A 57,764-nucleotide genomic window follows, 5' to 3' on the forward strand; every position below is an offset into this window, starting at 1 on the left:
CATATACTATTTAAAAAATATGTTATTAGAAAACTATTAAATTTTAGTAATTCATATATATTTTTTATTTTAATTATAAAGAAATATGTTCAGAAAAAATAGAAAATATTACGAAAATTCAAATATTTTTTCTAAGATAATGTAGAGTAACGTAGTAACAAAAACAAATTCAAAACTCATGTAATCTTCCAAACTGAAAAATAGTTGTGTAATTTTTAAAAGTTTTCTTTACAAAATATAAAATTTTGAAAATAAATATTCAAACACAAAATGATATATTTCAAATTTTACAAAAGATAAAATCATAGATAATAAAGAATAACTTTTTGAAATGCACCAAGAAAAAAACAAACTATATATGTTGTAAAAATTAAAGCAATCTAATATTTTGAAATCTTAATTAAAAATAAAAAGAAAACTCAATATCATAACATCCAAAATATCATATATCAATAAAATTTACTAAAATAATGTGTTATATGCTACTATGTATAAAATCTACTAAAATAATAGAGCTATATTATTTAGAGAAAATAGTGTTTTTTCTTACAAATCCCGCTAAATACTAAAATAATATATGTTAAAGAATATTTTTTAAACACAACATGTATATATAAATTATCGTAAACATATTTGTTTTCTATAATATAAATAAATAAAATTTTAAAATGTATTATAGCAAAATGTATAAATTAAAGAAAAAAAATATATTTTAAAGGAGATTGTCTATTTGATTATTTTATATTGTTATTTTCTTGGACCTAACTCGAAAATATATTAGTAAGTAATAAAAATTAATAACCAAGTAAAATGTATGAAACAAATCACTATATGTTAATAATACCGAATACGAAATATAAAAATAAAATTATGAGTTACACAATATATAATAATAAAATGAAATTTATATATTTATAATATTTATAATATTATCAAATATATTTGTAAAATGAAAAATTATCCGCACGGACGTGCGGGTTAAAATCTAGTAATAATTAAAAATGGGATACTAATGTGTCATTTGCATGGTCTGAACTCCTTACTAAATGTTGACCAACAAGATAAATGCGATTTGTAGTCCTGACAAAAAAAGAACTGTAGTGACAGCTGCCGTGAAATCCGGAGCCATGCATTGTCTTGATATTCGGCGGATTGGTATAACGGTCGTCACCGTTAACATTTAACTTCCCATTTTGATCAGTTGACGCAGTTAACCTTTATACGTTGTTCGTTTCGTGAATATACCAATGAGTAAGACTGACCAGTTTCGCGATAATCTATTCTCTTCTAATGGTATTGAATGTCTGTTGTATTGTGTTCACTGATACAAAAAAAAATATACGACATTAAAAGTATTAAAAACTGCATTTTTTTGGTCAGCTACTATTAAAAACTGCATTTAAATTTAAGTATTGTAGTACGACTATAAACGTTTAAAATATAGAGTATCTCATATAGTATTATCGTAGATAGTTGAAAGTTGAAAGTAGTTGAGAGTAAGTGGGTAAGGATAATATCATTGCATCATACGCACCAACCATGTACGTATTTTGTTTAAACATACTTTTATTTCACGAAATGTAGGTGGAACACATTTTTATGTCTGAAAAATGGTTAGACTACATGAGAACATACAATTAGTCTACAACGTTTTCAGTGATGTTCAAGCGGACCAATCTGTATGATGCAACGATACTTAATGTCCTAATGGTATTTGTAACCTCATGAAATAACAAAAAGATATGATAAATAAAATGACAAAGCTGTATTTTCTAATCCAACATGAATAAAACAACTATGAACATGTTACATGTGAATGTTCAAAAAAAAAGTGACATGTGATAACATCACGAATGTCTCAATTTATTTCAACAACATATATCGGGCTTAGACGAATATAGTTAGATATATATATATATATATACTTGCACTATCTAATCTATTAAAAGAAGAGTATAAATTTAAATTATCTCTTAATTTTACAAGTTATTTACACCAGAATGCCACTGAAATTATAAATAATATTTTCCTAAATTAATGTTCTCTTTTCTGATTAATAAATGTATTTTCCTAATTTTAATTTAACCAACAAAAATGACAACAATGACGGTAATATTATGGCATCAATTAACTATAACCTACAGTTTTCTTTTAATATAACCTATAAAAAATATCTTTGGTCTTCTTCACCCATAGCTAATCTACCTGTATACAAAGCAATGGAGAATTACCATTAATTTTCTTTTAATAATATAGATAGACAAAAACATGACAAATTACAAAAAAAAAAATGGAGGTTCATGTTTTTTTTATTTAACTAAAATTCAAACCAGTTATTGATTTACTATATTCATAAGTTTGTATTAATTTCGTTACTATTGACCAAAAATAAATTTACCATTTACTAAATTATCTACCTTTTTTAAATAAAAAAAATTATTTGTGTTGTTTGTTTTGTTATTATTAACCCCAAAAATCAATTTACTTATTTGTTTTATTATTATTAGCCCCAATTTCATTGTTCTACTTCTTTTAACAAAAAATAAATAAATTCAAAATCAAAACAATAATATATTTCTAAGCCTATCCATACGTGATCAATGAGACATATTTGATATCGCTATAAAATATAGAAACTGAATCACCTAATTTGTTTGAACGGAATAATTATTTCTCGCTTGACTTGTTCTCCAATCTACAATAATTATAGAAATTAAATGTAAATAAAAAATCTGATTTTTTTTTGCCCAATTACACCAAATAATTAGTTCACCAAATATCTATATCAAATATTGTGAATCGTTAGAATCCAAACTATTGCCTAAATTTTTGCTAACCATAATATTTTATACACCCAATATATTGTGCAATATAATTCACATGGTTAGCAGATATTCTCTTGCTCAAGCGTTTTAGTTTGCAATTATATATAGTTTCATTTCCAAACACCTTTCAATATCACCTTCTGTCACAAACATAAACCACCATGTCAACAAACAAAAGTTTTATATTGCTTCACAAGGTTAAACCTTACAAAAACGGATGCGTGTGCAAGTTAAACTCACTCACTCGCCTAAACAAAACCCTTGTACCCCTGACGAGACACTTGAAATAGTATTTATGAAACAATAAGTTCTACTCCCGTTTAATTTTTGTATGCTTTTCATAATAATAGTTTCTAATACGCTTTCAAATGTTTTCAGGATGGTAAAATACATGCATCATGCATAAAAACTCACATGTTTCGGACACAACGTAACCTTCCTATTGGATAGTGGCTGGAAAAAGTAAAGCTCAATATTGAATTTATAATAATCAGTGATTAGATGATTAACGGATTTCATGGCTGTTTCATATATTGATTAACATCGACTTCATCGAAGAAGATAGAGAGATAGCAAAGAGGATTCACCGACAGATAAAAAAAAGAAAGAAAACAGAGATAGAAGTGGTTGTTAGCATGTTGCCAAGATACGTTTTGTTATTAGCTTTCCTGAAAAAATAGTTATAGATGAGCTTTGAACTAATGGGCCATTAATAATTATTGGTTTTACAAAATTGTTAAATAGAATGTACATAAACTAAAGTTCATTATTAATGTCTTTATCAGATAAATTAAAGGGAAAATTTGGATAAATGCACTTCAATAAGAATATTATTTGAAAAATACACCTTTGTTTAAACTTTTTGAAAAATACACTTATCTATATATAAATTTACCAAATTGCCCAATTTTAATATTTATCAATTCTTATAAAACAATTTTTTTAAACTAGAGAATCGAATGAGAATATGAAATATCTTTTAAATATACTGCACAATATCTTTCTCATATCTTTTTAATATATTTTAAATTTATTTTTTTATTTTGAAAAAAAAATTAAAGAACGCAGGGTCGTCTTCTCGTCTTCTTCGTATTCATTCTACTTCTGAATTTTTTTTTCCTTTCTCTCTAGTTGAACAGATTCTTCCTCTCATCTCAAGAGGTTTGTTGTTTCATCAATCAGATTTCAATTTCTAATTCTGCTTCTCTTTTATTCTGACAATCTGTTTTTTTTTTCTTTTAGGAAAATCATGTTGCATTTGGCTGGAGTGTTGGGAGAGTGGAAGATGAATAAAGGATCATGGAAATTCATGGTGAATACAACAGCAGGAGGTAAATTATTTACCTTTAGGGAAGGTTTGAAGTTTGATGATATGGTTCAGATGGTACACGAAGATTTTGGTATAAGTAGGTTGGGTAATGAGTTAGAGCTTAGCTATGCACTACCGGAATCAATGCTTCGAGATATGCCTAAGGATACGCCTCCTGTTTTTGTGAACAATGATAGGCAATTGGATTCTATGTGTGAAATGTCTAAATCCATGCCTCTGCGTCTTTGCGTCTCGGTGAAGAATGGAAACGTAGGGAACCATGATCAAGGTTTCAATCGTGAAGATACTGCCATTTATGGAAAAGGCCATGGAAAGAAGAAGAAGAATGTTGATAGACAGGATAGTAATCAAGAACCAGAAGTGGAAGTTTCTAATTTTCATGATGCAAAGGTCATTGAAAAGGGTCAATGGTTCAAGAATAAATCAGAGCTGTCTTGGAGTATACGGATGCTTTCAATCGAACGCAAGTTCAGAATTGTTGTCAGCAAGTCAGACAAGAAGTTGTTAGTTGTCAAATGTGCAGATACAAGCTGCAACTGGATGGTTAGAGCTGCTAAGACTAATCCGACTTGCGAGTTTTTCTGGGTAACAAAGTACATCGACAAGCATACATGTTTTTCAAGAAACATTGCTGGACCGAGAGCTTCTTCCAAAGTTATAAGTAAGCTTCTTCTGGAAAACTTTGGAAACTCAGGTCTAAATATGAAACCAGAGTTGATTTCAAGTACTATGAAAAAGAGATATGGTCTTGATTCAAAGTATTGGAAGATATGGAAAGCTAGAGAAGAAGCTCGGAAGGAGGTATTAGGTTCTCCAGAAGATAGCTACGCGCAGCTTCCAGTCTACATGCATAAGCTTGTTATAGCTAATCCAGGTACAATTGCATGCCTTGAGGTTGATGCTCTGCATAGGTTCAAGTACTTGTTTTTCTCGTTTGCTGCTTGCGCCAAGGGTTATAAATACATGAGGAAAGTTGTTGTTGTTGATGGCACCTTCTTGAAAGGGAAATATAAGGGAGTTTTGTTAGTTGCAACAGCTCAGGATGGTGATTCTCATGTGTATCCTCTTGCATTTGGAATAGTAGATGCTGAGAATGAAGCATCTTGGGAGTGGTTTTTCAACAGATTGACATCTATAGTATCTGATGATCCTAGTTTAGTAGTGATATCTGACAGATGCGCATCCATTGCAAAAGCAGTTGCAAAAGTGTATTCATTGGCTCAACGTGGAATATGCACCTATCATCTACGCAAGAATGTCATCTCTCAGCCTGGAGGAAGAAAAATTTCTCGCCTTGTTAAGACAGCCATCAAAGCTTACACAACTGCAGAATTCGACCAGATTTTCAGCGAAATACGACGTCAGAATCATGAGTTGGGCGTTTATCTAGAGGAAGCAGATGTGAACCTGTGGTCACGTGCTTATTTTGCTGGAGACAAATATGACATCACTACAAGCAACGCAGCAGAGTCAATAAATGCAGTGTTTAAGAAACCACGTGAGCTACCCATTGTGTCGTTGATTGAAGCAATAAGGAATAGACTTACACGGTGGTTTTTCGACCGTCGAGAAAGTGCTGCGATGCTCAAATCTTCTCTCACGCCTAAGGTTGAAAAGAAGCTCAATAAAAGGTGTGATTTGGCGTCTACTTTTGATGTGCAGTCTATAAATCAGGATGAGTTTCAGGTAACTGATGGGTCAAGAAATTACTTGGTTGATCTTCAACAAATGATTTGCACATGTAATGTGTTTAATGTTGACAAGATCCCTTGTAAGATTGCTGCTAAGGCTGCAACAAGTCGAGGCTTGAACCCTGGGTTATTTGTGCATCAGTACTACTCAAAGGCAAACATGTGTGCTGCATATTCAGAGAGTATAAGACCTATAGATGAGCTGCTGGACGTGAAGGAAATACCTCCTCATATTGTTGCTTATAAATGTCTTCCACCAGATGTTAAAAGAGGTGCTGGAAGACCTGTGAAAAGAAGATATGAATGTTTTGGAGAACAAGCAACAGCTCGAAAAAAAGCACGGAAACAAGCTTGCTCAAGATGTCATCGTACAGGACACAATCGTGCCCGTTGCGACTTTGGAATTTGACATTTTATGTTCTAAACTTATTTCTGTTTTAAATGCTTTTTCTGCAAATTTTGGTTTTGTTTACTCTAGATTTTGATAACTATTTTAGTTTTTATTTTGCAATAAGGTTGATTATTTTGAACTGATGTCGTTTGTTTGCATTGAGAAGGCACTTGAACTGCACTATGTTTGTTTGTGAAACTAAGTATGTGAAACCAAGAATACGATTCTATCCCTCTCTCGAAGCCATCTCCAATATTATCACGGTCAATGATCTTTAATATCAATCCTCTGTTTCTCTGTCCACAAGAGTTTTCCCCAAAACAGATAACTTGACAAGCAAGTAACTAGGGTAGTGTCTTTGTCCCAAGCAGAAAGCTAACCAATATCGCTTCTCTCCTCTCGATCCGAACACTCCGAGCACAAGCTTACATGACCATGAACAAGCCCATGGTGCTCTAACTAAGTGCTCTGTGTATTGTTTCTCTTGCACGTTTATGGCCAAAAATTTTATAAAGTATTACTCATCTTCTGTTTGTTTCTTCCTATGGTAGAGTAAAACGTATTGCAACATGAATAAATTTTTACACCTATGACGAAGGAATCTCTTCCCACTATCTTTGACTTTTGCGTTTACCTCCCACTATGAGAATAGACCCGTGAGTGCATCAATTATCAAATAAAGTTTTGAAACTACGTTCGGTTATAAAAGCCAAGAAAGAAGCACGTATTGTCATGAGTTCAATAAAAAACACATATGCTATTAAATAGAAATGCAAACTGAAAACTTTAGTAAAATCATCTAAAAAATGTGAAAGACAAAGTGAAAAACAGAAAAAGCACGTCCTAAACTTTTAAAACCAAACAAAGGTAATTCTTCTAAAAATCATCAAAATGATTTCCTTCAGCAAACATATCAGCTGCAAGCTTTTTCCGGATAAATTTGATGTTAGCATCACACAGTCCAACTTCCATATCTGTGTCTAATGCAAGACATTCGATATATTTGATAGCATAGACACCACAATCACCAGATTGTATGTTCTGTGGAATCTTCTTACACCTTATAATTGTGTACTCAGCATCACTTAAACCCTTTTGGTCAGCTGGGGAAGCCAATGATCTGATAAGATGTGGAATCATCATTGCAAATGGTTTCACAAACTCGGTTATCTCGTCATCTCCAGAGAGCATCCAACTACTGTCGTACACTTCAACGGTACGTTGAAGAATTGATATAGCCAAAGCAATCCAGTGGACATTCTTAATGTTTAACACCACATACGCGTCATCGACGTCAACACCAAGTCTCTTATGTGTTCTTTCACATTTAGGTAGAATACCATTGTAGTAACTGATAAACTCAGAGCTCCACTCAAAGTTCTTTGGATCTTCCAAAAACTTTTGATAGCTCCTGGAAATCAGCAATGTAAATGGTACATCCAGAAATGCCAATCTATTACTCTGAAAGGGACATGATTTTTCTCCTAACTTTCTTCTCAAAAGAGACATACCAACGTCAATATGCTGCATCAAACAATGTAATTTAGTAGATGTACACTGAATGTTTTCGATTATAAGAACATTTATAATATACTTACTTCTTCACTTAACCAAACCTTTGGTTCAATAAGCTCAGCAAAAAAAAATTTGTCTGCCTTTATGATGCCCAAATTAATTGTTATATCTCTGCAATTCACAATGTAAATGATAATATATATATATTACTAATAAATCACTAAATATTTTTTTGAAAATACTAACCTGTCTATCTTCATCCATGAATCTAACCATGCATCTTTACCATGATCCACCACAGCAAATGGATCATAAGATTTCACAACTTGCTTACGTCTTTCCGTTCCTCCACTAGTATCCAGTAACATACCAAACTTCTTTATTTTCTTATCTAATGTCTTCATTTCATTTGTCTTTAATGGTGTTATACTCAATATTTCGACCGAGGAATCTGTACACTCTGTTGCATTCAAAGTGGTCTTCGGGTCGTTTTTCATTGTCTGCAAAAAAAAAAGATTACAATCACCATAACTTCACATTTTATTTTCAGTTTGCATTTCTATTTAATAGCATATGTGTTTTTTATTGAACTCATCTAAAATAAGTTCTAAAATTTTATTGGTTATATGTTACAATTTTGAAATAAGTTGAACAATCAATTTATTTTCATACAAATATTATAGCCAATGTATCATTTTTAATAGCATACTAACTCACTGTTGTCTCTTTTTTGTACTTTTGATTCACAAAAATTATTTTCTATATATATTAAACATAAGTTTAATTAAATAAATGTTGGATTTGGTTATATAATATCCAATATTGATGATACAATTTACGGTAAATCAAGAAAAAATAGTTTTATGTAATTTTTTAAATTGTTATCTTTCATGTTTCATCATGTTATATTACAACAACTATGTAATAAGAATATAACATTTAGTACAAACACAAATAGATTACTGAAAATAAATATCCGCACGGTCACGGATCTAGTTATTGTCTTATAATACGGAAACTGGTCTGCTTATTTAGTCTTATGGGAAGATTAAGCGCGTGTGAAACCAGCTGGGGGTAGCACACGGCAGACTCTAATAACCTGACCAAGTCTCAAGGTAATCTCTGATGAACCGATTGTGATTTTAGCAGCGTTGCAGGTGCCATAGAGGATGAAAGCCCAGCTAGCATGGTCTCATAGTTTGAGTGTTGGGGTTAAGCTTTGAGGTGAAGCCTGTTGTAACAAGCTTGCGTCGAGTTTCTAGGACACACCGGAACCTGAGGTTCAGAAGCTTGGGCCACGGTGAAACCAACGAAGAAAAGGTTGATGACGAGGACGAGAGCTGTAGTGGTGCACCTAGTGGTCATCATCTTCTTTGAAGCCTTGCTTTGAAATGCTAATTGATCTTTATTTTTTCTTATTTTTTCTCTTTTTAAGTGTTAGGATATGAGTGTTGAGTAAATTAGTTTTGGAGGTGAGGATATGTACTATACTAGTATAAATTTTTTTGAGGGTTGGCTGCAGGCTCGTCTTAAAGATAAAATGGACCATTTTCTCTCTTTTTTTGTTTACCAAAAAAAGATAAAATGGACCCTGAACAAAAGACAAATTAAAACTCATTTCTTCGTGCAATTTTCTTTTCTGAAAAAATACTCTAATCTTAGCCTAAAAACTTAAAGAATTGCAATGGACCATGTGTGAATGCCCCTCCAACACACATGCACAGGGACGGCCTGGTTGGCTGCTTCCTATGTGCTCGATCACTTAGGATGTTGTTTAAGCATTCTTTAACATTAAATTAAATGTTAAACCAAAAAAAAAAAAAAAAAAAACTTCTAATTAAATGTCAACTGAAATTATTATACATCTAGACAATTAATGTACAGACATAGATATAAAGTGGCAAGACATCTAACCTCGTCTAGTTCATTTTTTGCCAACTCCTCATCTAGTCCATCTAAAGAAGAGGTTTGGCAAACTAAGGATAATTAGATGGAAAACAATTTCTTAGAGAAAGTAACTGACACGTGCTTATAAATTATTGGACGATTATGACATTTTCATTATTCTACTATTACAAGAAGCATAACTTTTTTTCTTCGTAACATGTCACATTTTTATGTAATTTGTATTTGTTATTGAGAAATTCTGAGGGTTTAGAGTTCACAGTTATACTTTTAAATTTTCTCATATATTAACTATGGTTTATTCATTTTAAAAACAACTCAACTCTAATACCAATACCAACCAAGTCCCTTGGTGGAAAATGAAAAAGAAAGTTAAGACAAAATGTAAAGAATTTGAGAAACTTGGTTTGAGTTAATACTTGTGAAATGTGTATATATATATATATATATATATATATATATATATATATATATATATATATATATCATTAGATAAGTTTATAGAATCACGGGGATGCTGAAAAGAAAAAGACGATTCTACTAACAATTATGGTCAACCAAAATTATTGCGTTGTCACAAATGAATTTGACAATTCCGCACAAGAATAACCAGATCATATACATATAATTAATGAAATACGTAGCTTTTAGTTTCTCTCCATGGTGTCCAACTTGCAGCTTCACTCATTCTAGATCAAATGTTTGGCAAGTAAATTGAATGATACAAACGAACGTTTCGTCAAGTGCCAAAACTCTACGGTAGGTGACAAATCATATCATATTAGTGCACCGAACTTAGAGTATCTGCATTAATGAACCTTGAGGGGATCATAACTTTAATTTTTTATTATTTTTATTTTATTTTTGTTTGATTTTTTTTCTTAAAAAAAAATAAATAAGCGGACCAAACGCGGGTCGCCACGTGGCATGGGGCCCTTGTAGTTCATCCCAACGAACTTGCAAGGGGTGAATTCATAAAAATAAGAATATTATAATATTTATTTTTTTGGGAATTGTGTGAACCTGGACATTGAACCCTCAATGCAGATGCTCTTAATCACTAGGGTTAAGAGTATCTCCAACAAACACCCTCAAGTTTATGGGGGCCATCCTTAAAACAAAGAGATGAGGGCTGGTTCTCCAACAATCACCTTCAAATTTATTTTTAGAAATTTACAATTTAGTCCTTACAATTATTAATAATTAAGTATAATTATTAAATTTTCAAAAATCAATAAAACATACAATTTGAAACATATTAAAATATTTTTTTTTGAAAAATATAATAATATATAATCAGATATAACGATAAATAGTACAAAAAGTGTTAATAAAATAATTTTAATCAAAATAATTTTAAGAATATATAACGATAAGTACTAAAATATGATATATAAAAAGTTATTCATGCTATTTCAAAGATATATAATTGTAGGGACTAAAGTAAAAAACAAATATTATTTTATTAAAATTTGAAGGGATAAAGGACTGTTGGAATGCAAAACCCCTCAAAAAATAAGGGGATAATGGACTGTTGGAGATGCTCTAATAGATGGAGTATTTTAAGTCTAGAGGACATAGCCTTTTGAACAAAAAGAACTTCGTTTTTTTTTGTCACAACAACAAAAAGAACATAACCTTAAAATGATACAATTAATCTTTTCCTAATAACAGCTAAGCATTCCCACTTCTTCAAAGAAGTTCAATTTATATATCGTTTTCAAATTTACCAAAAAAATCCCAAAATTTGTATTCAGTTCTAGGTTCCTTAATTTTGTTATATTTCATTATATAAAATTTGATGTCTTAAATTTAGTAATTACTAGTATGTATTGGACAGTTTTCTAAAAAGAAAAAAAGAAAAAGTATGTGTTAGATCGGACAGTCGATAAATTTTAGTAGGTATAAGAACTGGAACTTGAGAATCTGACAAACGTGTTAACAATATGAAAACTGATATAGTTCGATTGTTATGGACTTTCGCTTTAGCCTTTCGCTTTAGATTTTTGGCTTTAGAAAATATGGTTTTAAGAACTGTAGCTTTAAAAACTGTGGGAACTTTTCACAAATTTAACTACTATTCAAAACACGTAGATGCTAGGATTATATCACAAATAAAAAAATTCATATAAATAAAGAAAATATATAATTACTATTTAAAATATAACTTTTAAACAACTAAATTTTTCTTTATTGATATATATATATATATAATTATAAATCATTATAAAATAGATTTCAAAAGAACAAGAAAAAAATATTATACATTAATTAGTCAAATTTTTTTTTTGCTAAATTGTAAATATCATTTCAGAAATGAACTGTTGAGGTTTACAAGATGTAATGAACAAACTGCAAATCCTCTAAAACATACTTCCAAAGCAAAAAAAGGTAAAAAACATAGAAACAGAAATCAATCGAACTTGAAACCGTTCTGCTTTGGAGCGAACAAGACTTCAAGTATCGATACAAACTTGTAGTATCCGGATGGAAGGTTGAGCCGGCTTGAAAGGAGAGACCCGAGAAACTAGAACACAAGGAACACAACACTAGTAGAAAGCGGATTCAACGGCTGCCTGCACAACTTGCTTTACTTTTTATTTAATGAAATTAATTTAGTATAAGAAAAAGAAGTTTGAAATAGTTTGGGGGAGGAAAAATAATAATAATCATTTTCAAAAATAAAAAACAATGGCTATTTACGTGTGAGAGAAAGTAAAAGCATGGAAATGAGGCTCTAGCCAAAAACAAAAATTCAATTACATTGGAAATCTGTTATGGAGTATGCCCGTAATAATGCTACTGAATGGAAACAAACAGGAGCATCACAGTTAACTCAAGGAGGTCTAAATGGTAGAAGAGAAAGATCACGACGAGAAAGTACCATTGGACACGACCCCCAAAGGATTGGCTTAATGTAACACAGATAGATCTTTTATGAATATAGGAGTACAGTACTAGTACTGTTGGATGGATTATCAAAGATGAGAACAGTGTGCATAAAAGAGCGGCTCAAGCTACTGGTAAACGGGTTATGAACCCATTAGAGAGTGAGCTACAAGGCATTTTAATGGCTCTACAGCATTGTTAGGCGTTGGGATTTCGTAAGATCATACTGGAAAATGATTATAGCAAAGCAATTGCTATTCTCAATGGTAAAACGTTACATTTCAGTTTTTATAACTGGATAAGGGAGATCAAGTGGTGGGTAATGAGATTTGATGAAGTTCGATTCCAATGGACATCACGAGGAGCAAATAAGTGTGCTGATAAACTTGCAAGAAGTAGACTCCTACAACCGGTAGATTTTGTTTTCCATAATTATGTACCAACGATATTATCAAATCTTCTGCATGAAGATGATGTAAACTCAAATTTTCATTAAATAATAAAATATGCTGTTATAAAAAAATATCAAGAAGAAAAATGAAAAAAAATAACTGAAAGTGATTTTTGAGACTTTAGAAAAACGCAAAGCCATGAAAACATGATTGGGTTAAAAAGGGCTTTGAAGACTGTTAAAGTCCTCAAAGTTTCAACCCCAATAGGTGTCATAGTCATGTAAATGGAATCAAAAGAAGAAAAAAAAAAGAACTCAAAAGTCGTTACCAGAAGTATGCCATCTAAATAATCAACTAATTAATACTACAAATTAACCGAACAGGTTGTGCATAAACTATGGTTCGTTTGGGTCAACGTTACTCAAAGGGGACTTCTCTGAATCCACTAAAAATTCAATTTACAATTGATCAAGGCGGGAATGCTACCAAGACAACAGAACCATGTTTGTGGAGAGTGTTAATAGCCTGCATGGTTTGCAAACCAACTTGGAACGAAGAAGAGAAAGAGCAAAACGAAACGAGACAGAGAAACGCCTCTGGTCGGATGAATGGAGGACCGTGATATATCAGGATAAAGATTTGTAACTCACTTGCTTGTTCTGTGACAAAGGGGTTGTTGCTCACCCAACATGATCGACTTAGAGAGGGGTATTGGATTTAGAATTTGAGAAGATTTTGTTTCTCACAAATCCTCATTTATTGTACATTTAGCATTTGTAAAATTTTCATAAACATGGCTGTCAGCATACTAATATTTAGAACTTATCAAAAATAAAAATTACTAAATATGTTGTAATGTGTTAGTCGTACTAATTATGAGATGCATATGTACTTCCACTAAAACAAATTTCTACTAATTCAGTTTCAGCTAAAACTAGACCAACAGCCGAGTACCCAAAATAAATAAATAGTTTTCACAAAACATAAACTAATTTCTGGCTAGGCACAACGTAGACCGGTGTATTGAATAGTGAAAATCCACCTTTAGGCCATCTTCAATAAGACACCAAAACATCAAATTTGATATGATTTCATCTCTAACAAAATACCAAATTTGACACAATCCCACCAAATTTGGTGTAATATAAATAATATTACACCAAATTTGGTGTAACACTATTCATCACACCAAATCTATAAAATATATATTTTATTATGTTTTTTTAATAATATAGTTCAAATTACTATCAAATTTATAATCAAACACTAATATATTGTATTTTAAATTTATATTTACATAATTAAAATACTAAATTTTTATTTTTATTTTTAAAATAAATCACTAAACTAGACCTTGACCCACCCGATCGGGCGGGTATTTAACTTATGTTTATAGTTTTTTGTTTATATTAAATGATGTATTTTAGCATTTAAACATAAATTTATATTGAAAATTAATCTTTGCAGTATAATACAAATTAAAATTAAAAGTTTAATAAAATATTGTGACATAAATTTTAAACTTTTCTAATTAAAATAATATAGCGGTGGATCATAATTGTTTTCCAATTTCAAAATCTTAGCATCCCTTAAAAACAAAGAAAATAAATTTATAAATACATAAAATATATAAACATATTTGGAACTATAATTTATATTAAAATAAATTTGTCAAAGAAAAATAGTATTGCGTTGTAGTTGTTTATTTCTAGAGTTTGACATGTGACCGTATAAATATTTGTTTTCACTTTAATTTTTTTCTTTGTACTAATGGTATAATATATATATTTGCAAATTAAAATGTATTACATAATTGATAATATAACATATTAAAACATAACAATTTTATTTATTACTTTGAATAATTATATTTTGTGATTTTAATTGTCTATTATATCACAATGTATCATATAAAAAATCCAATATTTATAACTAATTGGACTTATATTATGAAAGCATTATACTAATAATATATGAATAACTATTTATATTTTATTTATATGTTATATAAATTGATTATGATATGTGATTTTTTATTTTATTATTTATTACTAACAAATATTAAAAGTATTTAATATGTTAATAAGAAATATATTAAAAAATCTATTTTGGTTAAGATTTGATTAAGGAAATCTATCATTTAAATTAGAAAAAGACATTAAATGCTTAAATCTATAATTTAAATTAGGAAAAGACAAGCATACTTAAATATATGTTCAATAAATATCTCAATGGCATTCTAATGTAAATAAATGATAAAATTAAGGGGTATTTCTATTTGGTATTTCTCTTTTAATAATATAGAATATAGATGACTATTACCATTCATCATTTACAAGTAAGAAAAATATAAATAATAATATAAACTGGATAAAATAATTATTTATCAATTACAAATAATAAAAAATATGATGACAGAAAAAAGATGATGACAAAAAAACATATAAAAAAAATATAAAAAAATAAAACTGAAAACATCAAATAATATGTAATATTAGTTTGGTGTAAATTTTGGTGTTATTGTTGGAGATAGCAAAATATTTATAACATCAAAACACCAAATTTTATGTAATTTTAACACCAAATTTGGTTTTATTGTTGGAGATGCTCCAAAATGGTTATTGTTAATGTAGCTCCAAAATCGCTACAAATACCCTCAACTTCACTTCATTTGAGTTCACCAAGTTCCGTAGAAACAACGTCTAAGTCTCCCACCTAATATCATCATCCTTTCAGGCGCTTGTGGTCGTCCAGAAACAAAATGGCCCTACATTGTTCATTAAAAATCGTAGCTCTCTTACTTGCACTCAACATTCTTCTCCTCGCCAGAACCCAAGTCGTCCAAAGCCGTTCTCCAACCTCTCCACGCATCCCAGCACCTCCATCTATAATGGCACCACCAAGAATACCTCTACCACCTCCGCCACCATGTCCGCCACCACCTCCACCACAACCATTTTCTCCACCGCCACTGCCTCTTCCATCCCTTTCACCAAATCCTCCCCCATCACATCCTCCACCTCGTAGCACTTGCCCAAAGACTGTCCCACAAATACGAATATGTGGCTATATCGTAAATAAACTCCCAAGAATCCGTAGTGTGCAGCCATGTTGTTCTATCATCCGTGATCGATATGACACTGACGCACTTGATTGCCTGTGTGAGTTGGTGGATGCACCACGTCTAAGTCTCCCACCTAATATCATCATCCTTTCAGGCGCTTGTGGTCGTCGTATTCCCCCAGGTTACACATGCCCATGACGACTTTATAACCATAATAGTTAATTAATAGTCTAAAACTTACTCACTGTGCACTTCAACTTATAGCTAAAAAGCCTTGTAACTCTTAACTGTCTTCGACTACTTATATAATAAAACATCAATGAAGTTGGTGCCCATTACTGCCTTTTTAGTATTAGTTAGACTTTTATTATTGTCTTGTTAACCATATGAGTTTACATATATCTCTAAGATCAACCGGTGCCGGTCCGGACTTGTGCCTAAAGCCCATTAAAAAACTAATGCCCTTTAATTATGATTAAATTTTTATTGCATTTTGAATATAATCAAAATAACATTATTAAATTTTAATTTATTTCAAAAAACAAAGTACAAAGACATAAAATCATTGTTCATGAAAAATAATGTTCTTTTCTCCTCTTTTGGCAATTTTTTTGATCAAATTCCAGTAAATAAGTGGGAAGTCAGCTTGTGTTTCTAATAAATGATTACTAATTTTACATTTTTGTAGCATTTTCTATGAAGAAAAACTAACTTATATAAATGGCAACACATATGATAAAAATCTTGTTATCATTAACATCAATTTCACTTTGTGAAATGTCTAACAGAATAATAGATACTAATTTATGATCATTTTATTTGTTCAGATTTCATGAATTGTTTTTTTAAATTAGACACACTTACGAAAAAACAGAAATAGAAAAATGAGTTAGATCGATGCAACATGAAATGTGGAATATGAGCAATTGTTATAGTATTATTTGTTTACACAGTTATTCTATCAAAGCTCAGCTGAAAAAAGGAAACAGAGATTCCATGTCTTTTTTCCTTCAACCCTCTACTTTACTGCTTTTGATCTATTTGTCTTGCTGTTCTGCCATTTTAGCATGTAACCTAGCTCAGATGTTTCTCCCAGTCGTTGGATTTTGTAACCTCCACCATGTTCATTTGTGAAGATGATTAATATATAATTATATTTAAAAAAAAGATTGCATGAAGAATGCCTCATTTAAAAATAAAACTATGATGTGCAGGTTTTTTCTTCTTATACTAAAATATTGTAGTTTATATAACAAAATTTATCACTAAATTAATGCTAGGAAACAACCGTCTTTTGTCGTACACATGGATGCCGAGTTACCGATCTGGTTTACAGAGTCAACATGAGTCTGTAAATGCTTTGCTATCAAAAAAAATCATTAAATTAATGTGATTTATATGTATTACTAGTATTACTGCCCGGCTTCGCACGGGTCAATTTACCGTTTTAAAAATTATTTGAACATTATCATAATTTCACACAAAATAAATTTCTCTAAAAATATTATATGAATAATGATGGCACATAGTATTGGAAGCGTTGGCTCTTTGCCTCTTTCGCAACTCTTTGGCTTTCTGTTGGCTCTTTCGCAATTGTTATAGGAATAATGGTACATCATTTGTCTCTCGAATCCCCTTTCACAAATAATTTTGATTATGCTCCATGCCACATCTCCAAACCGTAACCTACAGTACCTGTAAATCAATAGATAGAAGAAGTTTTTAAGTTATATACAGGAGTTAACTAAAATTGAAATCTCTTCAAAAATACCATACCAGTATCAATTTCTTCCATAATTCTACTGTATTTATCGATTGGGTATCAATTCAGGTGATGAATAAATAAAATTTGAATTGCCACGGAAAAAAAAAAACAGGAAGTAACCTGTTTAATTCAAACAAATCGTGTAGTCAATCTCTCTTTTTGGCAAAAAAAAAAAACTAATACTCAATCTCTCCTTTTTTTGCAAAGAAAGAAAAAACCAACCAAAACATAAAATCTTTAAGAAAGAGAAAACATCCGTGCAGAGAAGATTGAAAAAACAAACAAAGAGTAAATTAATAGATCAAAATTATATATATGAAAAAAAAACAGTTTGAAAATTGTGGTCAACTGATTTTGAACGTGGCTGAAATATTATAAGAAAACATAGGCAATATGTGCTGATAATTAGGGATCGAAGATTTTTCTTTTCAATTAGTTGTTTTTTTTGTTTTTTTAACATTTTCCAGATGTCAAAAATTTATTTGTTGAGTGACTTGTGCTTTAGTATATAAGGGATATAACTCTATAATGCATATATTTAAATGGCTTATATTGTTATTACTATAAATTTTTGTAACAAAAATTATTTTGAGAACATTATTATGTAACAATACTATTTTACATAATTTTTCTTTTTTTTAAAGTTTGAAATGTATATGGAAGTCAAATTAAATTGGACCTACATAATAGAGAAGAAATATGGAAAATTTGCCAAATATGACTCAAAACTTGATTTTAAATGCAAAACTATATATAACCAAACTTGAATCAATTGTAAAATTAACCTAAAAGCCTTGTGAAATTACAGCCAGCCCCTTATGACCAAACAAAAAACCAGAACTCACTTTTACAAATATAGTCCCAGAAAGTCTTCTGAGTCTTCTGAGATACTTTAAGTCGTCTGGAAGACGTCTAGGAAAGTCTTCTAGTATAGTTAATATTAAAAATAATTTATAAATTTTGTAAAAAAATATTTTGATAGGGAAAAAATTGAAATCACGTAATTATAAATAGTTGCAAGTGATATAAATTAAATATAATAAAATGGAATTGTTCTCAACATAGATGAGTGAAAGTAGTGATTCATGATATTTTTTGGTTTAGGGTTTGGCAACACATGTTGGAGTATTGTATGTATTGTTAGAGTTAGTTTTTAGGAAGCTTATAATATTTTTTGAAAAACTAAATTTTGACCTACATGTGACCTATACATGTTTAGTTTTCGTTTATTAAACACTTTTTAAATTGTAGTTAAGTTTAATGAAGTGTTTAGTTAGTTAATTAAGTTTAAGGGTTTATTTAGGGTGTAGACGACTTTCATGGAAATCGTCTAATGAATAGTATTTACCGGACGACTTCTACCGAATCTTTGATTTTACCAAAGTACATTAAACTTAACCAGAGAATTTACCGGACATATAAATACTATTTTTCACTTTTTTTGTTGAAAAGAACGAAACCTTAGCGCCATTTCTATCTGAGGCGAATCTCTCTTTTATGTCGTTCTCACCGCCTGTAATCTCTCTTTTTACAATGAATCTCGTTTCTCCTTTATCCCGAGGAGTAGTTTAGTAGACTAAGCTAATCATCCGCTTCCTTTTTTCAGTTCTGAAACCAGGCTTCATGAACTCCGCCACCAGTAAGTTCTTCCTCTTTTCCGCCGAGTTCAATTTTATGACTTAAGGCGTTTAAAACGCCGTAAAACCCTAAAAATGGTAGTATTGATTCTTCTTTTCAAAATTATTTGTATTTTGCATTATAGTCTTTATATTTTTCATAATTAGTATAAATCCATAAAACTTTTATAAATAACCAACACATATATATAAAATATTATAGCAATAGTAATTAATAAAATATTACACTAATATATAAAATTATAAAAATACATACATAATAAAATATGAAACTACAAGAAATATACCACATTATTCCATGAAATTATTTCCGCAATGTCCATCTTCGGTTACACAAAATTTGTTTGGACAATATTTTAGAGATTTTGGAGGTTCCGGAGAAATTTTACCAGACTATTAGTTTTGTTGCAATATTTAAACTTGTTTAATAATTATGTCTTCATGTATCTTTTTAAAAAAAATTATTAAGTTTCTTTTTGTAATATTCTTGTTGTCTAATTCTAGTTTTAAAATATTAAAAATATTATTTTAACTTTTTATATAAATTTATGTGAAAATTTTGAATTTATTAAAAAAATTTGAAATATTTATGAGATATAAAAATTCTAAGGATTAAAACGATAAACAAAAATACTTAATAATCATAAATGTGATGTGTAATTAATTGTTGGGACTAAAATGCAAATAAAAGATGAAACTTCAAATTTAGAGTTTTGAGTAGTGAAACTCCAAATATGAAGTTTCACTTCTCAAAACTCCAAATTTGAAGTTTTAAAGTTTCTTATTGTAGAGGAAAAAGCTCTATATTTAAAGTTATATAACTTCTTTTGGAGATGCTTTTATAGGAGGTCTTATCTCCTTGACTCCTTCCCACCATTTGTCAAACCAAAAAAAGCTTAGTGGCTGGATGTCGGTTTCATCCACATTGCCTAGTACGCTGAAACAAAAAAGACTCTCAAATTCACTAACTTGAAACCAATGGCGAAGGAAGAAATGTTTTTGACAAAAAAAAAAGGTCAAACTGATGATACAAGTGTTTTACGAGAGTCAGTAAACAAAACTCATTATATGTTTCTGTACGTAATACATGCAAAAAAAAAATTCAAAAATTCATACTGGTCATTTGACCCACATGATTATAGGCTAGCTCCGCCACTGCTTGAAACATTGTGGTTAAGGGATCAACAACTTAAGTTTTGTGGATCTCACTGCGAATAATGTTAAATGGATAAGATTTCATAATAAATGTTGTAGTGAAAGCAAATTGAGGATCTATTAATGGGGATGAAGTCTTGAGAAATTTCACAACATATTCTTACTGGTCAAATATTTGGGAAACCTATGTTATATGGAAACGGAAGCGGGTACGTGGAAGCGGAAGCGTAAGAAAGCGCAGAAGCGAGATTTTTTAAAATATTAGGAAGCGGGTACGTGTTGGAAGCGTATATCTATATATATATATATGTAAATTTTTAAAAAAATTAGGACTAAAATTATATGATTTAAATTTGAAATAAAACATTTATTCATTTATAATAATTTTGAAATGATTTTATATTAAAACTGTAAAAATACACATAAATTATGTTTACAAAAAATATTATATTAATTATTTTTAGTACTTCATAAATAATTGACACAATATGTTTCAATATGTGCTATATCTTTAATAAAAAATCTCAATGCATAAAGATAATTTATAGTATTATTTTTGATATTTATATATTTATAATTCAATATTCATTACTATTAATTTTTTTATTTTATATAGATTAAAACTATGGTTTTATATTTTATTGATATACATTGTATTTTTTTTTTAAAATGGAAGCGTGATTCCAAAACGGAATCATAAGCTTCCAACCGGTTTTTAAAGAGAATATTTTAGAAACGTTTTGGAAGCGAGATTCCCCAAGCTTCCACAAGGTTCCGATTCCGATTCTGGTTCCGAAGCGGAAAGCGGACGTCCGATGAAGCTTCCGTGCAACGTAGTGGGAAACAAATAGATAATACAGTTTAGCTTTACTCTATGCATATGAAAATATGAATTATTCATAGAATTGTCGAGGCAAGGATGAAAAAAATTGAGAGTGATGTGGTTTTAAACCGTTTTCTTTCTTAAATGGATCGGTTTATCAATGTTTTACGAATAAAATAAATATTTGGGCTTCACATGAGATTTGAAAATTGGGTCAATATTTTCACATTTTGTATTTGTATTGGGTAGCAATCTATCAATTTCCTTATTGGGCTAGGCCGGTTTGAAAATAATAATTAATCTGTACGGTTATATCTTAATTAAAGGATTATCCAACATGAAATTCTCTCTACTTGTATAATTAGCCAGTTAGAGGAACTTGGAACCCTTTAAGGCTTAGACTATGAAGATCAAAGACTAGAGCGTTTTATTTGGATTTAAGAAGGGTAAAGTTTGAAACATAGTCATTTGAATCAAATCCTTAAAAACACAAAACTGAGATGGAAGCAGAGATTGCTGGAACATTGAAGCGAACGGAAGTTACAAGACACTAAAATGTTGAGAAATTTGCATAAAACACACACAAAAGACTTCAAAACAAAATATACATTACTTCCCCCTTTAAATGTCTCTCTGCCCATCAATCATTAATTTTAAAGATAAATCATTCAACCTTCGTTTCTGGTTTGTTAGGCCATCTCTGACAACCTTTATATTTGCCTATATAATATTATTTAGAGTTGAAATCACTCTAACTCATTTCTATTTTTTTCTCAAATAAAAATTACTATTTTTCTTCTATTTATAGAAGAAGAATAGTATTCCTCTATATTTTATTTTTTTATTTGAACACCAAACACTTAGATTAATTTAAAGAGCACAAGAAAATCATCATGTGGAGAAAGTAACATTACAAATAGCACCCTTAGCGAGAAGGCCCGCCTCAGAGTTCAAGGATCTAAAAATAAAAGACAAAGAGAAAGATTCAAACAAGGAGGATAGGATATCGATGTCACGGGAGATTCCGTAGAGTTTTACCGGTGGTGACTTCGAAGAAAGTTCTCTGATGAGCACCTGACAATCTGAGAACACACAGACTTTGGAGAAACTAGAAGACAATGCGTGGGAGAGGGCCAAACGAACTGCTAAACTTTCCCCTACCAGGGCCGATGGGATGTAATCGAAGCATCTAGAACCATGCTGAGTAGCGGTCAGTATCGGTTCCTTGAGAATCCATCCAAAACCTGTAACTCCGTTGGTAGGACGCCAAGCTGCATCTGTAAAGATTGAGACACAATCATGGCTCTCGATGTGGGCGGGTACTGCAGAGCGAGTGTATGAATCTGTGCTTGTGGTTGTGCTTGTTAGCGTGGTTTGTGCCAGATTCCATTCCCTAGCACTACTACTGGCAGTGTGGATAACTTCAGAAGGTGTAAGAGCCTTGTTCTCGAAGATTAGTTTACTTCTCGCTGTCCATAGGCTCCAGCAGATCCATAGAAAAACATGTGATGTTACTCCAGTTGGAGGGAGACAATTCAGTTTAATTCTGGCAGCCATAGCTTCCTTCAATGATGTGAACTGGTCGAACGCAATCATACCATTGAATGGAGCTTCCATCCAGACTTCTCTAGCAAACCAATGAAGTATGAGGTGCTCAGCAGTTTCTTTTTCTCCACATCTCGGGCAGAGAACAGGCCCACAACCTCAGTTTTCCAAGTTAGCTCCTAGTGCTAAAGCACCTTTAACCAATTTCCACATAAAGAGTTTAATGTTTGGGAGGCAGGGTGATCCCGAGATCTTTTTTCGTCCATTCCAACTCGAGTGATGAATCCGTTTCATTGTCGAGAGCTGCTCTGTTCTTCATCGCTACGAAATACCCTGGCTTAGTTGAATAGACTCCATCCTTGGTAGGTGTCCAGACGAAGGCATCATTAGCTCCTAATGTGCTCGGGGAGATGCTGAGAATTTTCTTTGAGATGAGTGGGAACAAGGATTTAACTTTAGGAACATTCCACTCGTTGGAACCTCTTCTTAATAAGTCAGCAACCATAAGATCTTGATCCATCTCAATCGGTGGTCCAAATGGGCGTCCAATACTTCCATTTAAGATCCAGCGATCCTGCCACACTATGGTTGAGTTTCCATCTCCAATAACTTTTCCCAGGTTGGTTACCAGAAGGTCGCGTCCCAAAAGGACACTTATCCACCCGTGAGACGATGACGGAGTAGGAGGTAGGTCGAGAAAACTTCTGTTTTGCCAATACTTACCCAATAGAATCCGAGAGAGTAGACAATCAGGTGTTGAGACTAACCGCCAGGCTTGCTTGGCCAGTAAAGCTATATTAAAGAGCTGAATATCTCTAATACCAAGGTCTCCCATGATTTTTGGCAATGTAATTTTGCTCCAAGCTATCCAACAAATTTTCTTCTTATCCGCTGAGTCCCACCAGAATCTAGTGAGTGCCGATTGGATTCGCTTACATAGGCTCATCGGGAGTTCGAAGCAGGTGCTAGCATGAGTAGGAATAGCAGATAAGACATGCTTAAGCATCGTCTGAGCCAGAAGTGTTCGATGAGAAAATGCTCTGGAAGTAAGAAGCTATCTCCGTGGCTATGTGTCCCTCTTCCAACAGAACCTTCCCTGAAGCATCTTCTAACCCCAAAATTCTGTTTCGAGCCCCTCTTCATTTAGCTATCACATGAAAGAATCTGGTGCTACAAGCCACATGAGACGACTTCGTTGGTGCCAAAATTCTTCTTCTGCTCTGTAGGCCGCTAAAAGCTCGGCATTCAGTCTCAATATCTAATTCTCACACCCATTCGGATTGGTCATATTCTCGTTAAGCTCTTTCTGAATGCGCTCAATCTTGAATATACTGTTCCTTGCTTTCTCTCTACTCCAGGATACAATGGCTTTCCTGCAATACGAGAGACGGTGGTGTACTGTCGTTTCAGAATGGGCATGCCATGTCGCAGCAACTAGTTGCTTGATTTTCACGTTATCCCGAAGTCTTCTGTCAAATCGGAATATAGAAGATTTTGTCCGGCGTTTCGCTTCGAAGAAAGACATCAATGGATGGTGATCCGGCCCCTGAAACTCCAGATATTGGCATCAGCCATTGGCGAAGACATCTGAACAGTTACCGTTACCTAGGGCCCTGTTGAGTCTGCAGTATACAAGGTGGGTTCCCCGCTTCCCTCGCCACGACAGAAAATTGCATGAATGCTTCAGATCAAACAAGTCGTGTTGTGCAAGGAAGCTTCTAAAAGCTCCAAACGTTCCTTCTGCTCGAAGAGGCCCTCCAGATTTCTCTTTGTTCTGAATAATTTCATTAATATCCAAAGTGAAAAACCTGGGGTAGCACGGTTGTCAAAAGTGTGAGATAAGCATTTCCAGGTTGCATGTCGGTTGCAGACTTCAGGTTCTCTGTAAATAAAAGAGGCATGGAAGGAAGCACCTTTGTGGGTCACCAAGGTGTCGATGAGATTCTTGCTGAAAGATAATATCTGAATATTTAAAGCATTTTTCCATAACAAGAAAAGACCTCAACTTCCAGTATCAGTAGCAGAAACAAAAAAAATGCGAATCAAATCTTAGATCTTTTAATTTATCAAGCACAACATTATCAGCATTCTTTGTTTCCATGAGGAACATAATATCGGGAGAGTGTTTCTTGTCGATCTCTCTTAATTGCTAGACTGTTATGGGGTTCCCCAACCCACAATAGTTCTAGCTAAGTAAAGCTGAGGAAGATGGGGAGGAGACCGGCGAAAATACACCGGTGAGTCTCCTGATGTGTCTCCATCTCTTGTTGGTGGTAGAGGAGGAAGTTGTACAGTTGATGTTTGAGATTAGGTTTTTCTTCGTGACGTAGTAGCAGGACGCACGACTCTTCTCCCTTGCTGCGATCCAGCAGCTGTTCCCGGGGATGCTTGAACAATTGACAAAATACGGCGACGGGACGAGGACCCAACAATGGTCTTTGGGCTAATGCGTATGTCCTTGGGCTTATCCTTAGGTTTTGCTGGTCTTCCTCACTTCTTCCCGGTGATGACAGTAGTCGATTATCGTGGGTCTTGAACATTAGAAACTGGCTCACTGGGAGCAGGTATAACAGCAGGAGGTAGTACCATATGTTGCGCAAGGAGTTGTGCTTGTATGGCCTGTGTTTCAATGGCTGCATTGATGATACGTTGAGGAGCTACTTCTATATCTCCTTGGGCATCGCTCACAAGAACCCTCTGTTTGCGAGCAGTGCTCTCCGTGGGGTCTGCACAACTTGTATACCTGTAGGTAGCCTGTTGAAGATCGTCCATAACTTGCTCTTTTGATGGGATCGGGGGAAGTCGTGGATCTCAAGATTCCTACCCACCGCTGGTCTAGCACTCTCTAGTGAATTTTGGGGGGCAGCCCCCGTCATATCCGCCGTTGGTTGTTTAACTCTCCACTGAGTGTTCCCTTGCTGACGTGGCGATAAGGCTGATGAAGAGTCTCTGCGTAGTTCATCTTGTTGTGAGCGTCTATGGCCTCTACTTGTCGAGTAAGGAGGAGAGCTACCATAATAGTATATACTGGGATAATCTCTGTGTTGTCTCTCTGGAATTTTACTCTCAGCAGGTCTATTAGGGGCCGGTGTGATTATGTTCCTTATTCCCACGGTAGTAGAGACGGTATAAATTGATCATTTGCAACCACGTCCCCTCTTGCATCCTCAGCAGCTCTAGTTGATTGTAGTCTTTGGGAACCGTTGTTATTGAAGTTTCTCGATCGCTCAAAAGTAGAGGGGAGGGTTGTATCGTTGAGACGATTGTTTGCATGCTTTCGATCTAGGCAGTACAATCTTAGATGAGTCAGGCAGTTGCTGAGGGAGCAGTGGTTTCCAAGGTTTTCATAATCCAGTACCAGGGTGGTTTCCTCACCTGAGTTAAAATCGAGGATTTGGTCCTTGATGATAGGCTGTAAGCCATCCATGAGTAGTCGAATTCTTGCAGAAGATTTAGTGAGCTGGTAGTCCTCTAAACCTCCAAGCTCCAAGCCGGTGTTCTTACGCACTTTTTCATGCCAGTAATGGAGAGGTATCTCTTTGATGTTGATCCGAAAGGGTAATTGGGACGGAAAAGTGGGAGAGTATATCTGATCCCAACGCTGGATGATAATCATCCATTGACCATACTGATAGGGTCTCTCGTTTAGAACTCGTCGGAGATCTGCTTCATCCTCAAACCTGAATTGGAAACAATCATCTCCAAGCTCAGAGCCTGCAACTATACCAAGCAGATTCCATTTCTTAGGCAAGTAGGAGAGTACAGTGACCATGTTATGTTATCTCGGGTTTGTCAGACGGCCTATAAGGGTGAGAGCATTATCCCGTATCAGTTCAGAGGGGTTGAACTCCGGAGCTCGGATTCTCAAGCGGTGTGGTTCGGCTTGATTTACAGCAATGATTTTGCCTTTTTCCTCAATGGTGAACCGTCTTTCCATCTTACAGCCGGTTATGAAGTAGCAGAGAAAAGTAACGATGATAATCTCGATTTATAGAGAAAGCGGCGACAGTAACCAGCAGAAGAGTAAAGGGGAAGCAGAAACAGAGGAGCGTAGGGCTGTCTTCTACTCAAGACTTCCGTTCGGAGGAGTTTCAGTCGACTCCGAGGTTCGAGCTTAAGCAGTGAAGAAAGCTAGTCGTCGGCTTCTGTGAGGGTCCTCCATATCCTCCATTAGCTCATAACCAAAGTACATCGTCATCGAGGAAGTAGTCGAGAGCTGGTTCACCGGCGGAGGACGAAAGAGCTGACGGTTAATAACTAGTGACTACAGGGGATCAGTAGGTTTTACTGAGAAAGGAAAGTGCGTTTGAAAAACTTGAGGAATTTGCAGGGAATCTTACTAAAACTGGTAAGTCAACTTCGAAACAATCTTAAGAACCAGTGGGTAAAGACTTCTCTAGTTTAAAGCGCCAAAAAGAAAAGAGAGAGTGTTTGAAAAGCATATTAGAATAAAAATCATCTATATTATAGAATTTTTTTTATTCTTCGGTTTCATTGCTCCATCGCCCAATTTGATTATACTAGGTGCTGAGACTCCGTGCAAGCGCGGCGCTGGTTACTTTGGATATCGGTGGGGTGGTGTGATTTACGGGATGTTGGTGTTGCTTAAGATTTGTGCAAATTAAAGAATAAAATTTATCAGAAGTAAGACAACAAAATTGATCCTAGCTTTTGACGATTAAGTCAAGTTAGAGACATCTGCCAAAACGGAAAGAAAATTCAAAAAGTATAATTAAGGTAAAATATAGAGAATGTAAAAAAGGCTTAAACATGAAATAGAGAGCGTGGAACAACGGAAAGGGAAAAAGAAGAAGATGAAGAAGCTTACATCAGGTATATGAAATTAAAAAGACAGATATTGTGACAGCGCAGCACCAACTTATTTGGGGGTCCATATCAAGTTATCAACTCTGTATATATCCGTTGTTTGAATAAATACTCAAAGTTTTAAATTACTTGCATTACAAAATTATTTTATTTTTTCAAAATACACATTGTTTGCTAGTACTTGTTAGGGAGCTCAAGGACCGTAGTAGCATATATTAAAGCTACACTAATCTTTATCGCTAAGATCACACATTGTCTATATCCTCAACGTTAGGATATTCCATGTAACACTTCTCCTCGTCTTCCTCGTCACGGGTTCCATCTTCATCTTGTAAACTCCAAGTAACCATCTTCCAAAACGCAGCACTCCACTTCTCTTCCCTCTTCAGGCTTAGCGGTGGTTTGTGACAAAATCCAGCCGTTGGATTGAAACAAAGCTCTTATATTGGCTTTGTGGTTCATAAGAGTCAAGAATGGTGAAACTGGAAGCATCGTGGCAAGTGGCTCCTCTTCTAAGAAGATCTGTCCCCTGTGTGAAATAGTTTAACAGAACATAAAGATTAAAATAGTTTAACAAAACATAAACGAAGGTTGACGTTTTTTACATAATAAAAAAATATTTGTGGGTTTAAAATGTTTGGGATCATATTATATTGGGCTATATGTATAAAACATGATTTGAACTTAAAAACTGAAAATAAAAAAAAACGTTAGTTTATCTTTCTTTCTTTTTTCCGTCGTCGGGACAGCATCACCTGTGGGATCCCTGGCATGATTAGAGCTTAAGTTTGTGAGATTGGGGAGCGATAATAGTGTGATGCGTTATTGAAGAGGAGTTTACTTACGTCAGTTAGGCTTTGTCCGCATCATTCCATTGTCGTTGGTCTTCGGGTGCTTCGTCGTCGTCGGAATCTGCAAAAGAAAAAGGTTTTAATTTGTTAAGTAAGATGTCTTTTATTTCTTTTAGATTCAGTTGCTAAAAACATAATTCATTCAGTTTCCTTGTTTTGTTTGGAGATTGCAGGGATGAAACCGTAGATCACAGAATCATGTTAAAAAACAGAGAAAAATCATTAGTTGTTCATAAGAAAACCCATAGACAAAACCAAAACAAAAAGATGAAGACACGTTTCATATATGAACAAAGAATAAGCAAAGCAGAGTTAAAGTGATAAAAAATAAATTAGAAACAATCATCACCAGTTCATCAAGGAGGAGAATGGTGATGCCCATAAACTCTCCAATCTTGTTAATGTTCCTGGAATCCTAGAATCGGATGAGCCGACCAACAATGGACTGAGTGGACCTTCCAAGGCGGAGAGAGTTGAAGGTGGAGTAGGGAACGGCGGCTGAAGCGGCTGGAGCAGCTGGATAAGTCATTTTCGTGATGGATGTGAGAAAGTAAAGCGATCGGAAAACTGAGAAAGAAAAGTTCGAGACAAGATGGAGCTTTTACCTTGAGGGATTCTATGAGAGCTCTGAAGGCGTTAGAGGAGAAACTAAGCGTTTGGTGGATGCAAAACGTGCGTAGAGCCTTAAAGATCGACCATAATAGTGACGAAGGAGATGGTGAAGATGGCGGCTTCCCTAATCTTCTTAGCTTTGTCCGTATCACCACTTTGGGCAGATACAAAGCCTAATAAACAGAAAATCAATAAACCCAAAGCCCACTTTTTGTCGAAGTCCATTCGTTACCCATCAGTTAAAAAAAAAAAAAGAGGTGGGGTTCACAATGTTATATTAGTTTCCGACCTTTATAATATATATTAGTTTCGACCATCAATGTACAAAATATCCTTTAGTGCAATGGTATAGTTGTGAGTGCTTATATCTCAATAACCCGGGTTTGAACCACATATTTGACATTTTTTCACACTTTTAAAAAGTGGGACCCACAGACCGCTGACGTGTCGCATTCAGGAGGAGAGAAACTATCATATTATATAATAGACTAGGGATTAACCTGGGCTACGCCCGGGATTTTTATTTTTTTCTAATTTAAGTTGTTAAATTATTTATATTTAGGCTATGATTTATATTTATATAAATGTTAAAATGCATGTCATAATTAAAATTTATTTTTAAATTTTAACACGTTAAATTAACATATTTTTTACTATTTAAATATTTTTTTGTAATTTTATTGGCTATTTAGTTATCATATTTAGCAAAACTATCTTTTGAGTGTTGGAATAAATGTTTTAGAGATTTTATTAAACTGCAGAGTATTTTTGGACCGACCACATGCTCAACATTCGATCGATCCGTAAAAAGATGGTCGATCTCCTTGGCCAGGTAAGTACAATTTTAGCAAAAATATCTTTTATTTTCAAATATTAAGTATATAACTATTCTTTTTAATATTTTTTTAATTGTATTTTTGATTAAATTATTGTATTATAATGGTTATGTAAATATTTTTTGTGTTGTTTGGATTTTTGTTGTTCGTATACTTAACCTAGATGATATTGATGTTTAACAATTTATTGTTTTCTGGGAATAGAAAATAATGATATATCAAAACGTATCTAATACTTGTTAAATGATAGTATAATGTAAATTACATCCATTATTTGTAAATAAACATTTGTTGTTTTTATTTTAAATCAGAAATTATTTTTATTTAAAAACATTATTCATATATAATATAATAGTTTAAGTTTGGAAGATTAATCTATATATATAAATTATGTATATTTTTTAAAACATAATTTAAGATATTATATATTGAGTATCTGAATAAAAGCTGAATTTCTTATCTTGAAAAACAGATATTTATATTTTTTTCTTCATGTTATACTCACCAATCCATCATTGATATTTATAACTCAGTATGTTTTTTAAAAAACTTAGTTTTAAGTAATAAACGAATTTAATAAATTAAATTCATCACCTATAATGTTCTGTAAACTATATTTGAAAACTCTCTAAAATTATATTTTAAGCATAATATTATTATTATTTAATTTAAGTTATTTTAAACATAATATATGCTAAACCAACTTAAATTATATTTACAATAAGACCATCCTAAACCGGTTAGTAAACCAAAAACAATACTAAACCAATATGAACAAATACCTGATTCGGCGAGGAAGGAAGTGTTTCGGGATAAACGCTTGAATGGTTATCAACTGAAATGGTTTGATCATGAAAGAGTTAGTATGAATATTAACAATAAAATTATAGATTAGATTAATTTAAATTTGTAAGAATACCTTTGAGTCTATGAAAAGCAATTCAATTCCCATGAATAAGTTTGGCTTTTGGAAGTTGCGGGTTTCCCAACAATGAATCCACCTAAGAAAAAGTTTGTTGTTATAAAAAAATCTCATTCATTGTCATTAAAGGTTTCTGGGACGGCAAGAGTTGATAGTGAAACCATTTTTTTGCTCGAGTGCTTTGAAATTTTGCTTAATAGTGTGAGGTTGATGTGGATGGAATAATGAGTTTTATAGGGACTTTCTTGATGTAAAATTATACATTTTTTTTTGTTTAATGTGGTATTTCCATTTTTATATAATTTACTACCATTTAAAGATAGAAGTACATTTTAAGATAGATGCTTAAATCTTAATGTACTTTTTCCATTTTTTAAAATGTTTATTTCCATTTCTTATATTTTTATTTACGTAATATCTAAATTTTATATTTTTAAATAGATATTTAAATATTAATGCACTTTTTCCATTTTTTAAATTGTGTATTTACTTATATTATATATTTTACATTTTAAGATAGATGTTTAATGCTTGATGAACTTTTTCCATTTTTTAAAAAATAGTGTATTTACTTATTATTACATATATAATTCATATATTATATATTTACATTATTTACTTATTATTTATTTTCATGTATATGTATTTCCATTTCTTGTACTTTTAATTTACTTAATATCTATATTTTACATTTTTAGATAGATGTTTAAATCTTAATGTATGTTTTTCATTTTTTAAATTGTATATTTCCATTTGTTATACTTTCTATTTACGTAATATCTATATTTTAAATTTTAATATATATTTTTAAATCTTAATGTAATTTCCCATTTTTTAAATTTGGTATTCACTTATATTATATATTTACTTATTATTTATTTTTCTTTATATTGTGTATTTCTATTTCTTATACTTTCTATTTACTAATAATTTTATATTTTAAGATTGATTTACATTTTAAGATAGATGTTTAAATACTAATGTATTTTTTCCATTTTTTTAAATTGTGTATTTCCTTTTCTAATACTTTCTATTTACTTAATATCTATATTTTACATTTTAAGATAGATGTTTAATATTTAATATACTCTTTTCATTTTTTAATAATTGTGCATTTACTTATTATTGTATATATAATTCGTATATTTATATATTTATAATATTTACTTATTATTTATTTTTCTATATATTGAGTATTTCTCTTTCTTATACTTTATATTTAGTTAATGTATATATTTTATATTTTAAGATAGATGTTTAAATCTTTACGTATTTTTCTATTTTTAATGTAAAACGGCAATGTTTAATAGAAGAACTTGGACAAATAGTCAAATAGTTATATTTATGTTTTTTTTTCTTTTTTTAATAAAATTCTAATGTTACATTATGAAGATAACCCGTTTTCTTAGTGAACAATGGTAATCTTACACATGTTTAATGTAGTTTATCCATTTTTTTTATGTTGTATGTTTACATATTATTGTTATTTTTAAATGTAAAATGGTAATTTTACATATGTTTAATGTAGTATTTCCATTTTTTATGTTGTATGTTTACATATTATTTATTATTTTCGAAATTATATATAATTGTTTTTTACAAAATAGTAATGTTACATTATGGAGATAAGCCGTCTTTTTTTTAGTGAAAAATAGTAATCTTACATATGTTTAATGTAGTTTTTTCATTTTTTATGTTGTATGTTTACATATTATTTTCTAAAAATAAAAATGTAAAATGGTAATCTTACATATGTTTAATGTAGTATTTCCATTTTTATGTTGTATGTTTTACATATATTTATTATTTTCAAAATTATATATAATGTTTTTTGTTTTTTTTATAAAACAGTAATGTTACATTATATAGATAAGCCGTCTTTTTTTAAGTGAAAAATAGTAATCTTACATATGTTTAATGTAGTTTTTACATTTTTTTTATGCTGTATGTTTACATATTTTTTATAATTTTCGAAAATAAGTAATATTAAAATGTAAAACTATATTTTAATGCCATGTGTCATCTTTCGAGATTATATTATATATTTACTTATTATTTATTTTTCTTTATATTGTGTATTTTTATTTCTTATACTTTCTATTTACTAATAATTTTATATTTTAAGATTGATTTACATTTTAAGATAGATGCTTAAATACTAATGTACTTTTTCTATTTTCTTAAATTGTGTATTTCCTTTTCTTATACTTTTTATTTGCGTAATATCTATATTTTACATTTTAAGATAGATGTTTAAATCTTAATATACTTTTTCCATTGTTTTTAAGTTGTGTATTTCTTTTTCTTATATTTTCTATTTACTTAATATCTATATTTTACATTTTAAGATATATGTTTAATATTTAATATACTCTTTCCATTTTAAAAAATTGTGCATTTACTTATTATTGTATATATAATTCATATATTTATATATTTATAATATTTACTTATTATTTATTTTTTATATATTGAGTATTTCTCTTTTTTATACTTTATATTTAGTTAATGTCTATATTTTATATTTTAAGATAGATGTTTAAATCTTTACGTATTTTTCTATTTTTAATGTAAAACGGCAATGTTTAATAGAAGAACTTGGACAAATAGTCAAACATATTTATGTTTAATGTAGTATTTCCATTTTTATGTTGTATGTTTTACTTACATTTATTATTTTCGAAATTATATATAATGTTTTTTGTTTTTTTTTATAAAACGGTAATGTTACATTATGGAGATAAGCCGTCTTTTTTTTTTAAGTGAAAAATAGTAATCTTACATATGTTTAATGTAGTTTTTCCATTTTTTAATGCTGTATGTTTACATATTTTTTACAATTTTCGAAAATAATTAATATTAAAATGTAAAACTATATTTTATGCCACGTGTCATCTTTCGGGATAAATTTTTTCCGCTGATGTGGACGCTCTATGGAGCCTCAAAAGCTCTCTTTTATTAGTAGAGAAGTCAAACATATTTATGTTTAATGTAGTATTTCCATTTTTATGTTGTATGTTTTACTTATATTTATTATTTTCGAAATTATATATAATGTTTTTTGTTTTTTTTTTATAAAACGGTAATGTTACATTATGGAGATAAGCCGTCTTTTTTTTTAAGTGAAAAATAGTAATCTTACATATGTTTAATGTAGTTTTTCCATTTTTTAATGCTGTATGTTTACATATTTTTTACAATTTTCGAAAATAATTAATATTAAAATGTAAAACTATATTTTATGCCACGTGTCATCTTTCGGGATAAATTTTTTCCGCTGATGTGGACGCTTCCATTTTTTAATGCTGTATGTTTACATATTTTTTACAATTTTCGAAAATAATTAATATTAAAATGTAAAACTATATTTTATGCCACGTGTCATCTTTCGGGATAATTTTTTTCCGCTGATGTGGACGCCCTATGGAGCCTCAAAAGCTCCCTTTTATTAGTATAAAACTATATTTTATGCCACGTGTCATCTTTCGGGATAAATTTTTTTCGCTGATGTGGACGCCCTATGGAGCCTCAAAAGCTCCCTTTTATTAGTAGAGAAGTCAAACATATTTATGTTTAATGTAGTATTTCCATTTTTATGTTGTATGTTTTACTTATATTTATTATTTTCGAAATTATATATAATGTTTTTTGTTTTTTTTTATAAAACGGTAATGTTACATTATAGAGATAAGCCGTCTTTTTTTTTAAGTGAAAAATAGTAATCTTACATATGTTTAATGTAGTTTTTCCATTTTTTAATGCTGTATGTTTACATATTTTTTACAATTTTCGAAAATAATTAATATTAAAATGTAAAACTATATTTTATGCCACGTGTCATCTTTCGGGATAAATTTTTTCCGCTGATGTGGACGCTTCCATTTTTTAATGCTGTATGTTTACATAGTTTTTACAATTTTCGAAAATAATTAATATTAAAATGTAAAACTATATTTTATGCCACGTGTCATCTTTCGGGATAATTTTTTTCCGCTTATGTGGACGCCCTATGGAGCCTCAAAAGCTCCCTTTTATTAGTAGAGATTATTTATATATGTGTGTGTGTGGGTGTAGTACACCCAAAAAAAAAGGTGCGAATACTAAGATGCATATTCGAACTTTGAGGATTGATGTTTTTGACTCTAGGACACACATACGATGGACCCCGGCGTCTTTGGTCCACACGAGCTTCATTCGAGTATGGATAAGAGAAAGAAATTTTCCTGATTTATATAATTTCTGTTTCATGTTTCAACGAAGTTCTCCTTCATTAATTATATTTTGGAATCAGTTATGCTTTCCTCGTTTTTTTTTTTTCAAAAATCAAAATCGTCACGAGGTTGGGAACTTGGGATATTGCCACAAAATGGTTCGAAAGAGGTGACGTGAAGTTTTGAGATTGAGATAAATTCACATCCACACAAAATACATCGTCTATCCATGATATTGATAACACTTATCGTTCGCAGCTGTCTATATCTACCAAAGATGCTATTTCATTTAAGTTACTTGCACGTAACTCTAACTCCCAACAACGACATTATCAGGTTTGACATTTATCTGCCCCTGTGTGTAATAATCTCTTTATAAACTAACATTTATCTATATTGACATTGCTCAAAAAAAAATTTATATTGACATAAAACAGTTACCTGTATATGTTGAGATTGTATTTTTTTACAGTGGTAAATAAATATTTTTCATGTTTTGAAAACCTCATTGCTATATTTTACAATTTAAAATGTTCATTAAAGTTTATGTTTTCATATTTTTGAAAGTGATACCATTACAATAATCTTATGAACATGTTAGCAAAATAATTAGATAAAAACGTTATAAATGTAAATGTTACGATCATATTGATGACTTCACGATTGTGATATCGTTCAGATTTTATTTGTGAAATTAAAAAAAAAGTTGTAGTATATAACAAAACACTGAAAAATTGCTTTCTTAAGTTAAAAATATAGCTTTCCTATAATTTGTGGATTGATCAAAGAGAAGCAAGTATCAAAAAGGTAACGAATACTATACTAACTTCGGAGGAATTATGATGAGAAAATTAACCTAAGAAACATTTTAAGAGAGGATAATAATATTTCTGGAATTTTTTTAGAAAGAAATTAACTGATTAGAAAATGGTTAATCTTTACTGTTTTAATTTTGTAAGTAACAAATCTATACTGCAGATTTTAGCAATGTTGCTTAGGTGGTCTCGCCTCAAATGAATCTCCAACTAACAAAACCAGTGAGTGCAGAAGAAGTGGTATTTTTTCTATTGGTGCTACACGTGCCTCTTGACCTGATGGATTTACAGTTTCTTTCTACCAACATTATTGGGGTGTCGTTGGTCCGAATATCGTAGCGGAGGTCCAAAGTTTACTTGATACAATGATACTTACTTTAATTGATAAACCACAAATGGATCAAACTTACCATAAATTATAAATTTATAGTGGGAAAGGAAAACAATACATTTATTTTAGATTTTAATAATACAATGGCTTGGTTCGCAATAAGACAAAGGCGTTGGTAGTAACTTGTAAGCTGTGCAAGAATCCAACGGAGACAGGTATATGACTTCACTGACAAAGGCATTTCGGTGATCTTAAGCAAGTGGCACTATATCATTTATGTGACTTTGGTCAACACCATAATACAAGTGGAATGAATATCACAGATCAAAGCATTTTTTAAATACATAACTCTGTTTTTACCTAAACCAAACTGTCCTGGTGCGTGTAATAACTGTAGAATGTATATATAGAAAGGATATATTAGTAAATACTTATCCTTATAATCCCTAGTTCTCTTGTATATATATTGTAACATTTGACATGTTAACATTAAGGAGTTGAGCGGCATCAATGGTGATGACGGTGGTGTTATTTGTTGCAGAGTTTGCCATGGAAGCAGAGAACGTAACAGAGAAAAAGGGTTGTGGGCGGCTAGGTTTAGATTTAAAATCTCTGCTCTGATACCATATAGAGCGTAAAGCTTAATATTATTAGATGAGAATGTTACAATATATATACAAGAGAACTAGGGATTATAAGGATAAGTATTTACTAATATATCCTTTCTATATATACATTCTACAATAACGTGTATGTAAGTTTGTATTTTAGTTCTGTTTCCTAGATAATCACGATGAGGCTTTTATTATCATTGTGAATTTTAATGGTATGCGAGTCAGGTAACACAAGCACATCATATGTTTGTGGCTATTAGAAAAAAAAAACAAAAAAAAAACAGAGCAGGTAACCCTGCTACTTATCTGTACTTTATAGACAAAAAACTTAGGTTCCCTATGGTGAATTTTAAATTTACCATCCCTCTTATAACCAATTAAATTACCACATAAATAATTAATAAAAAATATTAAATTTTATTTAAAAAATTTAAAATAGTTGAAAAAAGAATGATGCCTAACAAAACTTTAAATCCTAAATTCTGAACCCTAAATCTAAATATAACCCCTAAATACTAAACCCAAACTCTAGACTCTAAACCTAAATAGTAAACCCTAAACCCAAACTCTATACTATAAACCCAAATCCTAAATCCTAAACCATAAACCCTAAACCCAAACTGTAAACTCAAATCCTAGACCATAAACCCAAACCGTAAACTCTAAACCCAAACCCCCAAACTGTAAACCATAAACTCAAATTCAAATCTTTTGGGTTTAGGGTTTACGGTTTGGGTTTAGGAACTAGGATTCATGTTTAATATATAGAGTTTGGGTTTAGGGTTTATGGTTTAGGATTTGAGTTTAGGATATAGAGTTTGAGTTTGGATTTATGATCTAGAGTTTGGATTTAAGATTTAGGGTTTAGAGTTTGGATATAGGATTTACGGTTTAGAGTTTGGGTTTAGAATTTTAGGGTTTAGAATTTAAGATTTAGGATTTTTTCAGTGATATCATTTATTTTTTTCAATTATTTTTGATTTTGTTTTTAAAAATTAATATTTTTATTAATAATCTTGCTGAAACTTTAATTTAGGGAGTGAACCTAAGTTTTGTTTGTACTTTAATATGTACTAGATTTTGACCCGCGCTTTCAAAGCGCGGGTTTATTTTCTTTTCTTTTTCAATTAATAAATATTTAGTAAATGTCATATTTTCATATATTTGTGTTTTATTTTATAAAATACTTAAACTTTCTATCTTTATCTATCGTATTTCATTTTAAATAACTATTTATGTTTTAAAAATTAAACTTTATTTCTTTAATGAATTAAGTTGGTACAACTCTGATAAATTAATTTTATTATGTGTTTAATATTTTAATAAAAAAATTATATACTTTTAGTATAGATTTATAATTTTCAATGAAAAAATCAATTTTTTTATGAATGCTTAAATTATATTAAGAAAAGAAAAAAAATAATAATTAAGAATAGTTGAAAAAAAATTATTTGAACTTGGACTCGATAGCCCAAAGAAAAAAAAGTGTGAGAATTAGATCTGATTTCTTAATCGGCCCAAATGGCCCAATAGATCTGATGTGGTATGGATCCGAAAAAAATGACCCAATATAGATGTGTTATTAATATTACTTGATTGCCCTTAATAAAACATGCAATGTTAGTAAAAAAATGGCAGACTAAGGTAAAAAGGACAATATGATCCTGCTTTAATAGTATAGATTCTGGGTTATTTCCTTAGCTGTAAGTGAATAAAAATGGTTCCATCTCTTAAAGCTACTAAAACATTCAGAGTGTGATTTGTTAGCATTGTTAGAGTAAACAAAAGAGGTGGAAAAATTTATTACTCTTGTTTACTCTAAAAATTTGCAATTCAAATAAAAATGTCGAGTGGTACGGCGGGCTTGGAAATGTTATAAGCAATTCGCGATTTACAAATTTAAATTTATTTGTTTGTGTGGCGAGATGATATGAATATTTAATTTTCATTGCGAGCAACCAAGTCTGTCTGGCACCAGTAGACAAACCTCCAGAAAACTAGTCGGTTGAGACTCGATCTGTTGAATATAGCGGATTATTAAAAGAAAATATAAATATTTTTCCTATAAGTTACTGTAGTTGCTGTTTACACAAAAGAAAATATATATTCATTGTTACTTTAAGTTTGATGGGAGTAAGACTATTCTTTTTTTCTTTTTCGTTTCTTTCTCATTTTATATTTCTACTTATTTCTACTTTTGATATTCCTCTCTTTTATTCTATAAACTATCAGTCACATCCTCAGTCTTTTTTCGGTTTCTTTTTTCTTCTTTTGTTACTTTAACCATTGTTCAAATAGTTTTGAGATCATAAACTAACTTTCAAATTTCCTATTTAAAAAGAGAGCTTACTGGGGGAAAGCATAAACACAACTACAAGTAGATTTAGGCCGTCAGGTCTAATTTTTGTTTGGCCAAATATCGACGACTGTGATTGGCTCTGACAACAGAGTGATCCGTGGGGGTTAGAACCATGCAAAAACCTCACGTGAATAATGTATGTACATTGGGATCTTTCAGTTTTTAGATTCACATGCGCGCGCTTTAGCAGCGCTTTAGCAGGACTAGTTGTGGCGATGAACGATGTCAGATTTCTCGAATATGAAACTAATAAAATAATAATATTGATTGTGAGTAACTATTATTATTATTATCACTAGAAAAGAAACTAATTATTCCCTATGTTTCAAATGATACGATGTTTTTAAAGGTTTATGTTGTTTCAAAATATAAAAAGTTTTGAGATTTTAAGGTTGATTTTAGCTTTATTGGAAATTATTCAAACAATTAGATTTTACACAATTTTTTTATAATTGGTTTGAGTGATTTTAACACTATATCTTTAAAAGTAATTTTAAAAAAAATTTCTTAATCTTTCTATACTAATCCAAAATATCATATATTATAAAACGGAAGGAGTATTATTTATGCGTGAACTATTAGACTCTGAGCAATGATTTTGTGTTTCAACACCCTACTTTTTATTATTCAATATTCCACATCATTTTTTTCTACCTAATAATTCAATAAAAAATATTCATTAAATATAATTTTTTTAATGTTCAAATTAAATGAAACAAATTTACAAATATAAAGCACACAAAAACATATATTATGATATAACAGTTTTATTTTTAAAAGCAATTTTAAATAAAATAAATGGTCATAAACAACAAAGATGAAAAAAAATATGCAAAATAACTCAACAACAATTAAGAATGTGTGTCCCCACTCCCCACCATAATCATTTTTTAATATGTTGCATAATTTCGACACAAATGAATCCACCTCATTTCAATATCTATATTTAACACTTCTATTGTGATTATTCAACTGTTAAATCATGGATTCTCCTATTTTTACCGTAGAGAGACTTTAATAACCCCTTTTTCACTTCCATTGCTCATAGTCTTAGACCCCTCTGACACCTTATTACCGAAAAAGGTAGAACGAATGAACATCGTTAACACTGTGTTAATTGCATTGCAGGCTAGTTTATATGTGTGGCCGTTTACAGGATATGTAAATGAGACATGTTAGGGATCCAACGGCAAATATGTGCTGATGTGGAAGACATGTATTTGTCCTTGTCAGCTTTTTGTATAGTATATGCTTTTATGTCACAAAGTATATGCTTAATATATTATTACCTAGTGTTTTTTAAAAAGAAATTATGTTTTTTTTTTTTTTTTTTTTTTTTGAAAAAGGGCTTAAAAAAAAAAAAAAAAAAAAAAGAAATTATGTTATTTAATAACGTTTCATATTTTTTTTCGCTTAACCTAACGTTTCATTTTTACTTTACGTACAAGTATTAAAACTGCGCATTACTACACCTACTAAACTTTTAGTCATTGGAAAACTATGTACACATTATAATTTTCAGAAAAAGGTACGTTTATGTTAAAAACAAGTGCGTTGTTATAACTAAATAAAATAAAAAAAAAAGATCCATCACGGGATACATTAATTAGGTGAAGAATCTTCTCTTTTGACGCTGCTAATTAACAGTAATCGGTATGACACCGTTTTTCTGGTCCATTCATTGGCACAGAGCCGCGGCGCTATTGCGAATTTTAACCTTTCTTACCACGATTTTTACCATGTGTCAATCTTTAAGACCCCACGATTTTCATTTTATGGTTGAGCGATTTTTTATAGTTTACCGTTGCAGTTTCAAATGTCTTATTGTCCTCTCAGTGCCACATGTTTTTGCGAAAATACCAAAAAAATGGTGCTTCACAAATAATGGCAAATCCGTGAATTTACATAACGGAGAGGGTCAAGTTTGGGGAATGTGATGTGTATTGGGGCGGCTAATTTTATTATCTACTCCGTTATGTGCTTTATGGAATCAATAACATTAAAAAGGATCATTCTCAAATTATTCCCTTAATAAAAATTATAATTTTTTCAAAAATACTCTTATTTTTATAAATAATTAATAAAATTCATTAATGTCATTTACGTCTTTTGGTTTTGAACCTACATATGCACCTAAATAGATCTATAAATAATATGCTTATATATATATTTAAAAGATATACTAACTTTATATTTAATATAAATATAAATATATTATGAACTATAAATAAATTAAGAAACGTGAAAATTATTATTTTCTTAAATATACGTATCAATATTTAAAATAGATCATTTGGATATTATACAAATTTTCAATACAAACTAAAATCCTATATCTTACCCCATATATCATATACATATTTGAATGTCATTTTTTCATGTATAATATCATTTTATACATAATATTGATATGACAATTACGAGTGTTCAAGAATATTTTAAAAACTATCTTAAAATAAAATTTTAAATCTAAAATAAAAACACAAACTTATAATAGGTTATTAATAACGAAAATAAACTAATATTTTCATATCAATAAGGTTTTTTATATTATCATTTTTTATTTGGATAACATAATAAATTTTTATCAAATTCTAAAGAATCACTAATTTATGTAATATTAAAAAATATATGAGTAATTTAATCAATTTTTTAAAAAAGTACTATAAGATATTTTGTAACCGGATCAATGGTATCAGGTTAATAGTGAGTTTTTGGGTTTTTACCAGATTATATCAGAATTTTAATTAATGAATTTTTCATTAAATCCGAACCGGATTATATACAATTTATTAGGTCTATAGGTTCAATCATGAATCTATGTCAGATATGAAAACAAATCTTAAAATTCAAATATTATTATAGAACAACTACCATATTTTCAACAAATACTATATTTTGAAGAAAAAAACAAATGATAAAAACCTAAAAAAAACAATTGTTATAGTTCGAAACAAAAATAATGGTAATTTGTAAATAAGTTTCGATTAACAAATGAAAACCAAACAAATCCAAGTGCGAGTGAAAATCTAGTTTCAATTAATTTAAAACTAAAGATTCAATGATAGACCTTTTATTTTTGACCCCCGTAAATCTAAAAATAATTTTTAAACCCTAATGATTCACCTTTTCTTAAAATTTACCCCGTTTGTCTTCGAGGTGCGATCTCTGGTCCACGACTTTTTATAGACAACTAAATTTCATATTCTTTTCTTTTCGGTTTGTATTATAAACAATAGAATATATTACATATAAATTTGAATAACATATATCACAATAGCTAACTTAACATATAAATTGGTTTGGTTTAAATATTTGGATATAAAATTAATAATTATTTAAGTATTTTTGGAGTTTTGAGTATATTTTAGCTATTTTAGATATTTACTTTTGATTATTTGTATATATTTTTAAGTATTCAAACGAACTTAAAAGTGTCATATATATTCTGGATATTTTTATATATATTAAATATAAAAATAATTAATATATATAAGTATATAAATCTATTTTGGATACCCAAAATATTCGGTTCAGATCAGATTAGGTTTCAGTTCTTCAAATACTAAAATTTTAAATAATTTAGATATTTAATTAATTTGGTTCGAATTTGGTACTATTTATTCGGATTGAGATTGGTTCGGTTCTTCGAATTCGAATTTTTTGTCCAATCCTAAATGGTGATATAAAAAAAAATATCATTGTATTTTTAAAAAATACATCCGTGTAGACGCGCGGATCAAAATCTAGTACTATATTCTCTTGATAGCTTTTCATAGCTTTATAAAAAAAAAGAAACTACTCCATATTAGTATTAAGTATATTTTCATTGAAGGTAATAAAGTGAATGTCATAATGTGCACAAAAATAAGCAATTATACTGATGCTTTAGCACATTACGACAAGTACCGAATTTAAATTTCTCAAAAGTACGGTATCCACATTCCACTATTCTAAGGTTATCAACTATACGACACGGCGGGATCATTATTGCTACTGCGAAACTAAAAGTTGATTTGACCCAAAAATGTCATTTTGTTGATTAATGAGTAAATTTTCGTCTAGCGGTATGATTAAATAAATAAATGATAAATCTCTATAGAAGTTAATTTTCACTTATATAAATTAGATATACCAGTATTACAAAACCAAAAAGAGAAATTAGATATACTAAACAACAAAATATGATTTATTTACGTCCTTAAATATCTTATTTTAGTTTAAATTTAATAATAAAGCTGAATCGGATAAATTTAGCAATATTATCCAATTATGTCCAAAAGGAAAAAATATTGTATCCAATTTAGTAACTTATCACGTATTCGAAAAGATCTTTGTCTCCGCGTACAATAAAAACCAAATAAAAGGAATATGGAAAGAAAAATATTTTGAAAAATCGTAAATTCAAAAATATAAACCCAACCCACCCAAATCCAGATGGAAACCTCATTTTTTTTTTCTCACTAGCCTTCGTCTCCTCTCTCTGTAAACCATCTCCATAGCTTTCCTACGCAAGCTCTTATCTCTTCCTCTCTACTTCACCCAAAAAGGTTTACAGTTCACACACAACACACACACACGAAGCGTTAGACACTTAAAATGGAAACTTTGAGTCGTTTCTTAGTGTTCATGTCTCTGTTCTCCGGTTTAGGTTCTGGTTTTACACTGCAAAATCTTCCAATCACATCGTTTGAAGAGAGTTACATGCAACTTTTCGGTGATAAGAATTTGTTTGTTCATAAAGACGGCAAATCTGTCCGGTTAACGCTCGATGAAAGGACCGGTACGGTCTTTAATGCTCCTCTGTTTTCTCGTGTCTTGTTTCTCTGTTTCTCTGTTTCTCGGTTTAGTGATGGTTTAATTTGGTTTTGTTTTGGCAGGTTCTGGGTTTGTCTCAAATGATCTTTATTTACATGGATTCTTCAGTGCTTCAATCAAACTACCTTCTGATTATTCAGCTGGAGTAGTTGTTGCTTTTTATGTAAGTAAAAAAATTATAATGATCTTGTTTCTCATAATATGTTTAATTTTACTATTGATTTTGGGGATTAGCGTCTTAGTAAACTTTATGAATCTTTTTTTTCTTGTGTGATTTGATATTTTCAGATGTCTAATGGAGATACGTATGAGAAGAATCATGATGAGATTGATTTTGAGTTTCTTGGTAACATTAGAGGAAGAGAATGGAGGATTCAGACAAATATTTATGGGAATGGAAGCACTCATTTGGGAAGAGAAGAGAGATGTAATCTCTGGTTTGATCCAACTGAAGATTATCATCAATACAGTATCCTCTGGTCTGATTTTCACATCATGTAAGTTAAATGAAGAAACTATAAAAAATCATTTATCTCCTAGTTGTTCTCTGTGTTTGATTGTCTTAAATAGATAACAAGAAAACCTAAGAATCTTGAAAGGAGGTTAGGTACTTGACCCCATTAGATTTAATTTCCTTTGGTGTTCAATAATTTTCTCTTCTATTTAAGGAAACTCAAGTGGGGTTTAATATTTTGAGGGATCTTTTGTTTTTTTTTTATGCTCAAATTTCTTCTAGTGGAAAGTTTTGTGATGCTTGGACATCATTTGCTTTTGGACTGTTCTGTTCTTGTCAATTTCAAGCTTGTGAGCCCCCCAAAAATGGTTTACAGCTTTCGATCCTTGGCATCAAGAAAGACCCCATACAGAGTAGTGTTTTTCTTTAGGAGTCCAATCCAAGTTGAGAAGCTTTACTTAGTTCATCAAAAGCAGGAATATTAACGCCAGAAATGTTTTATTTTTAGGTTAATGTTTTTATCTTTATGGATAACTAACCTTTTCAGCTTATTTTATTTGTGGTTATGCAGATTCTACGTGGACAATGTTCCAATCAGAGAGGTGAAGCGAACATCATCAATGGGCGGTGACTTCCCGTCGAAGCCAATGTCTCTCTACACAACAATATGGGATGGTTCTAAATGGGCAACTAACGGTGGCAAGTACGGTGTAAACTACAAATATGCCCCTTACATCGCACGGTTCTCTGACCTAGTCCTGCATGGCTGCGCTGTGGACCCGATCGAGCAGCTTCCCAAGTGCGACGAAGGGGCCATCGAGTATATCCGTGCGGCCCAGGAGATTAGCCTGTCAGAAAGGGCTAAAATGGAGGTTTTTAGGCGTAAACACATGACTTACTCGTATTGCTATGATCGGACCAGGTACAAGGTTTCTTTGCCGGAGTGCGTTGTGAATCCAGCAGAGGCTCAGCGGCTTAGGGTTTATGATCCAGTCACGTTTGGTGGGATTCCGAGGCGCCACCGCAGCGGAAAGCACCGGAGCAAGAGAAGCCGTACGGATGGAACAGTGTCGATATGATTAATTGTACATTGTCATTATATTATGGTGTTGGTTTGGAGGGGGGGTCTATAATAAGTCATTTTATTGGTATACTCTTGTTACAATGCATTAGTCACAGTTGCTTGGAGAGGGGAAGTTTTGTTCATTTGTTGCTTGTATCTATGTTATTATAGAACACAGTTCTCTGACTTCTCTCACTCCTCAGACCTTCACGTCACCCGACAGCTAGATAAGTCACTTCCTCTCATATCAACACGTGGCGCCTGTACACGAAACACATCGTTTCATTAAGACGGGAATCGTGATGGACTTTTGTACTCCTTCTCCGCTATTACCAGAGATTGCCATCGTGAAAAATCTCTTCCTAGGGTTTTCACGACATCGATTGCTCTTCTCTTAATCAACCCAAACACCACAGTTACAGATCCATCGCTTAAACGTCTCTTTAATCCATCAACCATGATCGGATCTTCAATGCGAATCTCTCTTTTCCAGGACGGTCTATTTGTTAGTATAATTAAGTATGCTTTTCTCCTCCAGAATTCCTTAATTTTCTTCTTCCCTTTCTGATTTCCCATGATTTCATCAACTTATCTTCAATTTCATCGGCGTCGTCGACAAGTTCCGGAAGTAATCAGAGCGGTTCGGCACCGAGATCTTCACGGAAACAGTCACCAAGGTCGACTTCTCCTCGAAGCCGTTCAAGCTCTTCACGGATTTGAGAACTGTGCTCGCCGACGCCGTCATCATCTCCACCGGAGCTGTCGCGAAACGATTGTTCTAATTTCCATTAAATGATACAAGTTCTTATTAGGTTTTCGAATAAAGTTTAGATCATTTATTCGTTTATGATTTGCAGGACCCTCCAGTTCCTATGCTAAAAGATACAAATTTGGATGTAATTAGAGTCTTAGTTGGTAAGCAATCCAACACTCAATGTATTTTTATGTCTATAGGCTCTTCTTATATGATGTTTCAGATCTCTTAAAAATAAATGTTTTCTTTTATATATGTGCAGATTTAAAAAACCATACGATTCTCATATATAACAAAGCCTCAGAGGTAATAAATTGACATCAACTCCTTACTGCGTTTCATGTTCTCTTTTTAGAAGTTATTAAAGGACATTTTTTGGTGGTCTTTTATATGATTAGTTATTTGCAAGACATGGTTTGATGGTTATGGTGAACTCAGTATGACTGCAACATAGAACAAGCCGTTGGTGGGGTGTTAAACAAAAGTTCAGAACTCATCAGTCCGTATAACAACTTGCTTAGCTGTAGGTTCTTTTCTCGAAAGCAAACTCCTCTGTTCATCATCATTAAAGTATATTAACATTTGAAACTTTCCCTTTAAGGTGGGATTGTTATAAAGATGGTTGTTGAAGGTGAGTAACCATATGTTAGATGGGAGAAGAAGCGAATAAGCAAGTCAGAGTTGGATGGGTTTCCTTTAATTTACCTTTTATTGATGGAGATGGCATGAACAACGGAAGAAACTCACAAAAAGTCATCTGGTTGTCATTCAATTGGCTGCATAAGGAAAAGTAAGAGAATACTTTTGTACTAAGCTTAGACATACCTAATATCTCTAGACTGATTTGTCTTATATTTATCTTACGACGTTACTGTCCTACAGGTTCAAGTACATGAGAGGATGTGGAGAACAATACAATTAATCCAACAATTGGCAGAAGAACTTTCAATCAATAGACTGAAACCCGAAAGGAAGAGAAGCAACTCCTTCTTTTTCTTCATGTGCCTTTGCAGCATGATGATTTAGTGTAGCTTTGTCAGCAGATGTCGCTCTTAATTTGCGATGAACTCTACGTTGAGTGCCGAAGCCAAAAGAAGATATAAATGCTGGGAGTATTTGTAATTTTTTAATAACTAATCTTGGTTAACACTTACACCTGAGAGGTACCTGTAATAGAAAGTTGTTTTTCATGATAGCTGTGTGATCGTGTACTATTACCGCAAGCCATGGAATTGGTTTAACCAAACCGGGTTTAACATCGGTTAAACCGTTCCTAAAACGAGTACAGTTTGAGAATACTATAATGTAAATAAATACAAATCCAAATTATTGTAACTAACCAGAAGAGCATATAAGAATACATATTCTGACAAACTATAGAAATAATATAAATGAATTATCATACATTTTTAAGGGCACCAATGTAAATATAATACATTTTTAAGGTTTCTCTTTTTATTTGCTTCCCTTTTAATAATAAGGGGATATTCTTTAGTCGGCATGAAACTGATAAAACGTAAGAACTATATGATATGCATTGTCTGATTGTGTTTTCATTTGATACTCTTAGGAAAATATTTTAATATTCAGTTTCTCCATGAAAGTTGTTCCACGATCCAATTAATTTGCCAACGTTAGTTTTGGACATCTCATTTTGGTCATAGCATTTTTTGTTTTAATTCATTTATTTTCACACAGACAGGACTTCTCAGCATGCTTTTGAAAACAGCCACACCCACCTTAGCAATTTACTATTATTGCCACTGGACCGAGATTTCCACATTTAATTGTCGATCCCTTTGCTTAATGGTATATAACAAAGTTTTCTGCTAAATTAGATTACTATTTACGCCTTCACATAATCTCATTCTTAATTTCATGAACATGTTATTAGACACTGCATCTCTTATCTCCTATTTATTATTATCAACTTAATATTAGACACATCATCTCCTATCACACAGAAAGTTGAACGAAGATATGAACAATTTAAGTCTTCTCTATTATGACTTTGTTGATGTACCTGCAGAATAACATATGACTTTTGTCTTGGAAAATAAGTAGAGTCAAATATTAGTTGTAAATTGTAAAACCTGCAAATTATGTGAAATCATGTTCTTAATATATCATAGTTACTAATAAAATCCAATTGTTCCCATTTTACTTTGACCAATCTAAATGAGAAACGTAATATATATCACATAAATTAAAATATTAAACAATGTGGAAAATAGAAGATAGTAACGAAATATTAAATTGTGTTCGTAATTTGTATAATCGAGGTAAAAAGTAAAATATAACATACCAATTCATAATTGTGGTGGAATCTTTGCGATTTAAACTATTATGAAGGTGATATATGATTGATATTAGTTATATTTTTATGTTTGATTTGTCCTCCATGCAAATTTTGGTCTTCATTTTAGTCAATATCATATTGTATATGGAAATCCTTGATTGCAAGTTTGCAACCATTAAATTTAGTCGTTGTATGCAATTGATTGCAGACACTACAAATCGATTCCTTGCTATGATATTTGAATATAGTCCTAAAATAGAACTATGCGGTATTTATTAATTTCCAAATACTGAAAACATTTGATTATCTCTTTACTGCGGATTGCCAATTAGATTGATTGAGCGTATATTATATATACCAAAGGCATTTGTCCTGGAATTTTTAATTGCAAATTTTGGTAATTAATTTATAAGGTCTTCAATGCGGATTGCCAATTAGTTTGAATAATTGCATATTCAATTGCCAATCGCATTTATTTCCGGAAATTTTCAACTTATATAAATACATAAGTTCGGACTGCTTACAACATACCAATATTTTCTATATTCCTGCTCACTAAATTTATTCCTGCTCTCTAAGTTTATGATGGACTCGATGTGAATGTGTTCAGGCACAGTTACTTTTGCGTGAAATGCAATTTGCATGACCCCCAACTTATTCCAAGGTTATTATTTATAATCTGATTATAATTCTATTTATAATTTTGCTTTTGACGACATGTACACAAGTAATGGCTATTCATATATTGTAGGTATAAGTTACATGTGGTTGTGCTCGATCATACAAGTGACACCAAAGTTCCTACTTTTTGATAATCTAGCAAATCAGCTCTTACATCAGCCTTGCCTTGAGCTCACCGGACTCATATCCGACGAGGTTTGCTTATAAATCTCTTTTATAACTTTTTAAATAATTCATTTGAGTTTTGAGCGACTGATGTAAGAATGGCCTTTTCTACTTTTCTTATGGAGATCCAAGAACCATATCTTTTGCCCGGTGCTATCAACAATTTGGTTGGTAAAACTTTTCTTTTCAAGATATCGATTGAGCGGAAAAACTATTTGTACAAGCATGAAACTTACAAGGTGCTGAAGATTATCACAAACACTGAGATGATTTCTGAGTTTGAAGTGACTAATTCGCCTACGGTTAGTAATTACATATATCGCCATGATTTATAATTAACGATCTACTAAATTTTATATAATCTTATCTGACTGACAGGGGAGTGAAAATATTGCTGCTATTGATAACAGTATTGTGTCTTATGCACCAGAGGTAAATGCGACTTTCAGTCAATATTATAACATGGTTTTCAACTTAACTCAGAGATAATTAATTTCTATAATTGTCACCTTTTTGTATATTCAGGGGTCGATGATGTTGCGTGGCTGTCCATCTGGTGAGTCTGACTCAAAGAGTTGAACTCCAGCTAAAAGAGCTGGGGCACCAGTGATTAATCTGGAGGAAACATTTGATCAGACTTCTGTTACTCGCACTCATTGTCCAGTGAAGATCAAGAAGGAGAAGAAAGATAAAAGTGGCTAAAGGGAATCATTGAAGTATAAGAGAGTAGAGGATTATTTTTTTCTAAAACTTGCTTGAATTATTGGTTTCTGTTTTTTCTTTCAGTCAGCACTTTATTTTATTTAAATTTCTGAGCTGTTTCCCAGCGAGCTTATTGTCTACTTTTAATTAATATATATATAAAGCCTCTACTCTCATTTTATGGGTATTTAATCTAAGTTATAAGTTGTTCTACTCAGTTTTTAGATAGACTATCTTAACGTGCCATCCTTTGGGAAACTACTTGGGGTGTTGGTAATTTACAGTTCTAATTCTTGAAAACCATAGTAGGTGATTTAACATTTGTTTATGGTGACATTATTTTTTCGAATCATGATCAGGTGGATTCAAGCACGTGAAAACCATTGATGGATTTTCGAAAATTTTATTTGAGCCTGATGATGTTCCAGAGATTCAGTCTTTCAGAATGAGGTAATAAAATTTGATTGTTGAATAGGGAACTCACTTTACTTTATATTTATGCTCACTTATTTTCTCTATTTTTTTATAGGATCCCATACTATGGATACTGAAGAAAAAAATCATGGGAATGACATGGTTTTAATATTTTATTTTTATGTTGTCGTTTAATTATGTTTTGTTGCTTTCGTATCGTTTAATTATGTTTTGTTGCTTTCGTATTTTATGTTCCTCTCCTCCTTATGTTTTTTTTATTTATTTTAAACTCTACATTTTTAATATCTTTTTCTATGCTTTGTTTTATTAACCACAGAAACGATCTATACTGTTACCAATAGCAAAGACTCAAACAATTATGAAATCGCTCGATACTAACCTTATGTAAACACCAAGAACTTAAATTTGCCTGAGATGCATTGTTAGCAACTGCTTTCCCCCCCAAAAATCTTAAGCGTTTCTTGATCTGACCCCACGCATATATCCAATTTGTAGACAAATAAGGCTGACTGCATTTGGAAATATATCAATTACTGTTAAAATTAGATGTTCTTATCTTTATTAACTTCAGAGAGAAAGGCAAAAGTAATAAGTACTTAGTTTGGATTTCTAATATCAAATTTAGAACCTGAATATCTTCAACAATTCTGATTGTAACCTTCCAACTATTCCGTTACTTGATCAGAGTGTAAGCAAGTTGGTAAAACCTTCTCCAAACCTAAATACGAATATATTTCAGTTGCTGTTATATCAATAACAACAAGAAAAGAAGCCAATCAAATAGGAAGAAATAATTTCGAATGTTCGATAATGGAAATATATAATTGTAATTTTGTATATACAAGATTCGATTATCAGGACAAATCATTCATACTCGGATCTCCATAATAATAAGATTGTCTTCTAATTAAATTTAGCTGGAAATCGATCTTTTCTTACCTGCAGTCGGGCTTCAAATAAGGACCAAATAGTGGAAGGCAGAACATACACACGAATTGCTGAGTCGTTTAGAAGGAGAAGATTCAAGAGACCCAAATCATCGAGATACAAAATAAAAGGTCTTTAAGATGAGGAAGCTATTTCTAACAGACGATTGTCTCAGAGTCACAGCCGATTTTGATGAATCGAACAAATTGGATCTTTCTGTAATAACTTTTATTTTTTTTCACGGGAAGTACTTAATGGACTAATTTTTTTTTTTCTTTAGTTTTAGACAAGTATTAAATAAGGCCCATCACATTTTAGTAACTCTATACAAATAAGGTCCATCTGTCTTTGGTCCTAAAAGTCTATGAATTAAGGTCCATAAAATAAAGTCCACTACATGATTAAGACCTTGCATTCTATTTCAATTTGATTTAATATATACTGTTCAATTCTATATATTTCACATTATATTATATTAACCATACAAAATACAATTTAGTATTTTAACTATATCATTTTTAGATTTATCTCATCCCGCGCAAGGCGCGGGTCTCATCCTAGTATTTTTTAAAAAGTGAATCTCACAGAATCTTTTTTTCTTTGTGTGAAAATTATGAAAAAAGATACAACTAATAATTCACATATAATCAGTATAAATATCTTTCAGAAATTGGCTTGAAAATATATATAACAAAACCTAACAAATAAAACCATAAATATTTGATAATAATACCTAAAATAACCAAAATACTTAAAGACATATTATAAAAAACATAATATAAATAATAAATATGAAAAATGACTAGAGAAAAAGTAGAAAATTTATTTAAGATATCATTTTACACATTTTATCAAGGGTTTCTAGTAATTAAACCCCTCAACTAAAGATGAATCGTAAAAATACTCTTAACCAAAAATATTTTGAAATAAACCTTCAACTTTAATTTCGTTAACATATGTTACCCTCATGGAGAGTGACATATGTTAACGGTTTATAAGCTGAGAGTTTATAATGTTGAAAACTTATATGATGTTTTTTTTACAATTCAAAAATAGTGAAGATGTTTTATCACTAAAAGTTATTAAATGTTTTAAAATCTTTATTATCATTTATACATTGTTTTAGATTGATATAAGCCTTTAAACTAATATATAAATTTTAATACATTAATTTATAATCAATTTATAAGGCTTCATAAATATTTTAATATTTTTACATATGATTATTACGGTTTCACAATGATTTAACATTATTCATAATACTACTGAAACATAAATTAATACAATAAATCAAGAATAAAATATCAAATATATTATTTTATTTAAAAAATATCTCTTATTTGTTTAGAAATCAATGAGAATAAAAATAATCATGCATTATTTTTGGCGAGCAGAGAGAAAAAGTAAGAGCCGGAGGACGGAAATCATGAAAATAGAAAAAGTGTGTCCTACTCTAAATAAAAAGATTGAGTTCATGAATGAATTATCCTTGATACTACGTAATATAACTTAGAAATGTTAAATTATTTGATATTTGACAATGAAGATATAAATACAAAAACATTCTTATATCACTATTGCCAAATATCAAATGATTTAATATTTTGAAGTTATATTAAGTTGTAAATAGTGTTGAAAATTATTAATTTAGGATGTATATTTATTTTATAATAAATTAATTTATTAAAATTTATAAATTAGTTTTAAAGGCTTATAAATCAATCTAAGAAAATGTATAAATGATAATAAACATTTTAAAACATTTATTTACTTTTATAAAGAAAATAATAAATAATTAACACAATTGTTATAAATATATTAGGGAAAATAAAAAAAACTTCGTAAAAGAGTAACGACAATAAACTCAAATAATATGTAAATTCCCTATACATACCATACTACACTACTTACACCACCGAAATGAAAAATAAATTGACATTTAAATATTTGGATGTACACGAATATCAATTTAATTCTTTTAATAGCCCAACCCCTAGCATCGATAACTAGATACAAACCCAAAACTTAATGACAATGTCTTTCAGACGATAACCTGCCAGTCCACTACGTCAAAAGCATGCAAGAGTGTTTTCAAAACAACAACATAAACTTCAGGTTCCAAAATCTGCAAGCAACAATAGTTGGTTCATACAACAATGAAATTTACCTATACGACATAAAAATATTATGCAAAGGAGAGCCCAATATCAGTAAAGAATGCTTTGGTATGCTTGGATGGAAACTAATAAAAATTAAAGTTGACCAATGCTGGAGACGCTTCAAAGAATCGTTTCACATGGTTGAAGTAACCAAACTACCATGCAATTCAAAATTTTTAGGAATACAAAATCAATGATTGTATACCGCCCCAACAACATTAAAAAGCATATGCGACACTTACTATATGATATATACATATAAAAACTGTTTACCTAATTTAAGGAGTAGATGTAAAGTATTGTCGCCAAATATGTGTCGAAAATTTAAAAAAAAATGAATTCAAAGTAAAAAAAATGTCTAGCATAATCCCATAATCAAAATAAAATTAAACTAAATAGTTGTATAGTGTATTCTAAAAAAAAAGGTGTTATAGTGCAAAAAAAACACCACACTATACGACAATCATACAAAGAACACATAAGATCTGACATGATAATAGATAACTTAACATAAGAAAAACAAACTAAAATAATTACTCCCCTAAAATAAAAACTGAACTTTGGAAGATCTTCTCCAGTTGACTGTGCTAAGAAAGCTTTGGAAGATGCTGAGATATGGCTATCAGTTAATGACCCTCAGATTGTTACTTCTTCTTGGCAGCCTAATGTCCAACCTTCTAACCCGCAATGGAGAAAACCTCAGGGTGATCTCATCAAATGTAATGTTGGAATGGCTTGGGATAATTCGAGTTCATTCAGTGGTGCTGGCTGGATCACCAGAAATTCCCAAGGTTCTCCCCTCCAACTCAGCCGACGTGGTTACCCCTCTAGTGCATCGAAACAAGAAGCTGATTTACAATCACTTTATTGGGCTGCGGAGAGTATGAGTAATATGGGTCAGAGCAATATCATTTTTGAAACCTCTTCTCATGAAGTTCGTGAAGCCTTTCTCAAGCCACATCTCTTCCCCGACCTTGGACTCCTTATACAAGGCATTCTTCATCTTCTTAGTCTTATCGGCTCTTGGTCTTTAGAGCATGTCTCTGCTCCTCGTAACATAGTCGCTCAGGCAATTGCAGACAGTGTCATCCAAGGCTCTCGCTCTCAGTCTTACATCTCTATTGGAGGACCGGCTTGGCTTCGCTTCATCCTCGACCAGGAAATGAGAAACTCTACCTAACTTTAGATTTGGTTGGTTTCTCCTCTAGTGGAATCCTTCTCTGCTCTTTTTGTTTTCACGTTTAAAGCCTTTATAGGTGCGATGCCTACTGGTATCCTTATTTCTTTTTTCAGTTCCTTTATTTTTTTATGTTTTCTGAAACTATGTACTCCTTGATCCATTGTGGTATATTTCATATGAAACTCAGCGTTAAAAAAAAAAACTGACAAATGCTCCATTCAGACAATTATAATCATCGTATACGAAATTTAGTCAACAATGACTTTGATGGATATGATGAATAACAAAGAATATATATATACCAAACTCTTAAAGTTGAAAATAATTATAAAAAATATCATTTAACAAATATAAAACACACTCAGTGAAAATATACAGTAATATAATAATATACATCACACGTCAAGTATATTCTGCGCGTAGCGCGGACTGACCGTAGTATGAAATAAAATGATTTATTTATTTATTTGAGAGACTTCGAGTTTTTTGAACAAATTTATTTTAAAGTCTCATTTCTTGTTTTTGTGAATATATTCCGTTTGACGAATATTCGGGTTGTATTTTCTTGTCATTTTCTTCGTATATATATGGACAGATATTCGATTTATTTTAATTCAATTTGGGTACTTTATAGACGAAAGTTTTGTCTCTCTTTTACTTGTTTCATTCAGTGGGTCCAATGAATGTTATTCGATTTAATTGTGTGTGGCCATGTTCATGCACATATGTATATACATTCAATGACAATTTATGTAAACCATTGGGTCGTGTCTAAAGTATATATGTACAAATGTTTTTGAGCTTAGCTAGGCTTTAACATTCAGGTACTCGGATCGGATTTGGGACTGATCCGGATTTAGATCCAATAGAGTAATTAGAATTTGTCGGTTTAGATTCGGTTCGGTCATGTCGGGTCTGAATTGGTTCAAATCTTATATAGTTGAACCCAATAGGATAACTAGAATTTATCGGTTTGAGTTCAGTCCGGTTTTGGGTCAGGTTCGGTTTGGATCATGTCGGGTTCGGCTCAAAAAATACCTCAAAACACAATAAAAAGACCAAAAATATTTTAAGTCCTAAAAACATTCAAAATTTTACTTAAAATCTAATCCGAAGATATGAGAAATACCTGAAATTTTATTCGTTTATCCGAATTATATTTTTTGAAAATCCGAAACCCAAAACCATATCTGAAAATCCATATTCGAAACTTAAAAAAGTATCCATGATACCAAAAATTTATTAAAACACTCATATACACTTAATATATACTATAAGTTTTGGCTATCCATGGGATCTCAAATTCGGATCAGATGAGGTCCAATACTCGCAGATCCTCCACAACAAGAACCCAGTAGGGTAAAAAGATCGATTCAGTTTTTACCCGAAACGAGATTTTTTGGATCGGTTTTGGGTCGGATCCTTGGATCCGGATAAAATGCCCAGGTCTAAGTTTAGCTCATTTTCACTGTAGAGTTTCGCATTTTAGGGACCATCTAAAGACATAAGACTTGTGGAAAATTAGCTTAGATCATTCTCATTGTGTTGTTTTACAGATGTCGATGTTTTTTTTTTCTTTTGCCAGCTATGGTCTATCTAGAAACCCTGTGCATGCTTCCAAAGCTCTTCTTATCCCGAAAATACCTTTTCAATTTTGCCTTTTCGACTCGGATCAAGTCGATGGGGTCGAACGGCCGTTTAATTTATTATTCAAAAAAATAAAACTCCTTTTTCTTTTGATGAAACATTGGCATTAATGGTTAAGTGTTAATGTTATATATTATGTTAACACATTGCTTAACTTAAAAGATTATGATCTATGGCCAAAAGAAAAAATTCTTAATCGATTAATTCCTCACAAAGAGGTAAGTTCTTCGGCTATCCTCTTTAGACCGATATAGTGTTTGCATTCAATGGTTTCGTTTCTAAACCTAAATCAGTTTGTATTCGCTCTCAGAATCCTAGCTGCTCCATATTCTACAGACCTAGAATGCTCAGAATTAAATTGGAATTACTCTGGATTCGACTATGAGTTAGAACCCTGATTTCGTGGAATGATAATGCATTGTCCTTAAAGTTGTTGTTCCTTTTTAAACCTATGTGCACTTTTTTTTCTTTATATCAATTTGATCATGCCAAAGACATACTAGAATTACCTTAAACTTGTAGTTCATTTTTATGGTAGTTTTGGACAAATGAACTATGTTTTAAGTATGTTAATTCCTAGTGTAAATATATACATGAAATAAGGTTCTGTTAATATACACTGCTGATCGTGATTTGTTAACTTGGTAGTATGAGTCTGTCGTTGATGACAAAAAAAAAAAAAAAAAAAAAAACTTGGTAGTAGATTTAACTCAAAGTCTCGAGATTTTATTTTTGAACTCTCACAATTTTTAGTTTTGTGATTAAAGGGTTGATTAAGACGGGTTGCAGATGCTTTGGACGACTATTTTTTCTTTCAAAAGTATTTTTTCTAAAACAATCATGCTTTACCTTTAAAAATAAAATTTAGAGCGAAAAAGTTATAAGAGAAAATATGTTAGCTCTCAGAACTAGTTTTTTGCAGCTTTTATTTGGTACTTTGAAAATAAATTTAGCAAAAAAATTAAAGCCTATTTCCTTATTTTTTTATTTGAAAACTGAATTTGCTAAAATTTGGGTTTGGGACGGTCCAATTACTACTCACTTATTCATACTCTTTTTCCTTTATTAACATAAGATATTTTATAACGGATAAAATAAAAATTTTATTTATTAATATTTGAAATTTTAATTTATCAATTAGAAAATAAATAATATTTTACAAATATTTATTACTA

At 31.1% G+C, this 57,764-nt stretch overlaps 5 protein-coding genes and 1 long non-coding RNA gene across 16 annotated transcripts in view; 2 read left to right on the top strand and 4 right to left on the bottom strand.

Moving 5' to 3' along the window:
* Positions 1–246: 246 nt before the first annotated feature.
* On the top strand, positions 247–9,582 carry LOC117131661. Its single transcript, XM_033283767.1, has 2 exons — positions 247–3,114; positions 3,204–9,582. The coding sequence occupies exon 2, from the start codon at positions 4,075–4,077 to the stop codon at positions 6,253–6,255; it is 2,181 nt and encodes a 726-aa protein (XP_033139658.1). The 5' UTR covers positions 247–3,114; positions 3,204–4,074; the 3' UTR covers positions 6,256–9,582.
* Positions 7,064–8,284, bottom strand: LOC103854036. The gene is made up of 3 exons (XM_009130944.3): positions 7,999–8,284; positions 7,836–7,923; positions 7,064–7,761 (listed from the first exon to the last, which is right to left on the bottom strand). The coding sequence occupies exons 1-3, from the start codon at positions 8,247–8,249 to the stop codon at positions 7,114–7,116; spliced, it is 987 nt and encodes a 328-aa protein (XP_009129192.2). The 5' UTR covers positions 8,250–8,284; the 3' UTR covers positions 7,064–7,113.
* Positions 9,583–15,662: 6,080 nt separating the features above from the next.
* Positions 15,663–16,148, bottom strand: LOC117132004 (glycine-rich cell wall structural protein 1.0). The gene is made up of 2 exons (XM_033285288.1): positions 16,088–16,148; positions 15,663–15,979 (listed from the first exon to the last, which is right to left on the bottom strand). The coding sequence occupies exons 1-2, from the start codon at positions 16,146–16,148 to the stop codon at positions 15,663–15,665; spliced, it is 378 nt and encodes a 125-aa protein (XP_033141179.1).
* A 1,401-nt stretch (positions 16,149–17,549) lies between these two features.
* Positions 17,550–29,889, bottom strand: LOC117131678. The gene is made up of 2 exons (XR_004454850.1): positions 21,405–29,889; positions 17,550–20,743 (listed from the first exon to the last, which is right to left on the bottom strand). It is a non-coding gene; the product is annotated as an uncharacterized LOC117131678 (long non-coding RNA).
* Positions 29,890–43,695: 13,806 nt separating this feature from the next.
* LOC103854033 (probable xyloglucan endotransglucosylase/hydrolase protein 27) lies at positions 43,696–47,584 on the top strand. Of its 2 annotated transcripts, none has more exons than XM_018656797.2 (9): positions 43,696–44,088; positions 44,186–44,286; positions 44,412–44,620; positions 45,149–46,159; positions 46,261–46,555; positions 46,657–46,700; positions 46,793–46,917; positions 46,996–47,184; positions 47,277–47,584. In XM_018656797.2, the coding sequence occupies exons 1-4, from the start codon at positions 43,905–43,907 to the stop codon at positions 45,654–45,656; spliced, it is 1,002 nt and encodes a 333-aa protein (XP_018512313.1). In that variant the 5' UTR covers positions 43,696–43,904; the 3' UTR covers positions 45,657–46,159; positions 46,261–46,555; positions 46,657–46,700; positions 46,793–46,917; positions 46,996–47,184; positions 47,277–47,584. The 2 variants fall into 2 exon arrangements, with proteins under 2 accessions (XP_018512313.1, XP_018512314.1); XM_018656798.2 differs by having other exon boundaries at positions 46,498–46,555.
* LOC103854031 (purple acid phosphatase 7-like) overlaps positions 47,226–57,764 on the bottom strand; it is a 19,787-nt gene continuing 9,248 nt past the window's right edge. Inside the window, exons 7-11 of one of the 10 annotated variants that reach the window (XM_033283793.1) lie at positions 51,616–57,764; positions 51,305–51,394; positions 51,056–51,185; positions 50,049–50,154; positions 47,226–47,667 (exon numbers count right to left, since the gene is read on the bottom strand). The exon at positions 51,616–57,764 is cut by the window's right edge and continues 1,652 nt beyond it. The gene's annotated coding sequence lies outside the window, so the exon portion shown is untranslated. Of the gene's footprint in view, positions 47,668–48,206; positions 51,186–51,304; positions 51,419–51,615 lie in introns of those variants that run through there. The other 9 variants (XM_033283791.1, XM_033283794.1, XM_033283792.1 and 6 more) reach the window with 9 other exon arrangements.

Source organism: Brassica rapa, chromosome A02 (assembly GCF_000309985.2).
Source record: "Brassica rapa cultivar Chiifu-401-42 chromosome A02, CAAS_Brap_v3.01, whole genome shotgun sequence".
NCBI classification, from domain to species: domain Eukaryota; kingdom Viridiplantae; phylum Streptophyta; class Magnoliopsida; order Brassicales; family Brassicaceae; genus Brassica; species Brassica rapa.

What these genes read in the sequence shown, in the direction of transcription:
- LOC103854033 (XM_018656797.2), top strand. Translation starts at nt 43,905, where the DNA reads ATGGAAACTTTGAGTCGTTTCTTAGTGTTCATGTCTCTGTTCTCCGGT. An exon ending in GAGTAGTTGTTGCTTTTTAT is followed by an intron (nt 44,287 to 44,411) that starts GTAAGTAAAAAA and finishes TGATATTTTCAG; the next exon opens with ATGTCTAATGGAGATACGTA. An exon ending in TGGTCTGATTTTCACATCAT is followed by an intron (nt 44,621 to 45,148) that starts GTAAGTTAAATG and finishes GTGGTTATGCAG; the next exon opens with ATTCTACGTGGACAATGTTC.
- LOC117132004 (XM_033285288.1), bottom strand. Translation starts at nt 16,148, where the DNA reads ATGATGATATTAGGTGGGAGACTTAGACGTGGTGCATCCACCAACTCA. An exon ending in CAACTCACACAGGCAATCAA is followed by an intron (nt 15,980 to 16,087) that starts GTGCGTCAGTGT and finishes TTTGTGGGACAG; the next exon opens with TCTTTGGGCAAGTGCTACGA.
- LOC117131661 (XM_033283767.1), top strand. Translation starts at nt 4,075, where the DNA reads ATGTTGCATTTGGCTGGAGTGTTGGGAGAGTGGAAGATGAATAAAGGA.
- LOC103854036 (XM_009130944.3), bottom strand. Translation starts at nt 8,249, where the DNA reads ATGAAAAACGACCCGAAGACCACTTTGAATGCAACAGAGTGTACAGAT. An exon ending in TCATGGATGAAGATAGACAG is followed by an intron (nt 7,924 to 7,998) that starts GTTAGTATTTTC and finishes TGTGAATTGCAG; the next exon opens with AGATATAACAATTAATTTGG. An exon ending in AGGTTTGGTTAAGTGAAGAA is followed by an intron (nt 7,762 to 7,835) that starts GTAAGTATATTA and finishes TGTTTGATGCAG; the next exon opens with CATATTGACGTTGGTATGTC.